Source organism: Gorilla gorilla, chromosome 7 (assembly GCF_029281585.2).
Source record: "Gorilla gorilla gorilla isolate KB3781 chromosome 7, NHGRI_mGorGor1-v2.1_pri, whole genome shotgun sequence".
NCBI lineage: Eukaryota > Metazoa > Chordata > Mammalia > Primates > Hominidae > Gorilla > Gorilla gorilla.
The window spans coordinates 74,628,649-74,700,737 of record NC_073231.2 but is presented as its reverse complement, the minus strand read 5'-3'; positions in this window follow the sequence as shown (position 1 = coordinate 74,700,737).

The window sequence follows — 72,089 nt, the reverse complement described above, 5'->3', positions numbered from 1 at the left end:
TTTGTGGAATTTGCAAGTGGACATTTCAAGCAATTTGGGGCCAACGGCAGAATAGGAAATATCTTTGTATACAAACTAGAGAGAATCATTCTCAGAAACCGCTTTGTGATGTGTGCATTCCACTCACAGACTTTAACCTTTCTTTTCATAGAACAGTTTGTAAACACTCTGTTGGTAAAGTCTGCAAGTGGATATTTGGACCTCTTTGAGGATTTCGTTGGAAACGGGATTTCTTCATCTAATGCTAGACAGAAGAATTCTCAGTAACTTCTTTGGGTTGCGTGTGTTCAACTCACAGAGTTGAACCTTCCTTTAGACAGAGCAGATTTGAAACCCTCTTTTTGTGGAATTTGCAAGTGGACATTTCAAGCCATTTGGGGCCAACGGCAGAAAAGGAAATATCTTTGTATACAAACTAGATGGAATCATTGTCAGAAACCGCTTTGTGATGTGTGCATTCCACTCACAGAGTTTAACCTTTCTTTTCATAGAACACTTTGGAAACACTCTGTTTGTAAAGTCTGCAAGTGGATATTTGGACCTCTTTGAGGATTTCGTTGGAAACGGGATTTCTTCATCTAATGCTAGACAGAAGAATTCTCAGTAACTTCTTTGGGTTGCGTGTGTTCAACTCACAGAGTTGAACCTTCCTTTAGACAGAGCGGATTTGAAACCCTGTTTTTGTGGAATTTGCAAGTGGACATTTCAAGCGCTTGGGGGCCAACGGTAGAAAAGGAAATATCTTCGTATACAAACTAGAGAGAATCATTCTCAGAAACCGCTTTGTGATGTGTGCATTCCACTCACAGAGTTTAACCTTTCCTTTCATAGAACAGTTTGTAAACACTCTGTTTGTAAAGTCTGCAAGTGGATATTTGGACCTCCTTGAGGATTTCGTTGGAAACGGGATTTCTTCATCTAATGCTAGACAGAATAATTCTCAGTAACTTCTTTGGGTTGCGTGTATTCAACTCACAGAGTTGAACCTTCCTTTAGACAGAGCAGATTTGAAATCCTCTTTTTGTGGAATTTGCAAGTGGACATTTCAGGTGCTTTGGGGCCAACGGTATAATAGGAAATATCTTCGTATACAAACTAGAGAGAATCACTCTCAGAAACCACTTTGTGATGTGTGCATTCCACTCACAGAGTTTAACCTTTCTTTCATAGAACAGTTTGGAAACACTCAGTTTGTAAAGTCTGCAAGTGGATATTTGGACCTCTTTGTGGATTTCTTTGGAAACGGGAAGTCTACATCTAATGCTAGACAGAAGAATTCTCAGTAACTTCTTTGGGTTGCGTGTGTTCAACTCACAGAGTTGAACCTTCCTTTAGACAGAGCAGATTTGAAACCCTCTTGTTGTGGAATTTGCAAGTGGACATTTCAAGCGCTTAGGGGCCAACGATAGAAAAGGACATATCTTCGTATACAAACTAGAGAGAATCATTCTCAGAAACCGCTTTGTGATGTGTGCATTCCACTCACAGAGTTTAACCTTTCTTTTCATAGAACAGTTTGGAAACACTCTGTTTGTAAAGTCTGCAAGTGGATATTTGGACCTCTTTGAGTATATCATTGGAAATGGGGTTTCCTCGTCTAATGCTAGACCGAAGAATTCTCAGTAACTTCTTTGTGTTGCGTGTGTTCAACTCACAGAGTTGAACCTTCCTTTAGACAGAGCAGATTTGAAACCCTCTTTTTGTGGAATTTGCAAGTGGACATTTCAAGCGCTTTGGGGCTAATGGCAGAAAAGGAAATATCCTCATATAAAAACTAGAGAGAATCATTCTCAGAAACCACTTTGTGATGTGTGCGTTCCACTCACCGAGTTTAACCTTTGTTTCATAGAACAGTTTGGAAACACTCCGTTTGTAAAGTCAGCAAGTGGATATTTGGACCCCTTTGAGGATTTCGTTGGATACGGGATTTCTTCATCTAATGCTAGACAGAAGATTTCTCAGTAACCTCTTTGGGTTGCGTGTGTTCAACTCACAGAGTTGAACCTTCATTTAGACAGAGCAGGTTTGAAATCCTCTTTTTGTGGAATTTGCAAGTGGACATTTCAAGCCATTTGGGGCCGAAGGTTGAAAAGGAAATATCTTCGTATACAAACTAGAGAGAATCATTCTCAGAAACCACTTTGTGATGTGTGTGTTCCACTCACCGAGTTTAATATTTCTTTCATAGAACAGTTCGGAAACACTCCGTTTGTAAAGTCTGCAAGTGAATATTTTGACCTCTTTGAGGATTTCGTTGTATACGGGATTTCTTCATCTAATGGTAGACAGAAGAATTCTCAGTAACTTCTTTGGGTTGCGTGTGTTCAACTCACAGAGTTGAACCTTCCTTTAGACAGAGCAGATCTGAAACCCTCTTTTTGTGGAATTTGCAAGTGGACATTTCAAGCGCTTTGGGGCCAACGGTAGAAAAGGAAATATCTTTGTATACAAACTAGAGAGAATCATTCTCAGAAACCGCTTTGTGATGTGTGCATTCCACTCACAGAGTTTAACCTTTCTTTTCATAGAACAGTTTGGAAACACTCTGTTTGTAAAGTCTGCAAGTGGATATTTGGACCTCTTTGAAGATTTCGTTGGAAACGGGATTTCTTCATCTAATGCTAGACAGAAGAATTCTCAGTAACTTCTTTGGGTTGCGTGTGTTCAACTCACAGAGTTGAACCTTCCTTTTGACAGAGCAGATTTGAAACCCTCTTTTTGCGGAATTTGCAAGTGGACATTTCATGCACTTTGGGGCCAACGGCAGAAAAGGAAATATCTTCATATAAAAACAAGAGAGAATCATTCTCAGAAACCACTTTGTGATGTGTTCGTTCCACTCACAGAGTTGAACCTTTCTTTTCATAGAACAGTTTGTAAACACTCTGTTTGTAAAGTCTGCAAGTGGATATTTGGACCTCTTTGAGGATTTCGTTGGAAACGGTATTTCTTCATCAAATGCTAGACAGAAGAATTCTCAATAACTTCTTTGGGTTGCGTGTGTCCAACTCACAGTGTTGAACCTTTCTTTAGAGAGACCAGATTTGAAACCCTCTTGTTGTGGAATTAGCAAGTGGACATTTCAAATGCTTTGGGGCCAACGGTAGAAAACGAAATATCTTCGTATACAAACTAGAGGGAATCATTCTCAGAAACCACTTTGTGATGTGTGCGTTCCATTCACCGATTTTAACCTTTCTTTTCATAGATCGGTTTGAAACCACTCTGTTTGTAAAGTCTGTTAGTGGATATTTGTACCTCTTTGAGGATTTCCTTGGATACGGGATTTCTTCATCTAATGCTAGACAGAAGAATTCTCAGTAACTTCTTTGGGTTGCGTGTGTTCCACTCACAGAGTTGAACCTTCCTTTAGACAGAGCAGGTTTGAAAACCTCTTTTTGTGGAATTTGCAAGTGGACATTTCATGTGCTTTGGGGCCAACGGTAGAATAGGAAATATCTTCGTATAAAAACTAGAGAGAATCATTCTCAGAAACCACTTTGTGATGTGTGCGTTCCACTCATCAAGTTAAACCTTTCTTTCATACAACAGTTTGTAAACACTCCGTTTGTAAAGTCTGCAAGTGGATATTTGGACCTCTTTGAGGATTTCGTTGGATACGGGATTTCTTCATCTAATGCTAGACAGAAGAATTCTCAGTAACATCTTTCGGTTGCGTGTGTTCAACTCACAGAGTTGAACCTTCCTTTAGATAGAGCAGATTTGAAACCTCCTCATTGTGGAATTTGCAAGTGGACATTTCAAGCGCTTTGGGGCCAACGGTAGTAAAGGAAATATCTTCATATACAAACTAGAGAGAATCATTCTCAGAAACCACTTTGTGATATGTGCATTCCATTCGCCGAGTTTAACCTTTCTTTTCACAGAACAGTTTGGAAACACTCTGTTTGTAAAGTCTGTAAGTAGATATTTGGACCTCTCTGAGGATTTCGTTGGAAACAGGAATTCTTCATCTAATGCTACACAGAAGAATTCTCAGTAACTTCTTTGGGTTGTGTGTGTTCAACTCACAGAGTTGAACCTTCCTTTAGACAGAGCAGATTTGAAACCCTCTTGTTGTGGAATTTGCAAGTGAACACTTCAAGCGCTTAGGGGCCAACGGTAGAAAAGGAAATATCTTCGTATACAAACTAGAGAGAATCATTCTCAGAAACCGCTTTGTGATGTGTGCATTCCACTCACAGAGTTTAATCTTTCTTTTCATAGAACAGTTTGGAAACACTCTGTTTTTAAAGCCTGCAAGTGGATATTTGGACCTCTTTGAGTATATCATTGGAAACGGGGTTTCTTCATCTAATGCTAGACAGAAGAATTCTCACTAACTTCTTTGGGTTGCGTGTGTTCAATTCACAGAGTTGAACCTTCCTTTAGACAGAGCAGATTTGAAACCCTCTTTTTGTGGAATTTGGAAGTGGACATTTCATACGCTTTTGGGCCAACGGTAGAAAAGGATATATCTTCGTATACAAGCTACAGAGAATCATTCTCAGAAACCGCTTTGGATGTGTGCGTTCCACTCAACGAGTTTAACCTTTCTTTTCATAGAACAGTTTGGAAACACTCTGTTTGTAAAGTCTGCAAGTGGATATTTGGACCTCTTTGAGGATTTCGTTGGAAACGGGATTTCTTCATCTAATGCTAGACAGAAGAATTCTCAGTAACTTCTTTGTGTTGTGTGTGCTCAACTCACAGAGTTGAACCTTCTTTTAGACAGAGCAGTTTGAAAACCTCTTTTTGTGGAATTTACAAGTGGACAGTTCAAGCGCTTTGGGTCCAACGGTAGAAAAGGAAATATCTTCACATAAAAACAAGAGAGAATCATTCTCAGAAACCACTTTGTGATGCGTGCGTTCCACTCACCGAGTTTAACCTTTGTTTCATAGAACAGTTTGGAAACATTCCGTTTGTAAAGTCAGCGAGTGGATATTTGGACCTCTTTGAGGATTTCGTTGGATACGGGATTTCTTCATGTAATGCTAGACACAAGATTTCTCAGTAACCTCTTTGGGTTGCGTGTGTTCAACTCACAGAGTTGAACCTTCCTTTAGACAGAGCAGATTTGAAACCCTCTTTTTGTGGAATTTGCAAGTGGACATTTCATGCGCTTTTGGGCCAACGGTAGAAAAGGAAATATTTTCATATACAAACTAGAGAGAATCATTCTCAGAAACCGATTCGTGAAGTGTGCATTCCACTGACAGAGTTTAACCTTTCTTTTCATAGAACAGTTTGGAAACACTCTGTTTCTAAAGTCTGCAAGTGGATATTTGGACCTCTTTGGGGATTTCGTTGGAAACGGGATTTCTTCATCTAATGCTAGACAGAAGAATTCTCAGCAACTTCTTTCAGTTGCGTGTGTTCAACTCACAGAGTTGAACCTTCCTTTAGACAGAGCAGGTTTCAAATCCTCTTTTTGTGGAATTTGCAAGTGGACATTTCAAGCGCTTTGGGGCCAATGGTTGAAAAGGAAATATCTTCGTATACAAACTAGAGAGAATCATTCTCAGAAAGCACTTTGTGATGTGTGTGTTCCACTCACCGAGTTTAATATTTCTTTCATAGAACAGTTTGGAAACACTCCGTTTGTAAAGTGTGCAAGTGAATATTTGAACCTCTTTGAGGATTTCGTTGGATACGGGATTTCTTCATCTAATGCTAGACAGAAGAATTCTCACTAACATCTTTCGGTTGCGTGTGTTCAACTCACAGAGTTGAACCTTCCTTTAGATAGAGCAGATTTGAAACCCTCTCATTGTGGAATTTGCACGTGGACATTTCAAGTGCTTTGGGGCCAACGGTAGAATAGGAAATACCTTCGTATACAAACTAGAGGGAATCATTCTCAGAAACCACTTTGTGATGTGTGCGTTCCACTCACCGAGTTTAACCTTTCTTTTCATTGTACAGTTTGCAAACACTCTGTTTGTAAAGTCTGCAAGTGGATATTTGGACCTCTTTGAGGATTTCGTTGGAAACGGGATTTCTTCATCTAATGCTAGACAGAAGAATTCTCAGTAACTTCTTTGGGTTGCGTGTGTTCAACTCACAGAGTTGAACCTTCCTTTAGACAGAGCAGATTTGGAACCCTCTTTCGTGGAATTTGCAAGTGGACATTTCAAGCGCTTTGGGGCCAACGGAAGAAATGGAAATATCTTCGTATACAAACAAGAGAGAATCATTCTCAGAAAAAGCTTTGTGATGTGTGCGTTCCACTCACAGAGTTTAACCTTTCTTTTCATAGAACAGTTTGGAAACACTCTGTTTTTAAAGTCTGTAAGTGGATATTTGGTCCTCTTTGAGGATTTCTTTGGAATCGTGATTTCTTCATCTAATGCTAGACAGAAGAATTCTCAGTAACTTCTTTGGGTTGCGTGTGTTCAACTCACAGAGTTGAACCTTCATTTAGACAGAGCAGATTGGAAATCCTGTTTTTGTGGAATTTGCAAGTGGACATTTCAAGCGCATTGGGGCCAACGGTAGAAAAGGAAATATCTTCGTATACAAACTAGAGAGAATCATTCTCAGAAAACGCTTTGTGATGTGTGCGTTCCACTCACAGAGTTTAACCTTTCTTTTCATAGAACAGTTTGGAAACACTCTGTTTGTAAAGTCCGCAAGTGGATATTTGGACCTCTTTGAGGATTTCATTGGAAACGGGATTTCCTCATCTAATGCTAGACAGAAGAATTCTCAGTAACTTCTTTGGGTTGCGTGTGTTCAACTCACAGAGTTGAACCTTCCTTTAGACAGAGCAGATTTGAAACCCTCTTTTTGTGGAATTTGCTAGTGGACATTTCAAGCGCTTTGGGGCCAACGGCAAAAAAGGAAATATCCTCGTATAAAAACTAGAGAGAATCATTCTCAGAAACCACTTTGTGATGTGTGCGTTCCACTCACTGAGTTTAACCTTTCTTTTCATAGAAGAGTTTGGAAACACTCTGTTTGTAAAGTCTGCAAGTGTATATTTGGACCTATTTGAGGATTTCGTTGGAAACGGGATTTCTTCATCTAATGCTAGACAGAAGAATTCTCAGTAACTTCTTTGGGTTGCGTGTGTTCAACTCACAGAGTTGAACCTTCCTTTAGACAGAGCAGATTTGAAACCCTCTTTTTGTGGAATTTGCAAGTGGACATTTCAAGCGCTTAGGGGCCAACGGTAGAAAAGGAAATATCTTCGTATACAAACTAGAGAGAATCATTCTCAGAAACCGCTTTGTGATGTGTGCGTTCCACTCACAGAGTTTAACCTTTCTTTTCATAGAACAGTTTGGAAACACTCTGTTTGTAAAGTCTGCAAGTGGATATTTGGACCTCATTGAGGATTTCATTGGAAACGGGATTTCCTCATCCAATGCTAGACAGAAGAATTCTCAGTAACTTCTTTGGGCTGTGTGTGTTCAACTAACAGATTTGAACTTTCCTTTCAACAGAGCAGATATGAAACCCTCTCTTTGTGGAATGTGCAAGTGGACATTTCAAGCGCTTTGGGGCCAACGGTAGAAAAGGAAATATCTTCGTATACAAACTAGAGAGAATCATTCTCAGAAACCACTTTGTGATGTGTTCGTTCCACTCACCGAGTTTAACCTTTCTTTTCATAGAACAGTTTGGAAACACTCTGTTTGTAGAGTCTGCAAGTGGATATTTGGACCTCTTTGAGGATTTCGTTGGAAACGGGATTTCTTCATCTAATGCTAGACAGAAGAATTCTCAGGAACTTCTTTGGGTTGCGTGTGTTCAACTCACAGAGTTGAAACTTCCTTTAGACAGAGCAGATTTGAAACCCTCTTTTTGTGGAATTTGCAAGTGGACATTTCAAGCGCTTTGGGGCCAACGGTAGAAAAGGAAATATCTTCGTATTCAAACTAGAGAGAATCATTCTCAGAAACTCCTTTGTGATGTGTGCGTTCCACTCACCGAGTTCAACCTTTCTTTTCATAGAACAGTTTGGAAAAGCTCTGTTTGTAAAGTCTGCAGGTGGATATTTGGACCTCTTTGAGTTTATCGTTGGAAACGGGATTTCTTCATCTAATGGTATACAGAAGAATTCTCAGTAACATCTTTGGGTTGCCTGTGTTCAACTCACAGAGTTGAACCTTCCTTTAGACAGAGCAGATTTGAAACCTTCTTTTTGTGGAATTTGCAAGTGGACACTTCAAGCGCTTTGGGGCCAACGGCAGAAAAGGAAATATCTTCGTATAAAAACTAGAGAGAATCATTCTCAGAAACCACTTTGTGATGTGTGCGTTCCACTCACTGAGTTCAACCTTTCTTTTCATAGAAGAGTTTGTAAACACTCTGTTTGTAAAGTCTGCAAGTGGATATTTGGACCACTTTGAGGATTTCGTTGGAAACGGGATTTCTTTTCTAATGCTAGACAGAAGAATTCTCAGTAACTTCTTTGGGTTGCGTGCGTTCAACTCACAGTGATGAACCTTCCTTTAGACAGAGCAGATGTGAAACCCTCTTTTTGTGGAATTTGCAAGTGGACATTTCAAGCGCTTTGGGGCCAACGGTAGAAAAGGAAATATCTTCGTATACAAACTAGAGAGAATCATTCTCAGAAACCACTTTGTGATGTGTGCGTTCCACTCACCGAGTTAAACCTTTCTTTTCATAGAACAGTTTGGAAACACTCTGTTTGTAAAGTCTGAAAGTGGATATTTGGACCTCTTTGAGGATTTCGTTGGAAACGGGATTTTTTCATCTAATGCTAGACAGAAGAATTCTCAGGAACTTCTTTGGGTTGCGTGTGTTCACCTCACAGAGTTGAACCTTCCTTTAGAGAGAGCATAATTGAAACCCTCTTTTTGTGGTATTTGCAAGTGGACATTTCAAGCGCTTTGGGGCCAACGGTAGAAAAGGAAATATCTTCGTATACAAACTAGAGAGAATCATTCTCAGAAACTGCTTTGTGATGTGTGCGTTCCACTCACAGTGTTTAACCTTTCTTTTCATAGAACAGTTTGGAAACACTCTGTTTGTAAAGTCTGCAAGTCGATATTTGGACCTCTTTGAGGATTTCATTGGAAAACGGGAATTCTTCTTCTAATGCTAGACAGAAGAATTCTCACTAACTTCTTTGGGTTGCGTGTGTTCAACTCACAGTGTTGAACCTTCCTTTAGACAGAGCACATTTGAAATCCTCTTTTTGTGGAATTTGCAAGTGGACATTTCAAGCGCTTTGGGGCCAACGGTAGAAAAGGAATTATCTTCGTATAAAAACTAGAGAGAATCATTCTCAGAAACCACTTTGTGATGTGTGCGTTCCACTCACCGAGTTTGACTTTCTTTCATAGAACAGTTTGGAAGCACTCTGTTTGTATAGTCTGCAAGTGGATATTTGGACCTCTTTGAGGATATCGTTGGAAACGGGATTTCTTCATCTAATGCTAGACAGAAGAATTCTCAGTAACTTCTTTGGGTTGTGGGTGTTCAACTCACAGAGTTGAACCTTCCTTTAGACAGAGCAGATTTGAAACCCTCTATTTGTGGAATTTGCAAGTGGACATTTCAAGTGCTTTGGGGCCAACGGTAGAAAAGGAAATATCTTCGTATACAAACTAGAGAGAATCATTCTCAGAAACTCCTTTGTGATGTGTGCGTTCCCCTCACAGAGTTTAACCTTCCTTTTCATAGAACACTTTGGAAACGCTCTGTTTGTAACGTCTGCAAGTGGATATTTGGACCTCTTTGAGGATTTCATTGGAAACGGGATTTCCTCATCTAATGCTAGACAGAAGAATTCTCAGCAACTTCTTTGGGTTGCGTGTGTTCAACTCACAGAGTTGAACCTTCCTTTAGACAGAGCAGATTTGAAACCCTCTTTTTGTGGAATTTGCAAGTGGACATTTCAAGCGCTTTGGGGCCAAAGGCAGAAAAGGAAATATCTTCGTATAAAAACTAGAGAGAATCATTCTCAGAAACCACTTTGTGAAGTGCTCATTCCACTCACAGAGTTTACCCTTTCTTTTCATAGAACAGTTTGGAAACACTCTGTTTGTAAAGTCTGCAAGTGGATATTTGGACCTCTCTGAGGATTTCGTTGGAAACGGGATTTCTTCATCTAATGGTATACAGAAGAATTCTCAGTAACTTCTTTTGGTTGCATGTGTTCAACTCACAGAGTTGAAACTTCCTTTAGACAGAGCAGATTTGAAACCCTCTTTTTGTGGAATTTGCAAGTGGACATTTCAAGCGCTTTGGGGCTAACGGCAGAAAAGGAAATATCTTCGTATAAAAACTAGAGAGAATCATTCTCAGAAACCACTCTGTGTTGTGTTCGTTCAACTCAGAGAGTTTAACCTTTCTTTTCATAGAAGAGTTTGGAAACACTCCGTTTGTAAAGTCTGCAAGTGGATATTTGGACCTCTTTGAGGATTTCGTTGGAAACGGGATTTCTTCATCTAATGCTAGACAGAAGAATTCTCAGTAACTTCTCTGGGTTGTACATGTTCAACTCACAGAGTTGAACCTTCCCTTAGAGAGAGCAGATTTGAAACCCTCTTTTTGTGGAATTTGCAAGTGGACATCTCAAGCGCTTTGGCGTCAACTGTAGAAAAGGAAACATCTTCGTATAAAAAGTAGAGAGAATAATTCTCAGAAACCGCTTTGTGATGTGTTCGTTCCACTCACCGAATTTAACCTTTCTTTCATAGAACAGTTTGGAAACACTCCGTTTGTAAAGTCTGCAAGTGGATATTTGGACCTCTTTGAGGACTTCATTGGATACGGGATTTCTTCATCTAATGCTAGACAGAAGAATTCTCAGTAACTTCTTTGGGTTGCGTGTGTTCAACTCACAGAGTTGAACCTTCCTTTAGACAGAGCAGATTTGAAACCCTCTTTTTGTGGAATTTGCAAGTGGACATTTCTAGTGCTTTGGGGCCAATGGTAGAAAAGGGAATATCTTCGTATAAAAACTAGAGAGAATCATTCTCAGAAAACCCTTGGTGATGTGTGCATTCCACTCACTGAGTTTAACCTTTCTTTTCATAGAACAGTTTGGAAATACTCTGTTTGTAAAGTCTGCAAGTGGATATTTGGACCTCTTTGAGTATATCGTTGGAAACGGGATTTCTTCATCTAATGCTAGACAGAAGAATTCTCAGGAACTTCTTTGGGTGGCATGTGTTCAACTCACAGAGTTGAACCTTCCTTTAGACAGAGCATATTTGAAACCCTCTTTTTGTGGAATTTGGAAGTGGACATTTGAAGCGCCTTGGGGCCAACGGCAGAAAAGGAAATATCTTCGTATAAAAACTAGGGAGAATCATTCTCAGAAACCACTTTGTGATGTGTTCGTTCCACTCACAGAGTTTACCCTTTCTTTTCATAGAACAGTTTGGAAACACTCTGTTTGTAAAGTCTGCAAGTGGATATTTGGACCTCTTTGAGGATTTCGTTGGAAACGGGATTTCTTCATTTAATGCTAGACAGAAGAATTCTCACTAACTTCTTTGGGTTGCGTGTGTTCAACTCACAGAGTTGAACCTTCCTTTAGACAGAGCAGATTTGAAACCTTGTTTTTGTGGATTTTGCAAATGGACATTTCAAGTGTTTTGGGGCCAACGGTAGAAAAAGAAATACCCTCGTATACAAACTAGAGAGAATCATTCTCAGAAACCGCTTTGTGATGTGTGCGTTCCACTCACAGAGTTTAACTTTTCTTTTCATAGAACAGTTTGGAAACACTCTGTTTGTAAAGTCTGCAAGAGGATATTTGGACCTCTTTGAGGATTTCGTTGGAAACGGGATTTCTTCATCTAATGCTAGACAGAAGAATTCTCACTAAGTTCTTTGGGTTGCATGTGTTCAACTCACAAAGTTGAACCTTACTTTAGACAGAGAAGATTTGAAACCCTCTTTTTGTGGAATTTGCAAGTGGACATTTCAAGCGCTTTGGGGCCAACGGTAGAAAAGGAAATATCTTCGTATACAAACTAGAGAGAATCATTCTCAGAAACCACTTTGTGATGTGTTCGTTCCACTCACCGAGTTTAACCTTTCTTTTCATAGAACAGTTTGGAAACACTCTGTTTGTAGAGTCTGCAAGTGGATATTTGGACCTCTTTGAGGATTTCGTTGGAAACGGGATTTCTTCATCTAATGCTAGACAGAAGAATTCTCAGGAACTTCTTTGGGTTGCGTGTGTTCAACTCACAGAGTTGAACCTTCCTTTAGACAGAGCAGATTTGAAACCCTCTTTTTGTGGAATTTGCAAGTGGACATTTCAAGCGCTTTGGGGCCAACGGTAGAAAAGGAAATATCTTCGTATTCAAACTAGAGAGGATCATTCTCAGAAACTCCTTTGTGATGTGTGCGTTCCACTCACCGAGTTCAACCTTTCTTTTCATAGAACAGTTTGGAAAAGCTCTGTTTGTAATGTCTGCAGGTGGATATTTGGACCTCTTTGAGTTTATCGTTGGAAACGGGATTTCTTCATCTAATGGTATACAGAAGAATTCTCAGTAACATCTTTGGGTTGCCTGTGTTCAACTCACAGAGTTGAACCTTCCTTTAGACAGAGCAGATTTGAAACCTTCTTTTTGTGGAATTTGCAAGTGGACATTTCAAGCGCTTTGGGGCCAACGGCAGAAAAGGAAATATCTTCGTATAAAAACTAGAGAGAATCATTCTCAGAAACCACTTTGTGATGTGTGCGTTCCACTCACTGAGTTCAACCTTTCTTTTCATAGAAGAGTTTGTAAACACTCTGTTTGTAAAGTCTGCAAGTGGATATTTGGACCTCTTTGAGGATTTCGTTGGAAACGGGATTTCTTCATCTAATGCTAGACAGAAGAATTCTCAGTAACTTCTTTGGGTTGCGTGCGTTCAACTCACAGTGATGAACCTTCCTTTAGACAGAGCAGATATGAAACCCTCTTTTTGTGGAATTTGCAAGTGGACATTTCAAGCGCTTTGGGGCCAACGGTAGAAAAGGAAATATCTTCATATACAAACTAGAGAGAATCATTCTCAGAAACCACTTTGTGATGTGTGCGTTCCACTCACCGAGTTAAACCTTTCTTTTCATAGAACAGTTTGGAAACACTCTGTTTGTAAAGTCTGAAAGTGGATATTTGGACCTCTTTGAGGATTTCGTTGGAAACGGGATTTTTTCATCTAATGCTAGAGAGAAGAATTCTCAGGAACTTCTTTGGGTTGCGTGTGTTCACCTCACAGAGTTGAACCTTCCTTTAGAGAGAGCATAATTGAAACCCTCTTTTTGTGGTATTTGCAAGTGGACATTTCAAGCGCTTTGGGGCCAACGGTAGAAAAGGAAATATCTTCGTATACAAACTAGAGAGAATCATTCTCAGAAACTGCTTTGTGATGTGTGCGTTCCACTCACAGTGTTTAACCTTTCTTTTCATAGAACAGTTTGGAAACACTCTGTTTGTAAAGTCTGCAAGTCGATATTTGGACCTCTTTGAGGATTTCATTGGAAAACGGGAATTCTTCTTCTAATGCTAGAGAGAAGAATTCTCACTAACTTCTTTGGGTTGCGTGTGTTCAACTCACAGAGTTGAACCTTCCTTTAGACAGAGCACATTTGAAATCCTCTTTTTGTGGAATTTGCAAGTGGACATTTCAAGCGCTTTGGGGCCAACGGTAGAAAAGGAATTATCTTCGTATAAAAACTAGAGAGAATCATTCTCAGAAACCACTTTGTGATGTGTGCGTTCCACTCACCGAGTTTGACTTTCTTTCATAGAACAGTTTGGAAGCACTCTGTTTGTATAGTCTGCAAGTGGATATTTTGACCTCTTTGAGGATATCGTTGGAAACGGGATTTCTTCATCTAATGCTAGACAGAAGAATTCTCAGTAACTTCTTTGGGTTGTGGGTGTTCAACTCACAGAGTTGAACCTTCCTTTAGACAGAGCAGATTTGAAACCCTCTATTTGTGGAATTTGCAAGTGGACATTTCAAGTGCTTTGGGGACAATGGTAGAAAAGGAAATATCTTCGTATACAAACTAGAGAGAATCATTCTCAGAAACTCCTTTGTGATGTGTGCGTTCCCCTCACAGAGTTTAACCTTCCTTTTCATAGAACACTTTGGAAACGCTCTGTTTGTAAAGTCTGCTGGTGGATATTTGGACCTATTTGAGTTTATCGTTGGAAACGGGATTTCTTCATCTAATGGTAGACAGAAGAATTCTCAGTAACTTCTTTGGGTTGCGTGTGTTCAACTCACAGAGTTGAACCTTCCTTTAGACAGAGCAGATTTGAAACCCTCTTTTTGTGGAATTTGCGAGTGGACATTTCAAGCGCTTTGGGGCCAACGGCAGAAAGGGAAATATCCTCGTATAAAAACTAGAGAGAATCATTCTCAGAAACCACTTTGTGATGTGTGCGTTCCACTCACAGAGTTTAACCTTTCTTTTCATAGAACAGTTTGGAAACACTCTGTTTGTAAAGTCTGCAAGTGGATATTTGGACCTCTTTGAGGATTTCATTGGAAACGGGATTTCCTCATCTAATGCTAGACAGAAGAATTCTCAGTAACTTCTTTGGGTTGCGTGTGTTCAACTCACAGAGTTGAACCTTCCTTTAGACAGAGCAGATTTGAAACCCTCTTTTTGTGGAATTTGCAAGTGGACATTTCAAGCGCTTTGGGGCCAAAGGCAGAAAAGGAAATATCTTCGTATAAAAACTAGAGAGAATCATTCTCAGAAACCACTTTGTGAAGTGCTCATTCCACTCACAGAGTTTACCCTTTCTTTTCATAGAACAGTTTGGAAACACTCTGTTTGTAAAGTCTGCAAGTGGATATTTGGACCTCTCTGAGGATTTCGTTGGAAACGGGATTTCTTCATCTAATGGTAGACAGAAGAATTCTCAGTAACTTCTTTGGGTTGCGTGTGTTCAACTCACAGAGTTGAACCTTCCTTTAGACAGAGCAGATTTGAAACCCTCTTTTTGTGGAATTTGCAAGTGGACATTTCAAGCGCTTTGGGGCTAACGGCAGAAAAGGAAATATCTTCGTATAAAAACTAGAGAGAATCATTCTCAGAAACCACTCTGTGTTGTGTTCGTTCAACTCACAGAGTTTAACCTTTCTTTTCATAGAAGAGTTTGGAAACACTCCGTTTGTAATGTCTGCAAGTGGATATTTGGACCTCTTTGAGGATATCGTTGGAAACGGGATTTCTTCATCTAATGCTAGACAGAAGAATTCTCAGTAACTTCTCTGGGTTGTACATGTTCAACTCACAGAGTTGAACCTTCCCTTAGAGAGAGCAGATTTGAAACCCTCTTTTTGTGGAATTTGCAAGTGGACATCTCAAGCGCTTTGGCGTCAACAGTAGAAAAGGAAACATCTTCGTATAAAAAGTAGAGAGAATAATTCTCAGAAACCGCTTTGTGATGTGTTCGTTCCACTCACCGAATTTAACCTTTCTTTCATAGAACAGTTTGGAAACACTCCGTTTGTAAAGTCTGCAAGTGGATATTTGGACCTCTTTGAGGACTTCATTGGATACGGGATTTCTTCATCTAATGCTAGACAGAAGAATTCTCAGTAACTTCTTTGGGTTGCGTGTGTTCAACTCACAGAGTTGAACCTTCCTTTAGACAGAGCAGATTTGAAACCCTCTTTTTGTGGAATTTGCAAGTGGACATTTCTAGTGCTTTGGGGCCAATGGTAGAAAAGGGAATATCTTCGTATAAAAACTAGAGAGAATCATTCTCAGAAAACCCTTGGTGATGTGTGCATTCCACTCACTGAGTTTAACCTTTCTTTTCATAGAACAGTTTGGAAACACTCTGTTTGTAAAGTCTGCAAGTTGATATTTGGACCTATTTGAGTATATCGTTGGAAACGGGATTTCTTCATCTAATGCTAGACAGAAGAATTCTCAGGAACTTCTTTGGGTTGCATGTGTTCAACTCACAGAGTTGAACCTTCCTTTAGAGAGAGCATACTTGAAACCCTCTTTTTGTGGAATTTGGAAGTGGACATTTGAAGCGCTTTGGGGCCAACGGCAGAAAAGGAAATATCTTCGTATAAAAACTAGGGAGAATCATTCTCAGAAACCACTTTGTGATGTGTTCGTTCCACTCACAGAGTTTACCCTTTCTTTTCATAGAACAGTTTGGAAACACTCTGTTTGTAAAGTCTGCAAGAGGATATTTGGACCTCTTTGAGGATTTCGTTGGAAACGGGATTTCTTCATCTAATGCTAGACAGAAGAATTCTCAGTAACTTCTTTTGGTTGCGTGTGTTCAACTCACAGAGCCGAACCTTCCTTTAGACAGAGCAGGTTTGAAACCCTCTTTTTGTGGAATTTGCAAGTGGACATTTCAAGCGCTTTTGGGCCAACAGTAGAAAAGGAAATATCTTCGTATAAAAACTAGAGAGAATCATTCTCAGAAACCGCTCTGTGATGTGTTCGTTCCACTCACAGAGTGCAACCTTTCTTTCATAGAACAGTTTGGATACACTCCGTTTGTAAAGTCTGCAAGTGGATATTTGCACCTCTTTGAGGATTTCGTTGGATACGGGATTTCTTCATCTAATGCTAGACAGAAGAATTCTCAGTAACTTCTTTGGGATGCGTGTGTTCAACTCACAGAGTTGAACCTTCTTTTAGACAGAGCAGATTTGAAACCCTCTTTTTGTGGAATTTGCAAGTGGACATTTCAAGCGCTTTGGGGCCAATGGTAGAAAAGGGAATATCTTCGTATAAAAACTAGAGAGAATCATTCTCAGAAAACCCTTGGTGATGTGTGCGTTCCACTCACCGAGTTTAACCTTTCTTTTCATAGAACAGTTTGGAAACACTCTCTTTGTAAAGTCTGCATGTGGATATTTGGACCTCCTTAAGGATTTCTTTGGAAACGGGATTTCTTCATCTACTGCTAGACAGAAGAATTCTCAGTGTCTTCCTTGGTGTGCGCGTGTTCAACTCACAGAGTTGAACCTTCCTTTAGACAGAGCAGATTTGAAACCCTCTTTTTGTGGAATTTGCAAGTGGACATTTCAAGCGCTTTGGGGCCAACGGTAGAAAAGGAAATATCTTCGTATAAAAACTAGAGAGAATCATTCTCAGAAACCACTTTGTGATGTGTGCATTCCATTCACAGAGTTTAACCTTTCTTTTCATAGAACAGTTTGGAAACACTCTGTTTGTAAAGTCTGCATGTGGATATTTGGACCTCCTTAAGGATTTCTTTGGAAACGGGATTTCTTCATCTAATGCTAGACAGAAGAATTCTCAGGAACTTCTTTGGGTTGCATGTGTTCAACTCACAGAGTTGAACCTTCCTTTAGAGAGAGCATACTTGAAACCCTCTTTTTGTGGAATTTGGAAGTGGACATTTGAAGCGCTTTGGGGCCAACGGCAGAAAAGGAAATATCTTCGTATAAAAACTAGGGAGAATCATTCTCAGAAACCACTTTGTGATGTGTTCGTTCCACTCACAGAGTTTACCCTTTCTTTTCATAGAACAGTTTGGAAACACTCTGTTTGTAAAGTCTGCAAGAGGATATTTGGACCTCTTTGAGGATTTCGTTGGAAACGGGATTTCTTCATCTAATGCTAGACAGAAGAATTCTCAGTAACTTCTTTTGGTTGCGTGTGTTCAACTCACAGAGCCGAACCTTCCTTTAGACAGAGCAGGTTTGAAACCCTCTTTTTGTGGAATTTGCAAGTGGACATTTCAAGCGCTTTTGGGCCAACAGTAGAAAAGGAAATATCTTCGTATAAAAACTAGAGAGAATCATTCTCAGAAACCGCTCTGTGATGTGTTCGTTCCACTCACAGAGTGCAACCTTTCTTTCATAGAACAGTTTGGATACACTCCGTTTGTAAAGTCTGCAAGTGGATATTTGCACCTCTTTGAGGATTTCGTTGGATACGGGATTTCTTCATCTAATGCTAGACAGAAGAATTCTCAGTAACTTCTTTGGGATGCGTGTGTTCAACTCACAGAGTTGAACCTTCTTTTAGACAGAGCAGATTTGAAACCCTCTTTTTGTGGAATTTGCAAGTGGACATTTCAAGCGCTTTGGGGCCAATGGTAGAAAAGGGAATATCTTCGTATAAAAACTAGAGAGAATCATTCTCAGAAAACCCTTGGTGATGTGTGCGTTCCACTCACCGAGTTTAACCTTTCTTTTCATAGAACAGTTTGGAAACACTCTCTTTGTAAAGTCTGCATGTGGATATTTGGACCTCCTTAAGGATTTCTTTGGAAACGGGATTTCTTCATCTACTGCTAGACAGAAGAATTCTCAGTGTCTTCCTTGGTGTGCGCGTGTTCAACTCACAGAGTTGAACCTTCCTTTAGACAGAGCAGATTTGAAACCCTCTTTTTGTGGAATTTGCAAGTGGACATTTCAAGCGCTTTGGGGCCAACGGTAGAAAAGGAAATATCTTCGTATAAAAACTAGAGAGAATCATTCTCAGAAACCACTTTGTGATGTGTGCATTCCATTCACAGAGTTTAACCTTTCTTTTCATAGAACAGTTTGGAAACACTCTGTTTGTAAAGTCTGCATGTGGATATTTGGACCTCTTTGAGGATTTCGTTGGAAACGGGATTTCTTCATCTAATGCTAGACAGAAGAATTCTCAGTAACTTCTTTTGGTTGCGTGTGTTCAACTCACAGAGTTAAACCTTCCTTTAGACAGAGCAGATTTGAATCCCTCTTTTTGTGGAATTTGCAAGTCGACATTTAAAGCGCTTTGGGGCCAACGGCAGAAAAGGGAATATCTTCGTATAAAAACTAGAGAGAATCATTCTCAGAAACCACTTTGTTATGTGTTCGATCCACTCACAGAGTTTAACCTTTCTTTTCATAGAACAGTTTGAAAACACTCTGTTTGTAAAGTCTGCAAGTGGATATTTGGACCTCTTTAAGGATTACTTTGGAAACGGGATTTCTTCATCTACTGCTAGACAGAAGAATTCTCAGTGTCTTCTTTGGTTTGCGTGTGTTCAACTCACAGAGTTGAACCTTCCTTTAGACAGAGCAGATTTGAAACCCTCTTTTTGTGGAATTTGCAAGTGGACATTTCAAGCGCTTTGGGGTCAACGGCAGAAAAGGAAATATCTTCGTATAAAAACTAGAGAGAATCATTCTCAGAAACCACTTTGTGATGTGTTCGTTCCACTCACAGAGTTCAACCTTTCTTTTCATAGAACTGTTTGGAAACACTCTGTTTGTTAAGTCTGCAAGTGGATATTTGGACCTCTTGGAGGATTTTGTTGAAAACGGGATTTCTTCATCTAATGCTGGACAGAAGAATTCTCAGTAACTTCTTTGGGTTGCGCGTGTTCAACTCACAGAGTTGAACCTTCCTTTAGAGAGAGCAGATATGAAACCCTCTTTTTGTGGAATTTGCAAGTGGACATCTCAAGCGCTTTGGGGCCAACGGTAGAAAAGGAAATATCTTCGCATACAAACTAGATAGAATCATTCTCAGAAACCCCTTTGTGATGTGTGCATTCCATTCACCGAGTTTAACCTTCCTTTTCATAGAACAGTTTGTAAACACTCTGTTTCTAAAGTCTGCAAGTGGATATTTGGACCTCTTTGAGGATTTCGAAGGAAACGGTATTTCTTCATCTATTGCTAGACAGAAGAATTCTCAGTAACTTCTTTGGGTTGCGTGTGTTCAACTCACTGTCTTGAACCTTCCTTTAGACAGAGCACAACTGAAACCCTCTTTTTGTGGAATTTGCAATTGGACATTTCAAGCCCTTTTGGGCCACCGGTAGAGAAGGAAATATCCTCGTATAAAAACTAGAGAGAATTATTCTCAGAAACCACTCTGTGAAGTGTGCGTTCCAATCACAGAGTTTAACCTTTCCTTTCATAGAACAGGTTGGTAACACTCTGTTTGTACAGTCTGCAAGTGGATATGTGGACCTCTTTGAGGATTTCGTTGGGAACGGGATTTCTTCATCTAGTGCTTGACAGAAGAATTCTCAGTAACTTCTCTGGGTTGCGCGTGTTCAACTCACATAGTTGAACCTTCCTTTAGAGAGAGCAGATTTGAAACCCTCTTTATGTGGAATTTGCAATTAGTCTTCTCAAGCGCTTTCGCGCCAACGGTAGAAAAGGAAATATCTTCGTATACAAAGTAGAGAGAATAATTCTCAGAAACCGCTTTGTGACGTGTTCGTTCCACTCACTGAGTTTAACCTTTTTTTCATAGAACAGTTTGTAAACACTCCATTTGTAAAGTCTGCAAGTGGATATTTGGACCTCTTTGAGGATATCGTTGGATACGGGATTTCTTCATCTAATGCTATACAGAAGAATTCTCAGTAACTTCTTTGGGTTGCGTTTGTTCAAATCACAGAGTTGAAACTTCCTTTAGACAGAGCAGATTGGAAAACCTCTTTTTGTGGAATTTGCAAGTGGACATTTCAAGCGCTTTGGGACCAACGGTACAAAAGGAAATACCTTCCTATAAAAACTAGAGAGGATCATTCTCAGAAACCACTTTGTGATGTGTTCGTTCCACTCACAGAGTTTAACCTTTCTTTTCATAGAACAGTTTGGAAACACACTGTTTGTAAAGTCTACAGGTGGATATTAGGACCTCTATGAGGATTTCGTTGGAAACGGGATTTCTTCATCTAATGCTAGACAGAAGAATTCTCAGTAACTTCTTGGGGTTGCGTGTGTTCATCTCACAGAGATGAACCATCCTTTATACAGAGTAGATTTGAAACCCTCTTTTTGTGGAATCTGCAAGTGGACATTTTAAGTGCTTTCTGGCCAACGGTAGAAAGGGAAATATCTTCGTATAAAAACTAGAGAGAATCATTCTCAAAAACCGCTTTGTGATGTGTGCGTTGCAGTCACGGAGTTTAACTTTTCTTTTCATAGAACAGTTTGTAAACACTCTGTTTGTAAAGTCTGCAAGTGGATATTTTGACCTCATTGAGTACATCATTGGAAACAGGATTTCTTCATCTAATACAAGACAGAAAAATTCTCAGTAACTTCTATGGGTTGCGTGTGTTCAACTCACAGAGTTGAACCTTCCTTTAGACAGAGCAGATTTGAAACCCTCTTTTTGTGGAATTTGCAAGTGGACTTTTCAAGCGCTTTGGGGCTAAAGGCAGAAAAGGAAATATCTTCATATAAAAACTAGAGAGAATCATTCTCAGAAACCACTTTGTGAAGTGCTCATTCCACTCACAGAGTTTACCCTTTCTTTTCATAGAACAGTTTGGAAACACTCTGTTTGTAAAGTCTGCAAGTGGGTATTTGGACCTCTCTGAGGATTTCGTTGGAAACGGGATTTCTTCATCTAATTGTAGACAGAAGAATTCTCAGTAACTTCTTTTGGTTGCATGTGTTCAACTCACAGAGTTGAAACTTCCTTTAGACAGAGCAGATTTGAAACCCTCTTTTTGTGGAATTTGCAAGTGGACATTTCAAGCGCTTTGGGGCTAACGGCAGAAAAGGAAATATCTTCGTATAAAAACTAGAGAGAATCATTCTCAGAAACCACTCTGTGTTGTGTTCGTTCAACTCACAGAGTTTAACCTTTCTTTTCATAGAAGAGTTTGGAAACACTCCGTTTGTAAAGTCTACAAGTGGATATTTGGACCTCTTTGAGAATTTCGTTGGAAACGGGATTTCTTCATCTAATGCTAGACAGAAGAATTCTCAGTAACTTCTCTGGGTTGTACGTGTTCAACTCACAGAGTTGAACCTTCCCTTAGAGAGAGCAGATTTGAAACCCTCTTTTTGTGGAATTTGCAAGTGGACATCTCAAGCGCTTTGGCGTCAACTGTGGAAAAGGAAATATCTTCGTATAAAAACTAGAGAGAATAATTCTCAGAAACCGCTTTGTGATGTGTTCGTTCCACTCACCGAGTTTAACCTTTCTTTCATAGAACAGTTTGGAAACACTCCGTTGGTAAAGTCTGCAAGTGGATATTTGGACCTCTTTGAGGACTTCATTGGATACGGGATTTCTTCATCTAATGCTAGACAGAAGAATTCTCAGTAACTTCTTTGGGTTGCGTGTGTTCAACTCACAGAGTTGAACCTTCCTTTAGACAGAGCAGATTTGAAACCCTCTTTTTGTGGAATTTGGAAGTGGACATTTCAAGTGCTTTGGGACCAATGGTAGAAAAGGGAATATCTTCAGATAAAAACTAGAGAGAATCATTCCCAGAAAACCCTTGGTGATGTGTGCATTCCACTCACTGAGTTTAACCTTTCTTTTCATAGAACAGTTTGGAAACACTCTGTTTGTAAAGTCTGCAAGTGGGTATTTGGACCTCTTTGAATATATCGTTGGAAATGGGTTTTCTTCATCTAATGCTAGACAGAAGAATTCTCAGGAACTTCTTTGGGTGGCATGTGTTCAACTCACAGAGTTGAACCTTCCTTTAGACAGAGCATATTTGAAACCCTCTTTTTGTGGAATTTGGAAGTGGACATTTGAAGCGCTTTGGGGCCAACGGCAGAAAAGGAAATATCTTCGTATGAAAACTAGGGAGAATCATTCTCAGAAACCACTTTGTGATGTGTACGTTCCACTCACAGAGTTTACCCTTTCTTTTCATAGAACAGTTTGGAAACACTCTGTTTGTAAAGTCTGCAAGAGGATATTTGGACCTCTTTGAGGATTTCGTTGGAAACGGGATTTCTTCATCTAATGCTAGACAGAGGAATTCTCAGTAACTTCTTTGGGTTGCATGTGTTCAACTCACAGAGTTGAAACTTCCTTTAGACACAGCAGAATTGAAACCCTCTTTTTGTGGAATTTGCAAGTGGACATATCAAGCGCTTTGGGGCCAATGGTAGAAAAGGGAATATCTTCGTATAAAAACTAGAGAGAATCATTCTCAGAAACCCCTTTGTGATGTGTGCGTTCCATTCACCGAGTTTAACCTTTCTTTTCATAGAACAGTTTGGAAACACTCTGTTTGTAAAGTCTGCAAGTGGATATTTGGACCTCTTGGAGGATTTTGTTGGAAACGGGATTTCTTCATCTAATGCTAGACAGAAGAATTCTCAGTAACTACTTTGTGTTGCGTGTGTTCAACTCACAGAGTTGAACCTTCCTTTAGACAGAGCAGATTTGAAACCCTCTTTTTGTGGAATTTGCATTTGGACATTTCAAGCGCTTTGGGGCTAACGGCAGAAAAGGAAATATCTTCGTATAAAAACTAGAGAGAATCATTCTCAGAAACCACTCTGTGATGTGTTCGTTCCACTCACAGAGTTTAACCTTTCTTTTCATAGAAGAGTTTGGAAACACTCCGTTTTTAAAGTCTGCAAGTGTATAATTGGACCTCTTTGAGGATTTCGTTGGAAACGGGATTTCTTTATCTAATGCTACACAGAAGAATTCTCAGTAACTTATTTGGGTTGTGTGTGTTCAACTCAAAGAGTTGAACCTTCCTTTAGACAGAGCAGATTTGAAACCCTCTTTTTCTGGAATTTGCAAGTGGACATTTCAAGTGCTTTGGGGCCAACTGTAGAAATGGAAATATCTTCGTATACAAACTAGAGAGAATCATTCTCAGAAACGCTTTTTTGATGTGTTCGTTCTGCTCACAGAGTTTAACCTTTCTTTTCATAGAACAGTTTGGAAACACTCTGTTTGTAAAGTCTGCATGTGGATATTTGGACCTCTTTGAGGATTTCGTTGCAAACGGGATTTCTTCATCTAATGCTACACAGAAGAATTCTCAGTAACTTCTTTTGGTTGCATGTGTTCAACTCACAGAGTTGAACCTTCCTTTAGACAGAGCAGATTTGAAACCCTCTTTTTGTGGAATTTGCAAGTCGACATTTAAAGCGCTTAGGGGCCAACGGCAGAAAAAGGAATATCTAAGTATAAAAACTAGAGAGAATCATTCTCAGAAACCACTTTGTGATGTGTTCGATCCACTCACAGAGTTTAACCTTTCTTTTCATAGAACAGTTTGAAAACACCCTGATTGTAAAGTCTGCAAGTGGATATTTGGACCTCTTTGAGTATATCGTTGGAAACGGGATTTCTTCATCTAATGCTAGACAGAAGAATTCTCAGTAACTTCTTTGGGTTGTGTGTGTTCAACTCACAGAGTTGAACCTTCCTTTAGACAGAGCAGATTTGAAACCCTCTTTTTGTGGAATTTGCAAGTGGACATTTCAAGCGCTTTGGGGCCAACGGCAGAAAAGGAAATATCTTCGTAAGAAACTAGAGAGAATCATTCTCAGAAACCACTTTGTGATATGTTCGTTCCACTCACAGAGTTCAACCTTTCTTTTCATAGAACTGTTTGGAAACACTCTGTTTGTAAAGTCTGCAAGTGGATATTTGGACCTCTTGGAGGATTTTGTTGGAAACTGGATTTCTTCATCTAATGCTGGACAGAAGAATTCTCAGTAACTTCTTTGGGTTGCGTGTGTTCAACTCACAGAGTTGAACCTTCCTTTAGAGAGAGCAGATTTGAAACCCCCTTTTTGTGGAATTTGCAAGTGGACATCCCAAGCGCTTTGGGGCCAACGGTAGAAAAGGAAATATCTTCATATACAAACTAGAGAGAATCATTCTCAGAAACCCCTTTGTGATGTGTGCGTTCCACTCACCGAGTTTAACCTTTCTTTTCATAGAACAGTTTGGAAACACTCTCTTTGTAAAGTCTGCATGTGGATATTTGGACCTCTTTAAGGATTTCTTTGGAAACGGGATTTCTTCATCTACTGCTAGACAGAAGAATTCTCAGTGTCTTCCTTGGTTTGCGTGTGTTCAACTCACAGAGTTGAACCTTCCTTTAGACAGAGCAGATTTGAAACCCTCTTTTTGTGGAATTTGCAAGTGGACATTTCAAGGAATTTGGGGCTAACGGCAGAAAAGGAAATATCTTCGTATAAAAACTAGACAGAATCATTCTCAGAAACCACTCTCTGATGTGTTCGTTCCACTCACAGAGTTTAACCTTTCTTTTCATAGAAGAGTTTGGAATCACTCCGTTTGTAAAGTCTGCAAGTAGATATTTGGACCTCTTTGAGGATTTCGTTGGAAACGGGATTTCTTCATCTAATGCTACACAGAAGAATTCTCAGTAACTTCTTTGGGTTGTGTGTGTTCAACTCACAGAGTTGAACCTTCCTTTAGACAGAGCAGATTGGAAACCCTCTTTTTGTGGAATTTGCAAGTGGACATTTCAAGCGCTTTGGGGCCAACGGTAGAAAAGGAAATATCTTCGTATACAAACTAGAGAGAATCATTCTCAGAAACGCTTTTGTGAAGTGTTCGTTCCGCTCACAGAGTTTAACCTTTCTTTTCATGGAACAGTTTGGAAACACTCTGTTTGTAAAGTCTGCATGTGGATATTTGAACCTCTTTGAGTATTTCGTTGGAAACGGGATTTCTTCATCTAATGCTAGACCGAAGAATTCTCAGTAACTTCTTTTGGTTGCGTGTGTTCAACTCACAGAGTTGAACCTTCCTTTAGACAGAGCAGATTTGAAACCCTCTTTTTGTGGAATTTGCAAGTCGACATTTAAAGCTCTTTGGGGCCAACGGCAGAAAAGGGAATATCTTCGTATAAAAACTAGAGAGAATCATTCTCAGAAACCACTTTGTGATGTGTTCAATCCACTCACAGAGTTTAACCTTTCTTTTCATAGAACAGTATGAAAACACTCTGTTTGTAAAGTCTGTAACTGGATATTTGGACCTCTTTAAGGATTACTTTGGAGACGGGATTTCTTCATCTACTGCTAGACAGAAGAATTCTAGTGTCTTCTTTGGTTTGCGTGTGTTCAACTCACAGAGTTGAACCTTCCTTTAGACAGAGCAGATTTGAAACCCTCTTTTTGTGGAATTTGCAAGTGGACATTTCAAGCGCTTTGGGACCAATAGCAGAAAAGGAAATATCTTCGTATAAAAACTAGAGAGAATCATTCTCAGAAACCACTTTGTGATGTGTTCGTTCCACTCACAGAGTTCAACCTTTCTTTTCATAGAACTGTTTGGAAACACTCCGTTTGTAAGGTCTGCAAGTGGATATTTGGACCTCTTTGAGGATTTCGTTGGAAACAGGATATCTTCATCTAATGCTAGACAGAAGAATTCTCAGTAACTTCATTGGGTTGCGTGTGATCAACTCACAGAGTTGAACCTTACTTTAGATAGATCAGATTTGAAACCCTCTTTTTGTGGTATTTGCAAGTGGACATTTCAAGCGCTTTGGGGCCAACGGTAGAAAAGAAAGTATCTTCGTATAAAAACTAGGGAGAATCATTCTCAGAAACCCCTTTGTGATGTGTGCGTTCTACTCACAGAGTTTAACCTTTCTTTTCATAGAACAGTTTGGAAACACTCTGTTTGTAAAGTCTTCAAGTGGATATTTGGACCTCTTGGAGGATTTTTTTGGAAACGGGATTTCTTCATCTAATGCTAGACTGAAGAATTCTCAGTAACTTCTTTGGGTTGCGTGTGTTCAACTCACGGAGTTGAATCTTCCTTTAGACAGAGCAGATTGGAAACCCTCTTTTTGTGGAATTTGCAAGTGGACATTTCAAGCGCTTTGGGGCCAACGGTAGAAAAGGAAATATCTTCGTATACAAACTAGAGAGAATCATTCTCAGAAACGCTTTTGTGAAGTGTTCGTTCCGCTCACAGAGTTTAACCTTTCTTTTCATGGAACAGTTTGGAAACACTCTGTTTGTAAAGTCTGCATGTGGATATTTGAACCTCTTTGAGGATTTCGTTGGAAACGGGATTTCTTCATCTAATGCTAGACCGAAGAATTCTCAGTAACTTCTTTTGGTTGCGTGTGTTCAACTCACAGAGTTGAACCTTCCTTTAGACAGAGCAGATTTGAAACCCTCTTTTTGTGGAATTTGCAAGTCGACATTTAAAGCTCTTTGGGGCCAACGGCAGAAAAGGGAATATCTTCGTATAAAAACTAGAGAGAATCATTCTCAGAAACCACTTTGTGATGTGTTCGATCCACTCACAGAGTTTAACCTTTCTTTTCATAGAACAGTATGAAAACACTCTGTTTGTAAAGTCTGTAACTGGATATTTGGACCTCTTTAAGGATTACTTTGGAGACGGGATTTCTTCATCTACTGCTAGACAGAAGAATTCTAGTGTCTTCTTTGGTTTGCGTGTGTTCAACTCACAGAGTTGAACCTTCCTTTAGACAGAGCAGATTTGAAACCCTCTTTTTGTGGAATTTGCAAGTGGACATTTCAAGCGCTTTGGGACCAATAGCAGAAAAGGAAATATCTTCGTATAAAAACTAGAGAGAATCATTCTCAGAAACCACTTTGTGATGTGTTCGTTCCACTCACAGAGTTCAACCTTTCTTTTCATAGAACTGTTTGGAAACACTCCGTTTGTAAGGTCTGCAAGTGGATATTTGGACCTCTTTGAGGATTTCGTTGGAAACAGGATATCTTCATCTAATGCTAGACAGAAGAATTCTCAGTAACTTCATTGGGTTGCGTGTGATCAACTCACAGAGTTGAACCTTACTTTAGATAGATCAGATTTGAAACCCTCTTTTTGTGGTATTTGCAAGTGGACATTTCAAGCGCTTTGGGGCCAACGGTAGAAAAGAAAGTATCTTCGTATACAAACTAGGGAGAATCATTCTCAGAAACCCCTTTGTGATGTGTGCGTTCTACTCACAGAGTTTAACCTTTCTTTTCATAGAACAGTTTGGAAACACTCTGTTTGTAAAGTCTTCAAGTGGATATTTGGACCTCTTGGAGGATTTTTTTGGAAACGGGATTTCTTCATCTAATGCTAGACTGAAGAATTCTCAGTAACTTCTTTGGGTTGCGTGTGTTCAACTCACGGAGTTGAACCCTCCTTTAGACAGAGCAGATTTGAAACCCTCTTTTTGTGGAATTTGCAAGTGGACATTTCAACTGCTTTGGGGTCAATAGCAGAAAAGGAAATATCTTCGTATAAAAACTAGAGAGAATCATTCTCAGAAACCACTTTGTGATGTGTTCGTTCCACTCACTCTGTTCAACCTTTCTTTTCATAGAACAGTTTGGAAACACCCCGTTTTTAAAGTCTGCAAGTGGATATTTGGACCTCTTTGAAGATTTCGTTGGAAACGGGATTTATTCATCTAATGCTAGACAGAAGAATTCTCAGTAACTTCTTTGGGTTGCGCGTGTTCGACTCTCAGATTTGAACCTTCTTTTAGACAGAGCAGTTTTGAAACAGTCTTTTTGTGGAATTTGCAAGTGGACATTTCATGCGCTTTGGGGCCAACGGCAGAAAAGGAAATATCTTCGTATGCAAACTAGAGAGAATCATTCTCAGAAACCACTTTGTTATGTGTGCGTTCCACTCACCGAGTTTAACCTTTCTTTTCATAGAACAGTTTGGAAACACTCTGTTTGTAAATTCTGCAAGTGGATATTTGGACCTCTTTGAGGATATCGTTGGAAACGGGATTTCTTCATCTACTGCTAGACAGAAGAATTCTCAGGGTCTTCTTTGGTTTGCGTGTGTTCAACTCACAGAGTTGAACCTTCCTTTAGACAGAGCAGATTTGAAACCCTCTTTTTGTGGAATTTGCAAGTGGACATTTCAAGCGCTTTGGGGTCAACGGCAGAAAAGGAAATATCTTCGTATAAAAACTAGAGAGAATCATTCTCAGAAACCACTTTGTGATGTGTGCATTCCACTCACCGTGTTTAACCTTTCTTTTCATAGAACAGTTTGGAAACACTCTGTTTGTAAAGTCTGCAAGTGGATATTTGGACCTCTTTGAGGATTTCGTTGGAAACGGGATTTCTTCATCTAATGCTAGACAGAAGAATTCTCGGTAACTTCTTTGGGTTGCGTGTGATCAACTCACAGAGTTGAACATTCCTTTAGACAGAGTAGATTTGAAACCCTCTGTTTGTGGAATTTGCAAGTGGACATTTCAAGCGCTTTGGGGCCAACGGCAGAAAAGGAAATATCTTCGTATAAGAACTAGAGAGAATCGTTCTCGGAAACCACTTTGTGATGTGTGCGTTCCACTCACAGAGTTTAACCTTTCTTTTCATAGAACACTTTGGAAACACTCTGTTTGTAAAGTCTGCAAGTGGATATTTGGACCTCTTTGAGGATTTCGTTGAAAACGGGATTTCTTCATCTAATGCTAGACAGAAGAATTCTCAGTAACTTCTTGGGGTTGCGTGTGTTCAACACACAGAGTTGAACCTTCCTTTAGAGAGAGCAGATTTGAAACCCTCTTTTTGTATAATTTGCAAGTGGACATCCCAAGCGCTTTGGGGCCAACTGTAGAAAAGGAAATATCTTTGTATAAAAACTAGAGAGAATCATTCTCAGAAACCACTTGGTGATGTGTCCGTTCCATTCACCGAGTTTAACCTTTCTTTTCATAGAACAGTTTGGAAACACTCTGTTTGTAAAGTCTGCAAGTGGATATTTGGACCTCTTTGAGGATTTCTTTGGAAACGGGATTTCTTCATCTAATACTAGACAGAAGAATTCTCAGTAACTTCTTTGGGTTGCGTGTGTTCAACTCACAGAGTTGAACCTTCCTTTAGACAGAGCAGATTTGAAACCCTCTTTTTGTGGAATTTGCAAGTGGACATTTCAAGCGCTTTGGGGCCAACGGTAGAAAAGGAAATATCTTCATATACAAACTAGAGAGAATCATTCTCAGAAAACACTTTGTGATGTGTTCGTTCCACTCACAGAGTTTAACCTTTCTTTTCATAGAACAGTTTGGAAACACTCTGTTTGTAATTTCTGCAAGTTGATATTTGGACCTCTTTGAGGATTTCGTTGGAAACGGGTTCTCTTAATCTAATGATAGACTGAAGAATTCTCAGTAACTTCTTTGGGTTGCGTGTGTTCAACTCACAGAGTTGAACCTTCCTTTAGACAGAGCAGATTTGAAACCCTCTTTTTGTGGAATTTGCGAGTGGACATTTCAAGCGCTTTGGGACCAATGGTAGAAAAGGAAATATCTTCGTATACAAACTAGAGAGAATCATTCTCAGAAACCCCTTTGTGATGTGTGCGTTCCACTCACCGAGTTAAACCTTTCTTTTCATAGAACAGTTTGGAAACACTCTGTTTGTAAAGTCTGCAAGTGGATATTTGAACCTCTTTGAGGATTTCGTTGGAAACGGGTTTTCTTCATCTAATGCTAGACAGAAGAATTCTCAGTAACTTCTTGGGGTTGCGTGTGTTCAACACACAGAGTTGAACCTTCCTTTAGACAGAGCAGAATTGAAACCCTCTTTTTGTGGAATTTGCAAGTGGACATTTCAAGCGCTTTGTGGCCAACGGTAGAAAAGGAAATATCTTCGTATAAAAACTATTGAGAATCATTCTCAGAAACCACTTTGTGATGTGTTCGATCCACTCACAGAGTTTAACCTTTCTTTTCATGGAACAGTTTGAAAACACTCTGATTGTAAAGTCTGCAAGTGGATATTTGGACCTCTTTGAGTATATCGTTGGAAATGGGATTTCTTCATCTAATGCTAGACAGAAGAATTCTCAGTAATTTCTTTGGGTTGTGTGTGTTCAACTCACAGAGTTGTACCTTCCTTTAGACAGAGCAGGTTTGAAACCCTCTTTTTGTGGAATTTGCAAGTGGACATTTCAAGCGCTTTGGGGCCAACGGAATAAAAGGAAATATCTTCGTATAAAAACTAGAGAGAATCATTCTCAGAAACCACTTGGTGATGTGTGAGTTCCCTTCACCGAGTTTAACCTTTCTTTTCATAGAGCAGTTTGTAAACACTCTGTTTGTACAGTCTGCAAGTGGATGTTTGGACCTCTTTGAGGATATCGTTGGAAACGGGATTTCTTCATCTAATGCTAGACAGAAGAATTTTCAGTAACTTCTTTGTGTTGCGCGTGTTCAACTCACAGAGTTGAACCTTCCTTTAGACAGAGCAGATTTGAAAACCTCTTTTTGTGGAATTTGCAAATGGACATTCCACGCGCTTTGGGGCCAACGGTAGAAAAGGAAATATTTTCGTATACAAACTAGAGAGAATCATTCTCAGAAACCCCTTTGTGATGTGTGCGTTCCACTCACCGAGTTTAACCTTTCTTTTCATAGAACAGTTTGGAAACACTCTGTTTGTAAAATCTGCAAGTGGATATTTGGACCTCTTTGAGGATATCGTTGGAAACGGGATTTCTTCATCTAATGCTAGACAGAAGAATTCTCAGTAACTTCTTTGGGTTGCGTGTGTTCAACTCACAGAGTTGAACCTTCCTTTAGACAGAGCAGATTTGAAACCCTCTTTTTGTGGAATTTGCAAGTGGACATTTCAAGCGCTTTGGGGCCAACGGTAGAAAAGGAAATATCTTCGTACACAAACTGGAGAGAATCATTCTCAGAAACCCCTTTGTGATGTGTGCATTCCACTCACCGAGTTTAACCTTTCTTTTCATAGAACAGTTTGGAAACACTCCGTTTGTAAATGCTGCAAGTTGATATTTGGACCTCTTTGAGGATATCGTTAGAAACGGGATTTCTTCATCTAATGCTAGACAGAAGAATTCTCAGTAAATTCTTTGGGTTGCGTGTGTTCAACTCACAGAGTTGAACCTGCCTTTAGATAGAGCAGATTTGAAACCCTCTTTTTGTGGAATTTGCAAGTGGACATTTCAAGCGCTTTGGGGCCTATGGTAGAAAAGGAAATATCTTCGTATACAAACTAGAGAGAATCATTCTCAGAAACCGCTTTGTGATGTGTGCGTTCCACTCACCGAGTTTAACCTTTCTTTTCATAGAACAGTTTGGAAACACTCTGTTTGTAAAGTCTGCAAGTGGATATTTGGACCTCTTTGAGGATTTCGTTGGAAACGGGATTTCTTCATCTAATGCTAGACAGAAGAATTCTCGGTAACTTCTTTGGGTTGCGTGTGATCAACTCACAGAGTTGAACCTTCCTTTAGACAGAGCAGATTTGAAACCCTCTTTTTGTGGAATTTGCAAGTGGACATTTCAAGCGCTTTGGGCCAACGGCAGAAAAGGAAATATCTTTGTATAAAAACTAGAGAGAATCGTTCTCGGAAACCACTTTGTGATGTGTTCGTTCCACTCACAGAGTTTACCCTTTCTTTTCATACAACAGTTTGGAAACACTCTGTTTGTAAAGTCTGCAAGTGGATATTTGGACCGCTTTGAGGATTTCGTTGGAAACGGGATTTCTTCATCTAATACTAGACAGAAGAATTCTCAGTAACTTCTTTGGGTTGCGTGTGTTCAACTCACAGAGTTGAACCTTCCTTTAGACAGAGCAGATTTGAAACCCTCTTTTTGTGGAATTTGCAAGTGGACATTTCAAGCGCTTTGGGGCCAATGGTAGAAAAGGAAATATCTTCATATACAATCTAGAGAGAATCATTCTCAGAAAACACTTTGTGATGTGTTCGTTCCACTCACAGAGTTTAACCTTTCTTTTCATAGAACAGTTTGGAAACATTCTGTTTGTAATGTCGGCAAGTTGATATTTGGACCTCTTTGAGGATTTCGTTGGAAACGGGATCTCTTCATCTAATGATAGACAGAAGAATTCTCAGTAACTTCTTTGGGTTGCGTGTGTTCAACTCACAGAGTTGAACCTTCCTTTAGACAGAGCAGATTTGAAACCCTCTTTTTGTGGAATTTGCGAGTGGACATTTCAAGCGCTTTGGGACCAATGGTAGAAAAGGAAATATCTTCGTATACAAACTAGAGAGAATCATTCTCAGAAACCCCTTTGTGATGTGTGCGTTCCACTCACCGAGTTTAACCTTTCTTTTCATAGAACAGTTTGGAAACACTCTGTTTGTAAAGTCTGCAAGTGGATATTTGGACCTCTTTGAGGATTTCGTTGGAAACGGGATTTCTTCATCTAATGCTAGACAGAAGAATTCTCAGTAACTTCTTTGGGTTGCGTGTGTTCAACACACGGAGTTTAACCTTCCTTTAGACAGAGCAGAATTGAAACCCTCTTTTTGTGGAATTTGCAAGTGGACATCTCAAGCGCTTTAGGGCCAACGGTAGAAAAGGAAATATCTTTGTATAAAAACTAGAGAGAATCATTCTCAGAAACCACTTGGTGATGTGTGAGTTCCATACACCGAGTTTAACCTTTCTTTTCATAGAACAGTTTGGAAACACTCTGTTTGTACAGTCTGCAATTGGATATTTGGACCTCTTAGAGGATATCTTTGGAAACGGGATTTCTTCATCTAATGCTAGACAGAAGAATTTTCAGTAACTTCTTTGGGTTGTGTGTGTTCAACTCACAGAGATGAACCTTCCTTTAGACATAGCAGATTTGAAACCCTCTTTTTGAGAATTTGCAAGTGGACATTTCAAGCGCTTTGGGGCCAACGGTAGAAAAGGAAATATCTTCGTATATAAACTAGAGAGAATCATTCTCAGAAACCACTTTGTGAAGTGCTCATTCCACTCACAGAGTTTACCCTTTCTTTTCATAGAACAGTTTGGAAACACTCTGTTTGTAAAGTCTGCATGTGGATATTTGAACCTCTTTGAGGATTTCGTTGGAAACGGGATTTCTTCATCTAATGCTAGACCGAAGAATTCTCAGTAACTTCTTTTGGTTGCGTGTGTTCAACTCACAGAGTTGAACCTGCCTTTAGACAGAGCAGATTTGAAACCCTCTTTTTGTGGAATTTGCAAGTCGACATTTAAAGCTCTTTGGGGCCAACGGCAGAAAAGGGAATATCTTCGTATAAAAACTAGAGAGAATCATTCTCAGAAACCACTTTGTGATGTGTTCGATCCACTCACAGAGTTTAACCTTTCTTTTCATAGAACAGTATGAAAACACTCTGTTTGTAAAGTCTGTAACTGGATATTTGGACCTCTTTAAGGATTACTTTGGAGACGGGATTTCTTCATCTACTGCTAGACAGAAGAATTCTAGTGTCTTCTTTGGTTTGCGTGTGTTCAACTCACAGAGTTGAACCTTCCTTTAGACAGAGCAGATTTGAAACCCTCTTTTTGTGGAATTTGCAAGTGGACATTTCAAGCGCTTTGGGACCAATAGCAGAAAAGGAAATATCTTCGTATAAAAACTAGAGAGAATCATTCTCAGAAACCACTTTGTGATGTGTTCGTTCCACTCACAGAGTTCAACCTTTCTTTTCATAGAACTGTTTGGAAACACTCCGTTTGTAAGGTCTGCAAGTGGATATTTGGACCTCTTTGAGGATTTCGTTGGAAACAGGATATCTTCATCTAATGCTAGACAGAAGAATTCTCAGTAACTTCATTGGGTTGCGTGTGATCAACTCACAGAGTTGAACCTTACTTTAGATAGATCAGATTTGAAACCCTCTTTTTGTGGTATTTGCAAGTGGACATTTCAAGCGCTTTGGGGCCAACGGTAGAAAAGAAAGTATCTTCGTATACAAACTAGGGAGAATCATTCTCAGAAACCCCTTTGTGATGTGTGCGTTCTACTCACAGAGTTTAACCTTTCTTTTCATAGAACAGTTTGGAAACACTCTGTTTGTAAAGTCTTCAAGTGGATATTTGGACCTCTTGGAGGATTTTTTTGGAAACGGGATTTCTTCATCTAATGCTAGACTGAAGAATTCTCAGTAACTTCTTTGGGTTGCGTGTGTTCAACTCACGGAGTTGAACCCTCCTTTAGACAGAGCAGATTTGAAACCCTCTTTTTGTGGAATTTGCAAGTGGACATTTCAACTGCTTTGGGGTCAATAGCAGAAAAGGAAATATCTTCGTATAAAAACTAGAGAGAATCATTCTCAGAAACCACTTTGTGATGTGTTCGTTCCACTCACTCTGTTCAACCTTTCTTTTCATAGAACAGTTTGGAAACACCCCGTTTTTAAAGTCTGCAAGTGGATATTTGGACCTCTTTGAAGATTTCGTTGGAAACGGGATTTATTCATCTAATGCTAGACAGAAGAATTCTCAGTAACTTCTTTGGGTTGCGCGTGTTCGACTCTCAGATTTGAACCTTCTTTTAGACAGAGCAGTTTTGAAACAGTCTTTTTGTGGAATTTGCAAGTGGACATTTCATGCGCTTTGGGGCCAACGGCAGAAAAGGAAATATCTTCGTATGCAAACTAGAGAGAATCATTCTCAGAAACCACTTTGTTATGTGTGCGTTCCACTCACCGAGTTTAACCTTTCTTTTCATAGAACAGTTTGGAAACACTCTGTTTGTAAATTCTGCAAGTGGATATTTGGACCTCTTTGAGGATATCGTTGGAAACGGGATTTCTTCATCTACTGCTAGACAGAAGAATTCTCAGGGTCTTCTTTGGTTTGCGTGTGTTCAACTCACAGAGTTGAACCTTCCTTTAGACAGAGCAGATTTGAAACCCTCTTTTTGTGGAATTTGCAAGTGGACATTTCAAGCGCTTTGGGGTCAACGGCAGAAAAGGAAATATCTTCGTATAAAAACTAGAGAGAATCATTCTCAGAAACCACTTTGTGATGTGTGCATTCCACTCACCGTGTTTAACCTTTCTTTTCATAGAACAGTTTGGAAACACTCTGTTTGTAAAGTCTGCAAGTGGATATTTGGACCTCTTTGAGGATTTCGTTGGAAACGGGATTTCTTCATCTAATGCTAGACAGAAGAATTCTCGGTAACTTCTTTGGGTTGCGTGTGATCAACTCACAGAGTTGAACATTCCTTTAGACAGAGTAGATTTGAAACCCTCTGTTTGTGGAATTTGCAAGTGGACATTTCAAGCGCTTTGGGGCCAACGGCAGAAAAGGAAATATCTTCGTATAAGAACTAGAGAGAATCGTTCTCGGAAACCACTTTGTGATGTGTGCGTTCCACTCACAGAGTTTAACCTTTCTTTTCATAGAACACTTTGGAAACACTCTGTTTGTAAAGTCTGCAAGTGGATATTTGGACCTCTTTGAGGATTTCGTTGAAAACGGGATTTCTTCATCTAATGCTAGACAGAAGAATTCTCAGTAACTTCTTGGGGTTGCGTGTGTTCAACACACAGAGTTGAACCTTCCTTTAGAGAGAGCAGATTTGAAACCCTCTTTTTGTATAATTTGCAAGTGGACATCCCAAGCGCTTTGGGGCCAACTGTAGAAAAGGAAATATCTTTGTATAAAAACTAGAGAGAATCATTCTCAGAAACCACTTGGTGATGTGTCCGTTCCATTCACCGAGTTTAACCTTTCTTTTCATAGAACAGTTTGGAAACACTCTGTTTGTAAAGTCTGCAAGTGGATATTTGGACCTCTTTGAGGATTTCTTTGGAAACGGGATTTCTTCATCTAATACTAGACAGAAGAATTCTCAGTAACTTCTTTGGGTTGCGTGTGTTCAACTCACAGAGTTGAACCTTCCTTTAGACAGAGCAGATTTGAAACCCTCTTTTTGTGGAATTTGCAAGTGGACATTTCAAGCGCTTTGGGGCCAACGGTAGAAAAGGAAATATCTTCATATACAAACTAGAGAGAATCATTCTCAGAAAACACTTTGTGATGTGTTCGTTCCACTCACAGAGTTTAAACTTTCTTTTCATAGAACAGTTTGGAAACACTCTGTTTGTAATTTCTGCAAGTTGATATTTGGACCTCTTTGAGGATTTCGTTGGAAACGGGTTCTCTTAATCTAATGATAGACTGAAGAATTCTCAGTAACTTCTTTGGGTTGCGTGTGTTCAACTCACAGAGTTGAACCTTCCTTTAGACAGAGCAGATTTGAAACCCTCTTTTTGTGGAATTTGCGAGTGGACATTTCAAGCGCTTTGGGACCAATGGTAGAAAAGGAAATATCTTCGTATACAAACTAGAGAGAATCATTCTCAGAAACCCCTTTGTGATGTGTGCGTTCCACTCACCGAGTTAAACCTTTCTTTTCATAGAACAGTTTGGAAACACTCTGTTTGTAAAGTCTGCAAGTGGATATTTGAACCTCTTTGAGGATTTCGTTGGAAACGGGTTTTCTTCATCTAATGCTAGACAGAAGAATTCTCAGTAACTTCTTGGGGTTGCGTGTGTTCAACACACAGAGTTGAACCTTCCTTTAGACAGAGCAGAATTGAAACCCTCTTTTTGTGGAATTTGCAAGTGGACATTTCAAGCGCTTTGTGGCCAACGGTAGAAAAGGAAATATCTTCGTATAAAAACTATTGAGAATCATTCTCAGAAACCACTTTGTGATGTGTTCGATCCACTCACAGAGTTTAACCTTTCTTTTCATGGAACAGTTTGAAAACACTCTGATTGTAAAGTCTGCAAGTGGATATTTGGACCTCTTTGAGTATATCGTTGGAAATGGGATTTCTTCATCTAATGCTAGACAGAAGAATTCTCAGTAATTTCTTTGGGTTGTGTGTGTTCAACTCACAGAGTTGTACCTTCCTTTAGACAGAGCAGGTTTGAAACCCTCTTTTTGTGGAATTTGCAAGTGGACATTTCAAGCGCTTTGGGGCCAACGGAATAAAAGGAAATATCTTCGTATAAAAACTAGAGAGAATCATTCTCAGAAACCACTTGGTGATGTGTGAGTTCCCTTCACCGAGTTTAACCTTTCTTTTCATAGAGCAGTTTGTAAACACTCTGTTTGTACAGTCTGCAAGTGGATGTTTGGACCTCTTTGAGGATATCGTTGGAAACGGGATTTCTTCATCTAATGCTAGACAGAAGAATTTTCAGTAACTTCTTTGTGTTGCGCGTGTTCAACTCACAGAGTTGAACCTTCCTATAGACAGAGCAGATTTGAAAACCTCTTTTTGTGGAATTTGCAAATGGACATTCCACGCGCTTTGGGGCCAACGGTAGAAAAGGAAATATTTTCGTATACAAACTAGAGAGAATCATTCTCAGAAACCCCTTTGTGATGTGTGCGTTCCACTCACCGAGTTTAACCTTTCTTTTCATAGAACAGTTTGGAAACACTCTGTTTGTAAAATCTGCAAGTGGATATTTGGACCTCTTTGAGGATATCGTTGGAAACGGGATTTCTTCATCTAATGCTAGACAGAAGAATTCTCAGTAACTTCTTTGGGTTGCGTGTGTTCAACTCACAGAGTTGAACCTTCCTTTAGACAGAGCAGATTTGAAACCCTCTTTTTGTGGAATTTGCAAGTGGACATTTCAAGCGCTTTGGGGCCAACGGTAGAAAAGGAAATATCTTCGTACACAAACTGGAGAGAATCATTCTCAGAAACCCCTTTGTGATGTGTGCATTCCACTCACCGAGTTTAACCTTTCTTTTCATAGAACAGTTTGGAAACACTCCGTTTGTAAATGCTGCAAGTTGATATTTGGACCTCTTTGAGGATATCGTTAGAAACGGGATTTCTTCATCTAATGCTAGACAGAAGAATTCTCAGTAAATTCTTTGGGTTGCGTGTGTTCAACTCACAGAGTTGAACCTGCCTTTAGATAGAGCAGATTTGAAACCCTCTTTTTGTGGAATTTGCAAGTGGACATTTCAAGCGCTTTGGGGCCTATGGTAGAAAAGGAAATATCTTCGTATACAAACTAGAGAGAATCATTCTCAGAAACCGCTTTGTGATGTGTGCGTTCCACTCACCGAGTTTAACCTTTCTTTTCATAGAACAGTTTGGAAACACTCTGTTTGTAAAGTCTGCAAGTGGATATTTGGACCTCTTTGAGGATTTCGTTGGAAACGGGATTTCTTCATCTAATGCTAGACAGAAGAATTCTCGGTAACTTCTTTGGGTTGCGTGTGATCAACTCACAGAGTTGAACCTTCCTTTAGACAGAGCAGATTTGAAACCCTCTTTTTGTGGAATTTGCAAGTGGACATTTCAAGCGCTTTGGGCCAACGGCAGAAAAGGAAATATCTTTGTATAAAAACTAGAGAGAATCGTTCTCGGAAACCACTTTGTGATGTGTTCGTTCCACTCACAGAGTTTACCCTTTCTTTTCATACAACAGTTTGGAAACACTCTGTTTGTAAAGTCTGCAAGTGGATATTTGGACCGCTTTGAGGATTTCGTTGGAAACGGGATTTCTTCATCTAATACTAGACAGAAGAATTCTCAGTAACTTCTTTGGGTTGCGTGTGTTCAACTCACAGAGTTGAACCTTCCTTTAGACAGAGCAGATTTGAAACCCTCTTTTTGTGGAATTTGCAAGTGGACATTTCAAGCGCTTTGGGGCCAATGGTAGAAAAGGAAATATCTTCATATACAATCTAGAGAGAATCATTCTCAGAAAACACTTTGTGATGTGTTCGTTCCACTCACAGAGTTTAACCTTTCTTTTCATAGAACAGTTTGGAAACATTCTGTTTGTAATGTCTGCAAGTTGATATTTGGACCTCTTTGAGGATTTCGTTGGAAACGGGATCTCTTCATCTAATGATAGACAGAAGAATTCTCAGTAACTTCTTTGGGTTGCGTGTGTTCAACTCACAGAGTTGAACCTTCCTTTAGACAGAGCAGATTTGAAACCCTCTTTTTGTGGAATTTGCGAGTGGACATTTCAAGCGCTTTGGGACCAATGGTAGAAAAGGAAATATCTTCGTATACAAACTAGAGAGAATCATTCTCAGAAACCCCTTTGTGATGTGTGCGTTCCACTCACCGAGTTTAACCTTTCTTTTCATAGAACAGTTTGGAAACACTCTGTTTGTAAAGTCTGCAAGTGGATATTTGGACCTCTTTGAGGATTTCGTTGGAAACGGGATTTCTTCATCTAATGCTAGACAGAAGAATTCTCAGTAACTTCTTTGGGTTGCGTGTGTTCAACACACGGAGTTTAACCTTCCTTTAGACAGAGCAGAATTGAAACCCTCTTTTTGTGGAATTTGCAAGTGGACATCTCAAGCGCTTTAGGGCCAACGGTAGAAAAGGAAATATCTTTGTATAAAAACTAGAGAGAATCATTCTCAGAAACCACTTGGTGATGTGTGAGTTCCATACACCGAGTTTAACCTTTCTTTTCATAGAACAGTTTGGAAACACTCTGTTTGTACAGTCTGCAATTGGATATTTGGACCTCTTAGAGGATATCGTTGGAAACGGGATTTCTTCATCTAATGCTAGACAGAAGAATTTTCAGTAACTTCTTTGGGTTGTGTGTGTTCAACTCACAGAGATGAACCTTCCTTTAGACATAGCAGATTTGAAACCCTCTTTTTGAGAATTTGCAAGTGGACATTTCAAGCGCTTTGGGGCCAACGGTAGAAAAGGAAATATCTTCGTATATAAACTAGAGAGAATCATTCTCAGAAACCCCTTTGTGATGTGTGTGTTCCACTCACCGAGTTTAACCTTTCTTTTAATAGATCAGTTTGGAAACCCTCTGTTTGTAAATTCTGCAATTGGATATTTGGAACTCTTTGAGGATATCGTTGGAAACGGGAATTCTTCATCTAATGCTAAACAGAAGAATTCTCAGTAACTTCTTTGGGTTGCGTGTGTTCAACTCACAGAGTTGAACCTTCCTTTAGACAGAGCAGATTTGAAACCCTCTTTTTGTGGAATTTGCAAGTGGACATTTCAAGCACTTTTGGGCCAACGGCAGAAAGAGAAATATCTTCGTATAAAAACTAGAGAGAATCATTCTCAGAAACCACTTTGTGATGTGGTCATTCCACTCACAGAGTTTAACCTTTCTTTTCATAGAACAGTTTGGGAACACTCTGTTTGTAAAGTCTGGTAGTGGATATTTGGACCTTTTTGAGGATTTCGATGGTAACGAGATTTTTTCATCTAATGCTAGACAGAAGAATTCTCAGGAACTTCTTTGGGTTGCGTGTGTTCAACTCACAGAGTTGAACCTTCCTTTAGACAGAGCAGATTTGAAACCCTATTTTGTTGAATTTGCAAGTGGACATTTCAAGCTCTTTGGGGCCAACGGCAGAAAAGGAAATATCTTCGTATAAAAACTAGAGAGAATCATTCTCAGAAACCACTTTGTGATGTGTGCGTTCATCTCACCGAGTTTAACCTTTCCTTTCATAGAACAGTTTGGAAACACTCTATTTGTACAGTCTGCAAGTGGATATTTGGACCTCTTTGAGGATTTCGTTGGAAACGGGATTTCTTCTTCTAATGCTAGACAGAAGAATTCTCAGTAACTTCTTTGGGTTTTGTGTGTTCAACTCACAGAGTTGAACCTTCCTTTAGAGAGAGCAGATTTGAAACCCTCTTTTTGTGGAATTTGAAAGTGGACATTTCAAGCGCTTTGGGGCCAACGGTAGAAAAGGAAATATCTTCGTATAAAAACTAGAGAGAATCATTCTCAGAAACCACTTGGTGATGTGTGCGTTCCACTCACCGAGTTTAACCTTTCTTTTCATAGAACAGTTTGGAAACACTCTGTTTGTAAAGTCTGCATGTGGATATTTGGACCTCTTTGAGGATTTCGTTGGAAACGGGATTTCTTCATCTAATGCTAGACAGAAGAATTCTCAGTAACTTCTTTTGGTTGCGTGTGTTCAACTCACAGAGTTGAACCTTCCTTTAGACAGAGCAGATTTGAAACCCTCTTTTTGTGGAATTTGCAAGTCGACTTTTAAAGCGCTTTGGGGCCAACGGCAGAAAAGGGAATATCTTCGTATAAAAACTAGAGAGAATCATTCTCAGAAACCACTTTGTGATGTGTTCGATCCACTCACAGAGTTTAACCTTTCTTTTCATAGAACAGTTTGAAAACACTCTCTTTGTAAAGTCTGCAAGTGGATATTTGGACCTCTTTAAGGATTACTTTGGAAACGGGATTTCTTCATCTACTGCTAGACAGAAGAATTCTAGTGTCTTCTTTGGTTTGCGTGTGTTCAACTCACAGAGTTGAACCTTCCTTTAGACAGAGCAGATTTGAAACCCTCTTTTTGTGGAATTTGCAAGTGGACATTTCAAGCGCTTTGGGACCAATAGCAGAAAAGGAAATATCTTCGTATAAAAACTAGAGAGAATCATTCTCAGAAACCACTTTGTGTTGTGTTCGTTCCACTCCAGAGTTCAAACTTTCTTTTCATAGAACTGTTTGGAAACACCCCGTTTGTAAAGTCTGCAAGTGGATATTTGGACCTCTTTGAGGATTTCGTTGGAAACGGGATTTATTCATCTAATGCTAGACAGAAGAATTCTCAGTAACTTCCTTGGGTTGCGCATGTTTGACTCTCAGATTTGAACCTTCTTTTAGACAGAGCAGTTTTGAAACCCTCTTTTTGAGAATTTGCAAGTGGACATTTCATGCGTTTTGGGGCCAACGGCAGAAAAGGAAATATCTTCGTATGCAAACTAGAGAGAATCATTCTCAGAAACCCCTTTGTTATGTGTGCGTTCCACTCACCGAGTTTAACCTTTCTTTTCATAGAACAGTTTGGAAACACTCTGATTGTAAATTCTGCAAGTGGATATTTGGACCTCTTTGAGGATATCATTGGAAACGGGATTTCTTCATCTAATGCTAGACAGAAGAATTCTCAGTAACTTCTTTGGGTTGCGTTTGTTCAACTCACAGAGTTGAACCTTCCTTTAGACAGAGCAGATTTGAAAACCTCTTTTTGTGGAATTTGCAAGTGGACATTTCAAGCGCTTTGGGGCCAACGGTAGAAAAGGAAATATCTTCGTATAAAAACTAGAGAGAATCGTTCTCGGAAACCACTTTGTGATGTGTTTGTTCCACTCACAGAGTTTAAGCTTTCTTTTCATAGAACAGTTTGGAAACATTCTGTTTGTAAAGTCTGCAAGTGGATATTTGGACCTCTTTGAGGATTTCGTTGGAAACGGGATTTCTTCATCTAATGCTAGACAGAAGAATTCTCAGTAACTTCTTTGGGTTGCGTGTGTTCAACACACAGAGTTGAACCTTCCTTTAGACAGAGCAGATTTGAAACCCTCTTTTTGTATAATTTGCAAGTGGACATCCCAAGCGCTTTGGGGCCAATGGTAGAAAAGTAAATATCTTTGTATAAAAACTAGAGAGAATCATTCTCAGAAAACACTTTGTGATGTGTTTGTTCCACTCACAGAGTTTAACCTTTCTTTTCATAGAACAGTTTGGAAACACTCTGTTTGTAAATTCTGCAAGTTGATATTTGGACCTCTTTGAGGATTTCGTTGGAAACGGGATCTCTTAATCTAATGATAGACTGAAGAATTCTCAGTAACTTCTTTGGGTTGCATGTGTTCAACTCACAGAGTTGAACCTTCCTTTAGACAGAGCAGATTTGAAACCCTCTTTTTGTGGAATTTGCGAGTGGACATTTCAAGCGCTTTGGGACCAATGGTAGAAAAGGAAATATCTTCGTATACAAACTAGAGAGAATCATTCCCAGAAACCGCTTTGTGATGTGTGCGTTCCACTCACAGAGTTTAACCTTTCTTTTCATAGAACAGTTTGGAAACACTCTGTTTGTAAAGTCTGCAAGTGGATATTTGGACCTCTTTGAGGATTTCGTTGGAAACGGGATTTCTTCATCTAATGCTAGACAGAAGAATTCTCAGTAACTTCTTGGGGTTGCGTGTGTTCAACACACCGAGTTGAACCTTCCTTTACACAGAGCAGAATTGAAACCCTCTTTTTGTGGAATTTGCAAGTGGACATTTCAAGCGCTTTGTGGCCAACGGTAGAAAAGGAAATATCTTCGTATAAAAACTAGAGAGAATCATTCTCATAAAACACTTTGTGATGTGTTCGATCCACTCACAGAGTTTAACCTTTCTTTTCATGGAACAGTTTGAAAACAGTCTGATTGTAAAGTCTGCAAGTGGATATTTGGACCTCTTTGAGTATATCGTTGGAAACGGGATTTCTTCATCTAATGCTAGACAGAAGAATTCTCAGTAATTTCTTTGGGTTGTGTGTGTTCAACTCACAGAGTTGAACCTTCCTTTAGACAGAGCAGGTTTCAAACCCTCTTTTTGTGGAATTTGCAAGTGGACATTTCAAGCGCTTTGAGGCCAACGGCAGAAAAGGAAATATCTTCGCATAAAACTAGAGAAAATCATTCTCAGAAACCACTTTGTGATGTGTTCGTTCCACTCACAGAGTTTACCCTTTCTTTTCATAGAACAGTTTGGAAACACTCTGTTTGTAAAGTCTGCAAGTGGATATTTGGACCTCTTGGAGGATTTTGTTGGAAACGGGATTTCTTCATCTAATGCTAGACAGAAGAATTCTCAGTAACTTCTTTGGGTTGTGCGTGTTCAACTCACAGAGTTGAACCTTCCTTTAGAGAGAGCAGATTTGAAACCCTCTTTTTGTGGAATTTGCAAGTGGACATCTCAAGCGCTTTGGGGCCAACGGTAGAAAAGGAAATATCTTCATATACAAACTAGAGAGAATCATTCTCAGAAACCCCTTTGTGATGTGTGCGTTCCACTCACCGAGTTTAACCTTTCTTTTCATAGAACAGTTTGGAAACACTCTCTTTGTAAAGTCTGCATGTGGATATTTGGACCTCTTTAAGGATTTCTTTGGAAACGGGATTTCTTCATCTAATGCTAGACAGAAGAATTCTCAGTAACTTCTTTGGGTTGCTTGTGTTCAACTCACAGAGTTGAACCTTCCTTTAGACAGAGGAGATTTGAAAACCTCTTTTTGTGGAATTTGCAAGTGGACATTTCAAGCGATTTGGGGCCAACGGTAGAAAAGGAAATATCTTCGTATAAAAACTAGAGAGAATCATTCTCAGAAACCGCTTTGTGATGTGTGCGTTCCACTCACAGAGTTCAACCTTTCTTTTCATAGAACAGTTTGGAAACACTCTGTTTGTAAAGCCTGCAAGTGGATATTTGGACCTCTTTGAGGATTTCGTTGGAAACGGGGATTATTCATCTAATGCTAGACAGAAGAATTCTCAGTAACTTCTTTTGGTTGCGTGTGTTCAACTCACAGAATTGAACCTTCCTTTAGACAGAGCAGATTTGAAACCCTCTTTTTGTGGAACTTGCAAGTGGACATTTCAAGCGCTATGGGGCCAACGTCAGAAAAGGATATATCTTCGTATAAAAACTAGAGAGAATCATTCTCAGAAACCACTATGTGATGTGTTCGTTCCACTCAGAGTTTAACCTTTCTTTTCATAGAACAGTTTGGAAACACACTGTTTGTAAAGTCTGCAAGTGGATATTTGGACCTCTTTGAGGATTTCGTTGGAAACGGGAATTATTCATCTAATGCTAGACAGAAGAATTCTCAGTAACTTCTTTGGGTTGCGTGTGTTCAACTCAGAGATTTGAACCTTCCTTTAGACAGAGCAGATTTGAAACCCTCTTTTTGTGGAATTTGCAAGTGGACATCTCAAACGCTTTGGGGCCAAAGGTAGAAAACGAAATATCATCGTATAAAAACTAGAGAGAATCATTCTCAGAAACCAATTTGTGATGTGTGCATTCCATTCACCGAGTTTAACCTTTCTTTTCATCGAACAGTTTGGAAACACTCTGTTTGTAAAGTCTGCAAGTGGATATTTGGACCTCTTTGAGGATTTCGTTGGAAACGGGATTTCTTCATCTAATGCTAGACAGAAGAATTCTCAGTAACTTCTTTGGGTTGCGTGTGTTCAACTCACAGAGTTGAACCTTCCTTTAGACAGAGCAGAATTGAAACTCTCTTTTTGTGGAATTTGCAAGTGGACTTTTCAAGCGCTTTGGGGCCAATGGTAGAAAAGGAAATATCTTCGTATACAAACTAGAGAGAATCATTCTCAGAAACCACTTTGTGATGTGTGCGTTCCACTCACAGAATTTAACCTTTCTTTTCATAGAGCAGTTTGGAAACACTCTGTTTTTTAAGTGTGCAAGTGGATCTTTGGGCCTCTTTGAGGATTTCTTTGGAAACGGAATATCTTCATTTAATGCTAGATAGAAGAATTCTCAGTAACTTTTTTTGTTGCCTGTATTGAACTCACTGAGTTGAACGCTCCTTTAGACAGAGGAGATTTGAAACACTCTTTTTGTAGAATTTGCAAGTGGAGATTTAAAGCGCTTCGGGGCCAATGGTAGAAAAGGAAATATCTGCGTATAAAAACTTGAGGTAATCATTCTCAGAAACCACTTTGGGATGTTTGCATTCCACTCACAGAGTTTAACCTTTCTTTTCATAGAACAGTTTGGTACCACTCTGTTTGTAAAGTCTGCAAGTGAATATTTGGACCTCTTTGGGGCCTTTGGTGGAAACGGATTTCTTCATATAATGCTAGGCAGAACAATTCTCAGTAACTTGTTTGTGTTGTGTGTATTCAATTCATGGAGTTGAAACTTACTTTAGACAGAGCAGATTTGAAACACTCTTTTTGTGGAATTTGCAGGTGGAGATTTCAGGCACTTTGTGGCCAATGGTGGATAAGGACATATCTTCGTATAAAAACAAGACTGAATCATTCTCAGAAACCACTTTGTGAGGTGTGCGTTCAACTCACAGAGTTTAACCTTTCTTTTGATACAGCAGTTTGGAAACACTCGGTTTGTAAAGTCTGCAAGTGGATATTTGGACCTCTTTGAGGTCTTCGTTGGAAACGGGATTTCTTCATATAAGGCTAGGGATAACAATTCTCAGTAACTTGTTTTTGTTCTGTGTATTCAACTCAAAGAGTTGAACCCTCCTTCAGACAGAACAGATTTGACACACTCTTTTTGTGGAATTTGCAGGTGGAGATTTCAAGCGCTTTAAGCCAAAGGTAGAAAAGGATTTATCTTCGTATAAAAACTAGACAGAATCATTCTCAGAATCTACTTTGGGATGTGTGAGTTCAACTCACGGAGTTTAACCTGTCTTTTGATAGAGCAGTTTGGAAACACTCTGTTTGTAAAGTCTGCAAGTGGATATTTGGTCTTCTTTCAGGCCTTCGTTGGAAACGGGATTTCTTCATCTAATGCTAGACAAAAGAATTCTCAGTAACTTGTTTGTGTTGCGTGTATTCAACTCTAAGAGTTGGACCTTCCTTTAGAAAGAGCAAATTTGAGACTCTCTTCTTGTGGAATTTGCATGTGGAGATTTCAAGCACTTTGAGGACAGTGGTAGAAAATGGAATATCTTCGTATAAAAACTAGACAGAATCATTCTCAGAAACTACTTTGTGATGTGTGCGTTCAAGTCATGGAGTTTAACGTTTCTTTTCATAGAGCAGTTTTGAAGCACTCTGTTTGTAAAGTTTGCAAGTGGATATTTGGAGCTCTTTGAGGCCATCGTTGGAAACGGGATTTCTTCATATAATGCTAGACAGAAGAATTCTCAGTAACTTGTTTGTGTTGTGTGTACTCAGCTCACAGAGTTGAACATTCCTTCAGACAGAGCAGGTTCGATACACGCTTTTTGTGGAATTTTCAGGTGGAGATTTCGAGGAGTTTCGGGCCAATGGTACAAATGGAAATATCTTCATTTAAAAACTAGTCAAAATCATTCTCAGAAACTTCTTTGTGATGTGTGCGTTCAACTCACAGAGTTTAACCTTTCTTTTGATTGAGCAGTTTGGAAACTCTCTGATTGTAAAGTGTGCAACTGGATATTTGGACCTCTTTCAGGCCTTTCTTGGAAACGGGATTGCGTCATATAATGCTAGGCAGAAGAATTCTCAGTAACTAGTTTGTGTTGTGGGTATTCAACTCAAAGGTTTCAATCTTCCTTTAGACAGAGCAGATTTGATACACTCTTTTTCTGGAATTTGCAGGTGGAGATTTCAGGTTGTTTGAGGCCAATGGTAGAAAAGGAAATATCTTCAAATAAAAACTAGACAGAATCATTCTCAGAATCTACTTTGTGATGTGTGAGCTCAACTCACATAGTTTAACCTGTCTTTTCATAGAGCAGTTTGGAAACACTCTGTTTGAAAAGTCTGCAAGTGGATATTTTGAGCTGTTTGAGGCCTTCGTTGGAACCGGAATTTCTTAATATAATGCTAGACAGAAGAATTCTCAGTAACTTCTTTGTGTTGTGTGTATTCAAGTCACAGAGTTGAGCCTTCCTTTAGGCAGAGCAGATTTGGAACACTCTTTTTATGGAATTTGCAGGTGGAGATTTCAAGCGCTTTGTGGCCAATGGTAGAAAATGAAATATCTTCAAATAAAAACTAGACAGAATCATTCTCAGAAACTGCTTTGTGATGTATGCATTCAACTCACAGAGGTTAACCTTTCTTTTCATAACGCAGCTTGGCCACTCTCTGTTTGTAAAGTCTGCAAGTGGATATTTGGACCGCTTTGAGGCCTTCGTTGGAACCTGTATTTCTTCATATAATGCTAGACAGAAGAATTCTCAGTAACTTCTTTGTGTTGTGTGTATTCAACTCACAGAGTTGAAACCTCCTTTAGACAGTGCAGATTAGAAACAGTCTTTTTGCTGAATTTGCAGGTGTTGATTTCAGTCGCTTTGAGGCCAATAGTAGAAAAGGAAATATCTTCGTATAAAAACTAGACAGAATCATTCTCAGAAACTTCTTTGTGTTGTGTGCGTTCAACTCACAGAGTTTATCATGGAGCAGTTTGGAAACACTCTGTGTGTAATGTCTGGACGTGGATATTTGGACTACTTTTAGTCCTTCGTTGGAAACTGGATTTCTTCATATAATGCTATGCAGAAGAATTCTCAGTAACTTCTTGGTGTTGTGTGTATTCAACTCACAGAGTTGAACATTCCTTTAGACAGAGCAGGTTCGATACAAGCTTTTTGTGGAATTTTCAAGTGGAGATTTCGAGCACCTTGGGGCCAATGGTACAAATGGAAATATCTTCGTTTGAAAACTGGACAGTATCATTATCAGAAACAACTTTCTGATTGATGCATTCAACTCAGAGAGTTTAACCTTCCTTTTGATTGAGCATTCTGGAAACTCTCTGTTTGTCAAGTCTGCAATTGGATATTTGGACCTCTTTAAGGCCTTCATTGGAAATGGGAATTCTTCATATAACGGTAGACAGAAGATTTCTCAGTAACTTCTTTGTGTTGTGTGTGTTCATCTCACAGAGTTGAACCTTCCTTTGCACAGAGCAGATTTGAAACACTCTTCTTGTGGAATTTGCAGGTGGAGATTTCAAGCGCTTTGAGGCCAATGGTAGAAAATGAAATATCTTTGTATAAAAACTAGACAGAATCATTCTCGGAAACTACTTTGTGATGTGTGTGTTCAACTCACAGAGCTGAAACTTTGTTTTCATTGAGCGGTGTCAAAACACTCTGTAAAGTCTGCAAGTGGATATTTGGACTACTTTGTGGCCTTCGTTGGAAACGGGATTCCTTCATACAATACTACACAGAAGAATTCTGAGTAACTTCTTTGTGTTGTGTGTATTCAACTCACAGAATTGAAACTTCCTTTAGACAGAGGAGATTTGAAACACTCTTTTTATGGAATTTTCAGGTGGAGATTTCAAGCGCCTTGAGGCCTATTGTAGAAAAGGAAATATCTTCGTATAAAAACTAGACAGAATCATTCCCAGAAACTACTTTGTGATGTGTGTGTTAAACTCACAGAGTTTAACCTTTCTTTTCATAGAGCAGCTTGGCAACTCTCTGTTTGTAAATTCTGCAAGTGGATATTTGGACCTCTTTGAGGCTTTCGTTAGAAACGGGATTTCTTCATATAATGCTAGGCAGAAGAATTCTCAGTAACTTTTTTGTGTTGTGTGTATTCAATTCGCAGAGTTGAACCTCCCTTTAGACAGAGCAGATTTGATACACTGTTTTTATGGAATTTGCAGGAGGACATTTCAAGCGCTTTGAGGCCAATGGTAGAAAAGGAAATAACTTCGTATAAAAACTTGACAGAATCTTTCTCAGAAAATACTTTGTGATGTGTGCGTTCAACTCACAGAGTTTAACCTTTCTTTTCATAGTGCAGTTTGGAAACACTCTGTTTGTAATGTTTGCAAGTGGATATTAGGACCTCTTTGAGTCCTTTGTTGGTAAGGGAAGTTCTTCATATTATGCTAGACAGAGGAATTCTCAGTAACTTCTTTGTGTTGTGTGTATTCAACTCACAGTGTTGAAACTTCCGTTAGACAGAGCAGATTTGAAACACTCTTTTTGTGGAATTTGCCGTTGGAGATTTCAAGAGCTTTGAGACCAATGGTAGAAAAGGAAATATCTTCGTATAAAAACTAGACGGAATCACTCTCAGAAACTACTTTGTGATGCGTGCGTTGAACTCCCAGAGTTTAACATTTCTTTTCATAGAGCATGTTGGAAACACTCTGTTTGTAAAGTCTGCAAGTGGATATCTGGACCTCTTTTAGGACTTCGCTGGAAACAGGATTTCTTCATATAATGTTAGGCCGAAGAATTCTCAGTAACTTCTTCATGTTGCGTTTATTCAACTCACAGAATTGAACATTCCTTTTGACAGAGCAGATTTGATACACGCTTTTTGTGGAATTTTCAGGCGGAGATTTTGAGCACTTTGGAGCCAAGGGTACAAATGGAAATATCTTCGTTTAAAAACTAGACATAATTTTTCTCAGAAACTACTTTGTGATGGATGTGTTCAACTCACAGTGTTTAACTTTCCTTTTGATTGAGCAGTTTTTAAACACTCTGTTTGTCAAGTCTGCAAGTGGATATTTATACCTCTTTGAGGCCTTCGTTGGAAACGGGATTTCTTCATATAATGCTAGACAGAAGAATTGTCAGTAACTTCTTTGTGTTGTGTGTATTCAACTCACAGAGTTGAACCTTCCTTTAGACAGAGCAGATTTGAAACACTCTTCTTGTGGAATTTGCAGGTGGAGATTTCAAGCGCTTTGAGGCCAATGGTAGAAAATGAAATATCTTCATACAAAAATTAGACAGAATCATTCTCAGAAAATGCTTTGTGATGTGTTCATTCAACTTACAGAGTTTAACCTTTCTTTTCATTGAGCGTTATTGAAACACTCTGTAAAGTCTGCAACTGGATATTTGGACCTCTTCGAGGCCTTCGTCGGAAACGGGATTTCTTCATATAATGTTAGACAGAAGAATTCTCCGTAACTTCCTAGTGTTGCGTGTATTCAGCTCACAGAATTGAACATTCCTTTAGACAGAGGAGTTTTGGTACAGGCTTTTTGTCTAATTTTCAGATGGATATTTCGAGCACTTTGGGGCGAAATGTACAAATGGAAATATCTTCGTTTAAAAAGAAGACAGAATCATTCTCAGAAACTACTTTGTGATGGATGCGTTAAACTCACGGAGTTTAACCTTTCTTTTCAAAGAGCAGTTTGGAAATACTCTGTGTGTGAAGTCTGCAAGTGGATATTTGGACCTCTTTGATGATTTCGTTGGAAAAAGGATTTCTTCATATAATGCTAGACAGAAGAATTCTCAGTAACTTCTTTGTGCTGTGGGTATTCAACTCACAGAGCTGAACCTTCCTTTAGGCAGAGCAGATTTGAAACACTCTTTTTGCTGAATTTGCAGGTGGAGATTTCAGGCGCTTTTAGGCCAATGGTAGAAAAGTAAATATCCTCGCATAAAAACTAGACGGAATCATTCTCAGAAACTACTTTATGATGTGTGTGTTCAAGTCACAGAGTTTAACCTTTCTTTTCATAGAGCAGTTTGGAAACACTCTGTGTGTAAAGTCTGCAAGTGGATATTTGGACCTCTTTGATGCTTTCGTTGGAAACGGGATTTCTTCATATAATGCTAGACAGAAGAATTCTCAGTAACTTTTTTGGGTTGCGTGTATTCAACTCACAGAACTGAACATTACTTTAGATAGAGGAGATTTGGTACAGGCTTTTCGTGGAATTTTCCGGTGGAGATTTCAAGCACTTTGCGGCCAACTGTACAATTGGAAATATCTTTGTTTAAAAACAAGACAGAATCATTCTCAGAAACTACTTTGTGATATGTGCATTCAACTCACAGAGCTTAACATTTCTTCTCATAGGGCAGTTTCGAAACCCTCTGTTTGTAATGTCTGCAAGTGGGTATTTGGACCTCTTTGAGGACTTCGTTGGAAACGGGATTTCTTCATATAATGCTAGACAGAAGAATTCTCAGTAACTTGTTTGTGTTGTGTGTATTCAACTCACAGAGTTGAACCTTCCTTTAGACAGAGCCGATATGATACACACTTCATGTGGAATTTGCAGGTGGAGATTTCGAGCACTATGGGGCCAAGTGTACAAATGGAAATATCTTCCTATAAAAACTAGACAGAATCATTCTCAGAAACTACTTTGTGATGTGTGCGTTCAACTCACAGAGTTTAACCTTTCTTTTCATTGAGCGGTATCGAAACACTCTGTTTGTAAAGTCTGCAAGTGGATATTTGGACCTCTTTGTGGCCTTCGTTGGAAACGGGATTCCTTCATGCAATGGTACACAGAAGAATTCTCAGTAACTTCTATGTGTTGTGTGTATTCAACTCACAGAGTTGAACGTTCCTTTAGACAGAGCAGATTTGAAACCCTGTGTGGAATTTGCAGGTGGAGATTTCAAGCGCTTTGAGGCCAGAGGTAGAAAAGGAAATATCTTCGTATAAAAACTACACTGAATATTCTCAGAAACTTCTTTGTGATGTGTGCGTTCAACACACGGCGTTTAACATTTCTTTTCATAGAGCAGTTTTGAAACCCTGTGTTTGTAAAGTTTGCAAGTGGATATCTGGAGCTCTTTGAGGCCTTCGTTGGAAAAGGGATTTCTTCATATAATGCTAGGCAGAAGAATTCTCACTAACTTTTTTGTGTTGTGTGTATTCAACTCACAGATTTGAACATTCCTTTAGACAGAGCAGGTTTGATACACGCTTTTTGTGGAATTTTCCGGTGGAGATTTCGAGCACTTTCAGGCCAATGGGACAAATGGAAATATCTTCTTTTAAAAACTAGACAGAATCATTGTCCGAAACTGCTTTGTGATGTGTGCGTTCAACTCACAGAGTTTAACCTTTCTTTTGATTGAGCAGTTTGGAAACACTCTGTTTGTAAGTCTGCAATTGGATATTTGGACCTCTTTGAGGACTTCGTTGGAAATGGGATTTCTTCATATAATGCTAGACGGAATAATTCTCAGTAACTTCTTTGTGTTGTGTGTATTCAACTCACAAATTTGAACATTCCTATAGAGAGAGCAGGTTTGAAACCCTCTTTTTGTGGAATTTGCTAGTGGAGATTTCAAGCGATTTGAGGCCTTTTTTAGAAAAGGAAATATCTTCGTATAACAACTGGACAGAATCATTCTCAGAAACTACTATGTGATGTGTGAGTTCAACTCAGAGAGTTTAACTTTTGTTTTCACAGAGCAGTTTGAAACACTCTTTTTGTAAATTCTGCAAGTGGATATTTCGACCTCTTTGAGGCCTTTGTTGGAAACTGGATTTCTTCATATAATGCTAGACAGAAGAATTCTCTGTAACTTCTTTGTGTTGCATGTATTCAACTCACACAGTTGAACATTCCTTTAGACAGCGCAGATTTGATACACGCTTTTTGTGGAATTTTCATGTGGAGATTTCGATCACTTTGGGTGCAATGGCAGAAACAGAAATATCTTCGTTTAAAAACTAGACAGAATCATTCTCAGAAACTTCTTTGTGATGTGTGCGTTCAACTCACAGAGTTTAACCTTTCTTTTGATTGAGCAGTTTGCAAAAACTCTGTTTGTAAAATCTGCAAGTGGCTATTTTGACTTCTTTGATGTCTTCGTTGGAATCGGGATTTCTTCCTATAATGCTAGAGAGAAGAATTCTCAGTAATTTCTTTGTGTTGTGTGTATTCAACTCACAGAGTTGAACCTTCCTTTAGACAGAGGAAATATGATACACTTTTTTTTCTGGAGTTTGCAGTTGCAGATTTCAAGTGCTTTGAGGGCAATGGTAGAAAAAGAAATATCTTCGTATAACAACTAGACAGAATCATTCTCAGAAACTACTTTGTGATGTTTGCGTTCAACTCACAGAATTTAACCTTTCTTTTCTATGAGTGGTATCAAAACACTCTGTTTGTAATGTCTGCAAGTGGATATTTGGACCTCTTTGAGGCCTTCGTTGGAAATGGGATTTCTTCATATAATGCTAGACAGAATAATTCTCAGTAACTTCTTTGTGTTGTGTGTATTCATCTCACAGAGTGAAACGTTCCTTTAGACAGAGCGGATTTGAAACACTCTTTTTGTGGAATTTGCAGATGGAGATTTCAAGCACTTTGAGGCCTGTGGTAGAAAAGGAAATATCTTCGTATAAAAACTAGACAGAATCATTCTCAGAAACAACTTGGTGATGTGTGCGTTCAACTCACAGAGTTTAACCTTTCTTTTCATAGAGCAGTTTGGAAACACTCTGTTTGTAAAGTCTGCAAGTGAATATTTGGACCTCTTTGAGGCCTTCGTTGGAAATGGCTTTTCTTCATATAATGCTAGACAGAAGAATTCTCAGTAACTTCTTTGTGTTGTGTGTATTCAACTCACAGAATTGAATTTTCCTTTAGGCAGAGCAGATTTGAAACACTCTTTTTGTGGAATTTGGACGTGGAGATTTCTTGCGCTTTGAGGCCAGTATTAGAAAAGGAAATATCTTTGTATGAAAACTAGACAGAATCATTCTCAATAACTACTTTGTGCTGTGGGAGTTCAACTCACAGAGTTTAGCCCTTCTTTTCATAGAGCAGTTTGGAAAAACTGTGTTTGTATTGTCTGCAAGTTTATATTTTGACCTCTTTGAGGCCTTCATTGGAAACGGGATTTCTTCGTATAATGCTAGACAGAAGAATTCTCAGTAACTTCTTTGTGTTGTGTGTATTCAACTCACAGAGTTGAACCTTCCTTTAGACAGAGTATATGCGATACACTCTTTTTGTGGAATTTGCAGGTGGGGATTTCAAGCACTTTGGGGCCAATGGTAGAAAAGGAAATATCTTCGTATAACAACGAGACAGAATCATTCTCAGAAACTACTTTGTAATGTGTGCGATCAACTCATAGAGTTTAACCTTTCCTTTCATAGAGCAGTTTAGAAACACTCTGTAAAGTCTGGAAGTGCATATATGGACATCTTGGAGGCCTTCATTGGAAAAGGGATTTCTTCATATAATGCTAGACAGAAGAATTCTCAGTAACTTTTTGTGTAGCGTGTATTCAACTCACAGAGATGAACCTTCTTTTAGATAGAGAAGATTTGAAACACTCTATTTGTGGAATTTGCAGGTGGAGATTTCAAGTGCTTTGAGGCCAAGGGTAGAAAATGAAATATCTTGGTATAACAACTAGACAGAATCATTCTCAAAAAATTCTTTGTGCTGTGTGCGTTCAACTCACAGACTGGAAGCTTCCTTCCTATAGAGCAGTTTTGAAACTCTCTTTTTGCAGAATTTCCAACTGTATATTTAGAGTGCTTTGAAACCTATGGTAGAAAAGGACATATCTTCATATAAAAACTAGACAGAATAATTCTCAGAATCTAGTTAGTGATGTGTGCTTTCAACTCACTGAGCTTAACATTTCTTTTGATTGAGCAGTTTGGAAACGCTCTGTTTGTATCGTCTGCAAGTGGATACTTGGAGCACTTTCAAGCCTTCTTTGGAAACGGGAATATCTTCACATGAAACGTAAACAGAAGTATTCTCAGAAACTTCTTTGTGATATCTGCCCTCAACTAACAGAGGTGAACCTTCCTTTTGATAGAGCCGTTTTGAAACACTCTCTTGGTATAATTTGAGACTGGATATTTAGTGAGATTTGGGGCCTTTGGTAGGAAATGAAATCTCCTACAAGTAAAACTACACAGAGGCATTCTCAGAAACTACTTTATGACGTTTGCATTCAACTCACACAGTGGAACATTCCTTTTGAAAGAGCAGTTTGTAACACTCTTTTTGCAGAATCTGCAAGTGGATATTTGGACCTCTTTGAGGCCTTCATTGGAAACGGGAATTTGTTCACTTTAAAACTAGACAGAAGAAATCTCAGAAACATTTGTGGTGTGGGCATCCAACTCACGGAGTTGAAACTTCCTTTCGATAGAGCAGTTTTGAAACACTCTTTTTGTAGAATTTCCAAGTGGATATTTAGTGCGCTTTGAAGCCTGTGGTAGCAAAGGAAATATCTTCATAGAAGAGCTACACAGAAGCATTCTCTGAAACCACTTTGTGATGTTTGCATAAAACTCACAGAGTTGAACGTTCGTTTTGAAAGAGCAGTCTAGTAACACTCTTTTTGTAGAATCTGCAAGTGGATATTTGGACCTCTTTGGAGCCTTCGTTGGAAATGAGATTTCTTCATATAAAAACTAGACAGAAGATTTCCCAGAAAGTTCTTTGTGATGTGTGCTTTCAACTCACAGAGTTTAACCTTCCTTTCGATAGAGCAGTTTTGAAACACTGTTTTTATAGAATTTCCAAGTGGATATTTAGTGCGCTTTGAAGCCTATGGTCGAGAAGGAAATATCTTCACAGAAAAACTACACAGAAGCATTCTCAGAAACACCTTTGTGATGTTTCCATTCAACTCACAGAGTGGAACATTCCTTTTGAAACAGCAGTTTTGTAACACGCTTTTTGTAGAATCTGGAATTGGATATTTGGAAATCTTTGAGGATTTCGTTGGAAGCGGGGTTTCTTTGTGGAAAAAGAAGACAGAGTGATTCTCAGAAACTTCTTTGTGGTTTGTGCATTCACCTGCACTGTAGAAGCTTCCTGTCTATAGAGAAGTTTTGAAACACTCTTTTGTAGAATTTGAAAATGGATATTTTGTGCGCTTTGAAGCCTCGTGCTGAAAAGGAAATATCTTCATAGAAAAACTGCACAGAAGCATTCTCAGAAACTACTTTCTGATATTTGCATCAAACTCACGGAGTTGTACGTTTCTTTTGAAAAAGCAGTTTTGTAACCTTCTTTTGGGAGAATCTGCAAGTGGATATTTGGACCTCTTTGAGGCCTTTGTTCGAAACGGGATTTCTTCCTATAAAAACTAGAGAGAAGAATTCTCAGAAACTTCTTTGTGATGTGTACATTCAACTCAAAGAGTTGAAGCTTCCTTCCGATAGAGCAGTTTTGAAACTCTCTTTTTGCAGAATTTCAAACTGTATATTTAGAGTGCTTTGAAGCCTATGGTAGAAAAGGAAATATCTTCATATGAAAACTAGACAAAATCATTCTCAGAAACTAGCTAGTGATGTGTGCTTTCAACTCACTGAGCTTAACATTTCTTTTGATTGAGCAGTTTGGAAACACTCTGTTTCTAATGTCTGCAAGTGGATATTTGGAGCACCTTCAAGCCTTCTTTGGAAACGGGAATATCTTCACATGAAACGTAAACAGAAGTATTCTCAGAAACTTCTTTGTGATATCTGCCCTCAACTAACAGAGGTGAACCTTCCTTTTGATTGAGCCGTTTCAGAACACTCTCTTGGTAGAATTTGAGACTGGATATTTAGTGAGATTTGGGGCCTTTGGTAGGAAAGGAAATCTCCTCCGAGTAAAACTACACAGAGGCATTCTCAAAAACTACTTTATGATGTTTGCATTCAACTCACACAGTGGAACATTCCTTTTGAAAGAGCAGTTTGTAACACTCTTTTTGCAGAATCTGCAAGTGGATATTTGGACCTCTTTGAGGCCTTCATTGGAAATGGGATTTCTTCCTATAAAAACTAAACAGAAGAATTCTCAGAAACTTCTTTGTGATGTGTGCATTCAACTTACAGGGTTGAAGCTTCCTTCCGATAGAGCAGTTTTGAAACTCTCTTTTTGCAGAATTTCCAACTGTACAGTTAGAGCGCTTTGAAGCCTAAGGTAGAAACGGAAATGTCTTCATATGAAAACTAGACAGAATCTTTCCTAGAAACAAGTTAGTGAGGTGGGCTTTCAACTCTCTGAGCTTAACATTTCTTTTGATTCAGCAGTTTGGAAACACTCTGTTTGTAATGTCTGCAAGTGGATAATTGGAGCACTTTCAAACCTTTTTTGGAAACGGGAATATCTTCACATGAAACGTAAACAAATATTCTCAGAAACTATATTGTGATATCTGATCTCAACTAACAGAGTTGAACCTTCCTCTTGATAGAGCCGTTTCCAAACACTCTCTTGGTAGAATTTGAGACTGGATATTTAGTGAGATTTGGGGCCTTTGGTAGGAAAGGAAATGTCCTCCGAGTAAAACTACACAGAGGCATTCTCAGAAACTACTTTATGATGTTAGCCTTCAACACACAGTGGAACATTCCTTCTGAAAGAGCAGTTTGTAACACTCTTTTTGCAGAATCTGCAAGTGGATATTTGGACCTCTTTGAGGCCTTCATTGGAAACGGGAATTTGTTCACTTTAAAACTAGACAGAAGAAATCTCAAAAACATCTGTGATGTGGGCATCAAACTCACAGAGTTGAACCTTCCTTTCGATAGAGCAGTTTTGAAACACTCTTTTTGTAGAATTTCCAAGTGGATATTCAGTGCAATTTGAAGCCTCTGGTAGAAAAGGAAATATCTTCATAGAAAAGCTACACAGAAGCATTCTCTGAAACCATCTTGTGATGTTTGCATCAAACTCACAGAGTTGAACGTTCATTTTGAAAGAGCAGTCTAGCAACACTCTTTTGGTGGGATCTGCAAGTGGATATTTGGAACTCATTGAGGCCTTTGTTGGAAACGTGAATTTCTTCACTTAAAAACTAGACAGAAGAAATCTCAGAAACTTTTTCTGATGTGTGCATTCAACTCTCAGTGTTGAACCTTCCTTTCGATAGACCAGTTTTGAAACACTCCTTTTGTAGAATTTCCCAGTGGGTATTTAGTGCGCTTTGAAGCCTATGGCAGAAAAGGAAATATCTTCATGTAAAAACTAGACAGAATCATTCTCAGAAACTATTTTGCGATGTGTCCGTTTAACTCACAGAGTTTAACCTTTCTTTTGATAGAGTAGTTTCGAAACACTCTGTTTGTAAGTCTGCATGTGGGTATTTGTAGCACTTTGAGGTCTTCTTTGGAAACGGGATTTCTTCATTTAAAAACTAGACAGAAGAATTCTCAGAAACTTCTTTGTGATGTGTGCATTCAACTCACAGAGTTTAACCTTCCTTTTGATAGAGCAGGTTTGAAACCCTCTGTTTGTAAAGCTTGCAAGAGGATGTTTGTACCGCTTCGAGGCCTTCTTTGGAAACGGGAATATCTTCACATAAAAAGTAGACGGAAGTATTCTCAGAAACTTCTTTGTGATATCTGCACTCAACTCACAGAGTGGAACTTTCTTTTTGATAGAACAGGTTCGAAACATTCTTTTTTTATAGAATGTACACTGTCTATTTGGAGCGTTTTGTGAACTATGGTAGAAAAGGGAATAACTTCATAGAAAAACTACACAGAAGACCTCTCAGAAACAACTTTGTGATGTTTGCATTCAACTCACAGAATTGAACATTCCTTTAGAAAGAACAGTTTGTAACACTCTTTTTGTAGAATTTCCAAGTGGATATTTAGAGTACTTTGAAGCCTATGGTAGAAAAGGAAATGTCTTCATATAAAAACTAGACAGAATCATTCTCAGAAACTACTTTGTGATGTGTGCATTCAGCTCGCAGAGTTTAACCTTTCTTTTGATAGAGCAGTTTTGAAACACTCTGTTTGTAAAGTCTGCATGTGGATATTTGTAGTGCTTTGAGGCCTTCTTTGGAAACGGGAATATCTTCACATATAAAGTAGACAGAAGTATTCTCAGAAACTTCTTTGTGATGTCTGCACTCAACTCACAGAGTTAAACCTTCCTCTTGATAGAACAGTTTTGGGACACTCTTTTTTTTATAGAATTTGCAAGTGGAAATTTACAGCCTTTTGTGAACTATGGTTGAAAAGGGAATAACTTCAGAGAAAAACTACACAGAAGCATTCTCAGAAACTACTTTGTCATGTTTGCATTGAACTCACAGAATTGAACATTCGTTTTGATAGAGCAGTTTTGTAACACTCTTTTTCTAGAATCTGCAAGTGTATATTTGGACCTCTCTGAGACATTCTTTGGAAACGGGAGTTTCTTCACATAAAAAGTTCACAGAAGAATTCTCAGAAACTCCTTTGTGATGTGTGCACTCAGTTCACAGAGTTGAACCTTCCTTTCGATAGAGCAGTTTTGAAACACTCTTTTTGTAGAATTTCCAAGGGGATATTTAGAGCACTTTGAAGCCTATGGTATAAAAGGAAATATCTTGACATGAAAACGAGACAGAATCGTTCTCAGAAACTACTTGGGGATGTGTGCGTTCAACTCACAGAGGTTAACCTTTCTTTTGATAGAGCACTTTTGAAACACACTTTTTGTGGAATTTGGAAGTGGATATTTAGAGTGCTTTTAGGCCTATGGTAGAAAAGGAAATATCTTCACATAAAAACGAGCCAGAAGGATTATCAGAAACAACTTTGTGATGTGTGCATTCGACTCACAGAGTTGAACATTCAATTGATAGAGCAATTTTGAAACTCCCTTTTTGTGGAATCTGCAAGTGGATATTTGGGCCGCTTTGAGGACTTCTTAGGAAACGGGTATATCTTCACATAAAAAGCAGGCAGAAGGATTCTCAGAAACTTCTTTGTGATGTGTGCTTTCAACTCAAATAGTTGAACCATTCTTTTTATAGAGCAGCTTTGAAGCCCTCTTTTTGTAAGATCTGCAAGTGGATATGTGGCTGCCTTTCAGGCCTATGATGGAAAAGGAAATATCTTCACATAAAAATTTGAAAGAATCATTCTCACAAACTTCCTTATGACGTGTGCTTTCAACTCAGAGTTGAATCTTCCTTTTGATAGAGGAGTATTGAAACACTCTTTTTGTAGGTTCTACAAGTGGATACTTGGAGGGCTTTGAGGCCTTCTTTGGAAAAGGGTATATCTTCACAAAGAAATTAAACAGAATTATTCTCAGAACCTTCTTTATTATGTCTACCTTCAACTCTCAGAGTTGAACCTTCCTTTTGATAGAGCAGTTTTGAACCACTCTTTTTGTAGAATCTGCAAGTGGATATTTGGAACTCATTGAGGCCTTTGTTGGAAACGTGAATTTCTTCACTTAAAAACTAGACAGAAGAAATCTCAGAAACTTTTTCTGATGTGTGCATTCAACTCTCAGTGTTGAACCTTCCTTTCGATAGACCAGTTTTGAAACACTCCTTTTGTAGAATTTCCCAGTGGGTATTTAGTGCTCTTTGAAGCCTATGGTAGAAAAGGAAATATCTTCATGTAAAAACTAGACAGAATCATTCTCAGAAACTATTTTGCGATGTGTCCGTTCAACTCACAGAGTTTAACCTTTCTTTCGATAGAGTAGTTTCGAAACACTCTGTTTGTAAGTCTGCATGTGGATATTTGTAGCGCTTTGAGGTCTTCTTTGGAAACGGGATTTCTTCATTTCAAAACTAGACAGAAGAATTCCCAGAAACTTCTTTGTGATGTGTGCATTCAACTCACAGAGTTTAACCTTCCTTTTGATAGAGCAGGTTTGAAACCCTCTGTTTGTAAAGCCTGCAAGAGGATGTTTGTAGTGCTTCGAGGCCATCTTTGGAAAAGGGAATACCTTCACAGAAAAAGTAGACGGAAGTATTCTCAGAAACTTCTTTGTGATATCTGCACTCAACTCACAGAGTTGAACTTTCTTTTTGATAGAACAGTTTTGAAACATTCTTTTTTTATAGAATGTACACTGTCTATTTGGAGCGTTTTGTGAACTATGGTAGAAAAGGGAATAACTTCATAGAAAAACTACACAGAAGCCCTCTCAGAAACAACTTTGTGATGTTTGCATTCAACTCACAGAATTGAACATTCCTTTAGAAAGAACAGCTTTGTAACACTCTTTTTGTAGAATTTCCAAGTGGATATTTAGAGTACTTTGAAGCCTGTGGTAGAAAAGGAAATGTCTTCATATAAAAACTAGACAGAATCATTCTCAGAAACTACTTTGTGATGTGTGCGTTCAGCTCGCAGAGTTTAACCTTTCTTTTGATAGAGCAGTTTTGAAACACTCTGTTTGTAAAGTCTGCCTGTGCATATTTGGAGCGCTTTGAGGTCTTCTTTGGAAACGGGATTTCTTCATTTAAAAACTAGACAGAAGAATTCCCAGAAACTTGTGTGTGATGTGTGCATTCAACTCACAGAGTTGAATCTTCCTTTTGATGCAGCAGTTTTGAAACACTCTTTTTGTAGAACTTGCTTGTGGATAATTAGAGTGCTTTTAGGCCCATGGTAGAAAAGGGAATATGTTCATAGAACAACTACACAGAAGCATTCTCAGAAACGACATTGTGATGTTTGCATTCAACTCACAGAGTTGAACATTCCTTTTGATAGAGCAGTTTTGTAACACTCTTTTTGTAGAATCTGCAAGTGGATATTTGGAACTAATTGAGGTATGGCGTTGGAAACGGGAATTTCTTCACTTAAAAACTAGACAGAAGAAATCTCAGAAACTTTTCCTGATGTGTGCATTCAACTCTGAGAGTTGAACCTTCCTTTCCATAGAGCAGTTTTGAAAGACTCCTTTTGAAGAATTTCCAAGGGTATATTTAGAGCGCTTTGAAGCCTGTGCTAGAAAAGGAAATATCTTCATATAAAAACCAGACAGAATCATTCTCTGAAACTACTTTGTGATGTGTGCGTTCAACTCACAGAGTTTAACCTTCCTTTGGATAGAGCAGTTTTGAAACCCTCTGTTTGTAATGTCTGCAAGTGGATATTTGTAGTGCCTTGAGGCCTTCTTTGGAAACGGGAATATCTTCACATATAAAGTAGACAGAAGTATTCTCAGAAACTTCTTTGTGATGTCTGCACCCAACTCACAGAGTTAAACCTTCCTCTTGATAGAACAGTTTTGGGTCACTCTTTTCTTTATAGAATTTGCAAGTGGAAATTTGGAGCATTTTGTGAACTATGGTTGAAAAGGGAATATCTTCAGAGAAAAACTACACAGAAGGATTCTCAGAAACTACTTTGTCATGTTTGCATTGAACTCACAGAATTGAACATTCCTTTTGATAGAGCAGTTTTGTAACACTCTTTTTCTGGAATCTGCAAGTGTATATTTGGACCTCTCTGAGGCATTCTTTGGAAAGGGGAGTTTCTTCACATAAAAAGTTGACAGAAGAATTCTCAGAAACTCCTTTGTGATGTGTGCACTCAGTTCACAGAGTTGAACCTTCCTTTCGATAGAGCAGTTTTTAAATACCCTTTTTGTAGAATTCCCAAGGGGATATTTAGAGCACTTTGAAGCCTATGGTATAAAAGGAAATATCTTGACATGAAAACGAGACAGAATCGTTCTCAGAAACTGCTTTGTGATGTGTGCGTTCAACTCACAGAGGTTAACCTTTCTTTTGATAGAGCACTTTTGAAACACTCTTTTTGTAGAATTTGGAAGTGGATATTTAGAGTGCTTTTAGGCCTATGGTAGAAAAGGAAATATCTTCACATGAAAACGAGCCAGAAGGATTATCAGAAAGAACTTTGTGATGTGTGCATTCGACTCACAGAGTTGAACATTCAATTGATAGAGCACTTTTGAAACTCCCTTTTTGTGGAATCTGCAAGTGGATATTTGGGCCGCTTTGAGGACTTCTTTGGAAACGGGTATATCTTCACATACAAAGCAGGCAGAAGGATTCTCAGAAACTTCTTTGTGATGTGTGCATTCAACTCAAAGAGTTGAACCTTTCTTTTTATAGAACAGCTTTGAAGCCCTCTTTTTGTAAAATCTGCAAGTGGATATGTGGCTCCCTTTCAGGCCTATGATGGAAAAGGGAATATCTTCACATAAAAATTTGGAAGAATCATTCTCACAAACTTCCTTTTGACGTGTGCTTTCAACTCAGAGTTGAATCTTCCTTTTGATAGAGGAGTATTGAAACACTCTTTCTGTAGGTTCTACAAGTGGATGCTTGGAGGGCTTTGAGGCCTTCTTTGGAAAAGGGTATATCTTCACAAAGAAATTAAACAGAATTATTCTCAGAAACTTCTTTGTTATGTCTGCCTTCAACTCTCAGAGTTGAACCTTCCTTTTGATAGAGCAGTTTTGAACCACTCTTTTTGTAGAATCTGCAAGTGGATATTTGGAACTCATTGAGGCCTTTGTTGGAAACGTGAATTTCTTCACTTAAAAACTACACAGAAGAAATCTCAGAAACTTTTTCTGATGTGTGCATTCAACTCTCAGTGTTGAACCTTCCTTTCGATAGACCAGTTTTGAAACACTCCTTTTGTAGAATTTCCCAGTGGGTATTTAGTGCGCGTTGAAGCCTACGGTAGAAAAGGAAATATCTTCATGTAAAAACTAGACAGAATCATTCTCAGAAACTATTTTGCGATGTGTCCATTCAACTCACAGAGTTTAACCTTTCTTTTGATAGAGTAGTTTCGAAACACTCTGTTTGTAAGTCTGCATGTGGATATTTGTAGCGCTTTGAGGTCTTCTTTGGAAACGGGATTTCTTCATTTCAAAACTAGACAGAAGAATTCTCAGAAACTTCTTTGTGATGTGTGCATTCAACTCACAGAGTTTAACCTTCCTTTTGATAGAGCAGGTTTGAAACCCTCTGTTTGTAAAGCCTGCAAGAGGATGTTTGTAGCGCTTCGAGGCTTTCTTTGGAAACGGGAATACCTTCACAGAAAAAGTAGACGGAAGTATTCTCAGAAACTTCTTTGTGAAATCTGCACTCAACTCACAGAGTTGAACTTTCTTTTTGATAGAACAGTTCTGAAACATTCTTTTTTTATAGAATGTACACTGTCTATTTGGAGCGTTTTGTGAACTATGGTAGAAAAGGGAATAACTTCATAGAAAAACTACACAGAAGCCCTCTCAGAAACAACTTTGTGATGTTTGCATTCAACTCACAGAATTGAACATTCCTTTAGAAAGAACAGCTTTGTAACACTCTTTCTGTAGAATTTCCAAGTGGATATTTAGAGTACTTTGAAGCCTATGGTAGAAAAGGAAATGTCTTCATATAAAAACTAGACAGAATCATTCTCAGAACCTACTTTGTGATGTGTGCGTGCAGCTCGCAGAGTTTAACCTTTCTTTTGATAGAGCAGTTTTGAAACACTCTGTAAAGTCTGCATGTGCATATTTGGAGCGCTTTGAGGTCTTCTTTGGAAACGGGATTTCTTCATTTAAAAACTAGACAGAAGAATTCTCAGAAACTTCTGTGTGATGTGTGCATTCAACTCACAGAGTTGAATCTTCCTTTTGATGCAGCAGTTTTGAAACACTCTTTTTGTAGAACTTGCTTGTGGATAATTAAAGTGCTTTTAGGCCCTTGCTAGAAAAGGAAATATGTTCATAGAACAACTACACAGAAGCATTCTCAGAAACGACTTTGTGATGTTTGCATTCAACTCACAGAGTTGAACATTCCTTTTGATAGAGCAGTTTTGTAACACTCTTTTTGTAGAATCTGCAAGTGGATATTTGGAACTAATTGAGGTATGGCGTTGGAAACGGGAATTTCTTCACTTAAAAACTAGACAGAAGAAATCTCAGAAACTTTTCCTGATGTGTGCATTCAACTCACAGAGTTGAACCTTCCTTTCCATAGAGCAGTTTTGAAAGACTCTTTTTGAAGAATTTCCAAGGGTATATTTAGAGCGCTTTGCAGCCTGTGCTAGAAAAGGAAATATCTTCATATAAAAACTAGACAGAATCACTTTCTGAAACTACTTTGTGATGTGTGCGTTCAACTCACAGAGTTTAACCTTCCTTTGGATAGAGCAGTTTTGAAACCCTCTGTTTGTAATATCTGCAAGTGGATATTTGTAGTGCTTTGAGGTCTATGGTAGAAAAGGAAATATCATATAAAAACTAGACACAAGCATTCTCAGAAACTACTTTGTAATGTGTGCATTCAACTCACAGAGTTGAACATTTCTTTTGATAGTGCAGTTTTGAAACACTATTTTTGTAGAACCTGCAAGTGGACATTTGGAGCTCTTGAAGCCTGTGGTGGAAAAGGAAATATCATTACATAAAAACTAGACAAAAACATTCTCAGAAACAACTTTGTGACGTGTGCATTCAACTCACAGAGTTGAACATTCCTTTCATAGAGCAGTTTTGAAACACAGTTTTTGTAGTCTGCAATTGGATATTTGAGGGCCTTTGAGGCCTATAGTGGGAAAGGGTAATATCTTCACATAAAAAATAGAGAGAAGAATTCCCAGAAACTTCTTTGTGATGTGTGCATTCAACTCAGAGATTTGAACCTTTTTGATATAGCAGTTTTGAAACACTATTTTGTAGAATCTGCAATTGGATATTTGGAGCACTTTCAGGCTTGCGGAGGAAAAGGAAATGTCTTCACATAAAACAGTGACAGAAGCATTCTCAGAAACTGCTTTGTGATGTGTGCATTCAACTCACAGAGATGAACCTTCCTTTTGATAGAGCTGTCTTGAAACACTCTTTTTGCAGAATCTACAAGGGGATATTTGGAGCGCTTGAGGTGTACAGTAGAAAAGGAAATATCTTCATATAAAAATTAGACAGGAGCATTCTCAGAGACTACTTTGTGATGTGTGTATTCATTTCAAAGAGTTGAACTTCCCTTTAATAGAGCAGATTTTAAGCACTCTTTTTGTAGAATTTGAAAGTGGATATTTGGAGCGCTTTGAGGCCTAGCATGGAAAAGGAAATATCTTCTCATAAAAACTAAACAGAATCATTCTTAGAAACTTCTTTGTGATGTGTGTATTCAACTCACAGAGGTTAACCTTCCTTTTGATAGAGCAGCTTTGAAACACTCTTTTTGTAGAATCCGCAAGTGGATGTTTGGAGCACTTTGAGGCCTATAGTGCAAAAGGAAATATCTTCACATAAAAACTAGACAGAAGCATTCTCAGAAATTACTTTGTGTTGTGTTCATTCACCTCATAAAGTTGAACCTTTCCTTTGATTGAGCTGGATTGAAACACTCTTCTGTAGAATCTGCAAGTGGATATTTGGAATGCTTTGTGGCCTATGGTCGAAAAGGAAATATCTTCACATAAAAACTAGAAGAAGCATTCTCAGAAATATCATTGTGTTGTCTGCATAAAACTCACAGAGTTGAACCTTTCTTTAGATAGAGCAGTTTTGAAACAGTCTTTTTTCTAGAATCTGCAAGTGGCTATTTGGAGCGCTTTGAAGCCTATAGTGGAAAAGGAAATATCATCACTTAAAAACTAGACAGAAGCATTTTCAGATACTCCTTTCTGATGAGTGCATTCAACTCTCAGAGTTAAACATTTCTTTTTATAGAGCAGTTTTGAAGCACTCTTTTTGTAGAATCTGCAAGTGGACATTTGGAGCGCTTTGAGTCCTATGGTGGAAAAGGAAATATCCACACTTAAAAACTAGACAGAAACATTCTCAGGAACTTCTTTGTGTTGTATGCATTCAGCTCACAGAGTTGAAACTTTCCTTTGATTGATCAGTTTTGGAACACTCTTTTTGTAAAATCTGCAAGTGGATATTTGGAGTGCTTTGAGTCCTCTGGTGAAAAAGGCAATAACTTCACATAAAAACTAGACTGAAGCATTCTCAGAAACTACTTTGTGATGTGTGCATTCAAGTCACAAAATTGAACGTTTCTTTTGATAGAGCAGTTTAGAAACACTATTTTTGTAGAATCTGTAAGTGGATATTTGGAACGCTTTGAGGCCTATGGTGGAAAAGGAAATATCTTCACATAAAAATTAGACAGAAGTCTTCTCAGAAAAATTTTGTGATGGGTGCATTCAACTAACAGAGTTGAACCTTTTGTTTTGATAGCGCAGTATTGAAACACTCTTTTCATAGAATCTGCAAGTGGTTATTTCGAGCGATTTGAGGCCTCTGGTGGAAAAGGAAATATCTTCACATAAAAACTAGACAGAAGCATTCTCAGAAACTTCTTTGTGTTGTGTGCATTCAACACACAGAGTTGAAGCTTTCCTTTGATTGAGCAGGTTTGAAACACTCTTTTGTAGAATCTGCAAGTGGATATTTGGAGCACTTTGAAGCCAATGGTGGAAAAGGAAATATCTTCACATAAAAACTAGACAGAAGCATTCTCAGAAACTTCTTTCTGATGAGTGCATTCAACTCCCAGAGTTAAACCTTTCTTTTCATAGAGCCGTTTTGAAACACTCTTTTTGTAGAATCTGCAAGTGGATAATTACACCACATTGACACCTTCGTTGGAAAAGGAAATATCTTCATATAAAAACTAGACAGAAGCATTCTCAGAAACTCATTTGTGATGTTTGCATTCAACTCACAGAGTTTAACCTTCCTTTTGATAGAGCAGTTGTGAAACACTCTTTTTGTAGAATCTGCAAGTGGATATTTGGACAGCTTTGAGGCCTACGTTGGAAAAGGGAATATCTTCAAATAAAAACTCGACAGAAGCATTCTCAGAAACTTCTTTTTGGTGAGTGCTTTCAATTTAGAGAGTTGAACCTTTCTTTTGATAGAGCAGTTTCAAAACCCTCTTTTTGTATTATGTGCAAGTGCCTATTTGGAGCACTTTGAGGCCTATGATGGAAAAAAAGATATCCTCACATAAAAACTAGACAGAAGAATTCTCAGAAACTACTTTGTGTTGTGTGCATTCAACTCACAGAGTTGAACCTTTCTTTTGATAGAGCAGTTTTGAAACCCTCTTTTTGTAGAATCTGCAAGTGTATATTTGGAGCGCTTTGAGGCCTATGGTCGAAAAGGAAATATCTTCACATAAAAACTACACAGAAGCATTCCCAGAAACTTATTTGTGACAAGTGCGTTCAGCTCACAGAGTGGAACCTTTCTTTTGATAGAGCAGATTTGAAACACTCTTTTTCTAGAATCTGCAAGTGGATCTATGGAGCTCTTTGAGGCCTATGTTGGAAAAGGAAATATATTCACATAAAAACTAGACAGAAGCAGTCTCAGAAACTTCTTTGTGATGTGTGCATTCAACTTTCTGAGTTGAACCTTGGCTTTGGTAGAGCAGTTTTGAAACACTCTTTTTGTAGAAACTGCAAGTGGATATTTGGAGCGCTTTGAAGCTTATGATGTAATAGGAAATATCATCAAATAAACACTAGACAGAAGCATTCTCAGAAACTTCTTTGTAATGAGTGCATTCAATTTACAGAGTTGAACTTTTCTTTTGATAGAGCAGTTTAGAAACAATCATCTTTTTGTATAAACTGCAAGTAGATATTTGGAGCCCTTTGAGGCCTATGGTGGAAAAAAAAGATATCATCACATAAAAACTAGCCAGAAGCATTCTCAGAAACTTCTTTGTGTTGTGTGCATTCACCTCACAGATTTGAACCTAACTTTTGATAGAGCAGTTTTGAAACACTGTTTTTGTAGAATCTGCAAGTAGATATTTGTAGCACTTTGAGGCCTATGGTGGAAAAGGAAATATCTTCACATAAAAATTAGAAGCATTCTCAGAAACTACTTTGTGTTGTGTGCTTTCAACTCACAGAGTGGAAAATTTCCCTTGATTGAGAAGTTTTGAAACACTCTTTTTGGAGAATCTGCAAGTGGATATGTGGAGGGCTTTGAAGCCTACGATGGAAAAGGAATATCTTCACATAAAAATAAACAGAAGCATTCTCAGAAACTTCTTAGTGATGAGTGCATTCAACTCATACAGTTGTACACGACTTTAGATAGAGTAGTTTTGAAACACTCTTTTTGAAGAAGCTGCAAGTGGATATTTGGAGCCCTCTGAGGCCTATGGTGGAAAAAAAGATATCATCACATAAAAACTAGCCAGAAGCATTGTCAGAAACTTCTTTGTGTTGTGTGCATTCACCTCATAGATTTGAACCTTTCTTTTGATAGAGCAGTTTTGAAACACTGTTTTTGTAGAATCTGCAAGTGGATATTTGTAGCACTTTGAGGCCTATGGTGGAAAAGGAAATATCTTCACATAAAAATTATTTGACAGAAGCTTTCTCAGAAACTTCTTTGTGATGTGTACATTCAACTCGCCGAGTTGAACCTTCGTTTTGATAGAGCAGTTCTGAAACACTCTTTTTGTAGAAACTGCAAGTGGATATTTGGAGTGCTTTGAAGCTTATGATGTAAAAGGAAATATCTTCACATAAAAACTAGACAGAAGCATTCTCAGAAACTTCTTTGTAATAAGTGCATTCAACTTACAGATTTGAACTTTTCTTTTGATAGAGCAGTTTAGAAACACTCTTTTTGTATAAACTGCAACTGGATATTTGGAGCCCTTTGAGGCCTATGGCGGAAAAATAGATATCCTCACATAAAAACTAGACAGAAGCATTCTCAGAAACGACTTTGTGATGTGTGCATTCAACTCACAGAGTTGAACCTTTCTTTTGATAGAGCCATTTTGAAACACTCTTTTTCTATTTTCTGCAAGTGTATATTTGCAGCACTTTGAGGCATATGGTGGAAAAGGAAATATCTTCATACAAAACCTAGACAGAAGCATTCTCAGAATCTTCTTTGTGTTGTGTGCATTCAACTTACAGAGTTGAACCTTTCTTTTGATAGAGCAGTTTTGAAACACTCTTTTTGTAGAATCTGCAAGTGTATATTTGGAGTGCTTTGAGGCCAATTGTGGAAAAGGAAATATCTTCACATAAAAACTAGAGAGAAACTTTCTCAGAAACTTATTAGAGACGTGTGCATTCAACTCAGAGTGTTGAAATTTTCTTTTGATAGAGCACTTTTGAAACACACTTTTAGTAGAATCTGCAAGTGGATATTTGGAGTGCTTTGAGGCCTACTGTGGAAAAGGAAATGACTTCACATAAAAATTAGACACAAGCATTCTCAGAAACTTCTTTGTGATGACTGCATTAAACTCACAGAGTTGAAGCTTTCTTTGGATAGAGCTGTTTTGAAACACTCTTTTTGTAGAATCTGCAAGTGGATATTAGGAGGGCTTTGAGGCCTATGGTGGAAAAGGAAATATCCTCACATAAAAACTAGACAGAAGCATTCTCAGAAACTTCTTTGTGTTGTGTGCATTGAACTCACTGGGTTGAACATTTCCTTTGAGCAGTTTTGAACCACTCTTTTTGTAGAATCTGCATGTGGATATTTGGAGCGTTTTGAGGCCTATTTTGGAAAAGGAAATATCTCCACATAAATACTAGACAGAAGCATTTTCAGAAACTTCTTTGTGACGTGTGCATTCAACTCACATAGTTGAACATTTCTTTTGATAGAGCAGTTTTGAAACACTCTTTTTATAGAATATGCAGGTGGATATTTGGAGTGGTTTGTGGCCAATGGAGGAAAAGGAAATATCTTCATATAAAAACTAGACAGAAGCTTTCTTAGAAACTTCTTTGTGGTGAGTCCATTCAACTCACAGAGTTTAACATTTCTTTCGATTCAGCAGTTTTGAAACACTGTTTTTTAGAATCTGCAAGTGGATATTTTTAGCACTTTGATGCCTATGGTGGAAAAGGAAATATCTTCACATAAAACTAGACAGAGGCAGTCTCAGAAATTTCTTTGTGATGAGTGCTTTCAACTAACAGAGTTGAAACATTCTTTTGAAAGAGCAGTTTTGAAACACACGTTTTCTAGAATCTCCAAGCAGATGTTAGGAGCGCTTTGAGGCCTATGGTGGAAGAGGAAACATCTTCACTTAAATATTAGACAGAAGCATTCCCAAAAATTCCTATGTGATGAATGTATTCAAATCACAGTGTTGAACCTTTCTTTTGATAGAACAGATTTAAAACACTCCTTTGTAGAATCTGCAAGTGGATAATTTTATTGCTTTGAGGCCTGTGTTGGAAAAGGATATATCTTCACATTAAAACTAGACAGAAACATTATCAGAAACTTCTTTGTGATGAGTGAATTCAACTCAAAGTGTTGATCCTTTCTTTTGATAGAGCAGTTTTGAAACACTCTTTTTGTAGAATTTGCAAGTGGATACTTGGAGCACTTTTAGGCCTATTGTGGAAAAGGAATTATCCACAAATGAAAACTAGACAGAAGCATTATCAGAAACTTCTTTTTGATGAGTGAATTCAACTGAAAATGTTGAACCTTTCTTTTGATAGAGCAGATTTGAAGCATTCTTTTCGTAGAATCTGCAGATGACTATTTGGAGTGCTTTGAGGCCTACCGTGGAAACGGGAATATCTTCACATAAAAATGAGAAAGAAGCATTCTAAGAAACATCTTGGTGATGAGCGCATTCAACTCAGAGTTGAAGATTTCTTTTGATAGAGCAGTTTTGAAACACTATTTTGTAGAATCTGCAAGTGGATATCTG